General features: G+C 39.7%; 3 protein-coding genes and 1 pseudogene across 5 annotated transcripts; 1 reads left to right on the forward strand and 3 right to left on the reverse strand.

The window, feature by feature from the left end:
* Positions 1-8,693: 8,693 nt before the first annotated feature.
* LOC128564898 (40S ribosomal protein S17) lies at positions 8,694-9,167 on the reverse strand. The gene has a single exon (XM_053560916.1). The coding sequence runs from the start codon at positions 9,144-9,146 to the stop codon at positions 8,739-8,741; it is 408 nt and encodes a 135-aa protein (XP_053416891.1). The 5' UTR covers positions 9,147-9,167; the 3' UTR covers positions 8,694-8,738.
* A 7,645-nt stretch (positions 9,168-16,812) lies between these two features.
* On the reverse strand, positions 16,813-32,123 carry TRIM34 (tripartite motif containing 34). Of its 3 annotated transcripts, none has more exons than XM_053561822.1 (8): positions 31,999-32,123; positions 28,396-28,891; positions 27,664-27,759; positions 26,837-27,067; positions 21,398-21,420; positions 20,125-20,225; positions 19,789-19,815; positions 16,813-19,482 (listed from the first exon to the last, which is right to left on the reverse strand). In XM_053561822.1, exons 2-8 carry the CDS (start codon positions 28,825-28,827, stop codon positions 18,917-18,919), a joined length of 1,476 nt encoding a protein of 491 aa, XP_053417797.1. In that variant the 5' UTR covers positions 28,828-28,891; positions 31,999-32,123; the 3' UTR covers positions 16,813-18,916. The 3 variants fall into 3 exon arrangements, with proteins under 3 accessions (XP_053417797.1, XP_053417796.1, XP_053417798.1); XM_053561821.1 differs by lacking the exon at positions 31,999-32,123 and adding an exon at positions 31,779-31,970; XM_053561823.1 differs by lacking the exons at positions 19,789-19,815; positions 31,999-32,123 and adding an exon at positions 31,779-31,970.
* A 13,739-nt stretch (positions 32,124-45,862) lies between these two features.
* TRIM6 (tripartite motif containing 6) lies at positions 45,863-54,267 on the reverse strand. The gene is made up of 8 exons (XM_053561824.1): positions 54,138-54,267; positions 53,179-53,660; positions 52,597-52,692; positions 51,744-51,974; positions 48,756-48,778; positions 47,326-47,426; positions 47,015-47,041; positions 45,863-46,842 (listed from the first exon to the last, which is right to left on the reverse strand). Exons 2-8 carry the CDS (start codon positions 53,596-53,598, stop codon positions 46,277-46,279), a joined length of 1,464 nt encoding a protein of 487 aa, XP_053417799.1. The 5' UTR covers positions 53,599-53,660; positions 54,138-54,267; the 3' UTR covers positions 45,863-46,276.
* Positions 54,268-69,242: 14,975 nt separating this feature from the next.
* On the forward strand, positions 69,243-69,662 carry LOC128564441 (fatty acid-binding protein, heart-like; annotated as a pseudogene).
* The last annotated feature ends 2,427 nt before the right edge of the window (positions 69,663-72,089 follow it).

The raw sequence follows: 72,089 nt of genomic DNA on the forward strand, positions 1-72,089 counted from the left end.
AAAAGCATTGTTATCTTTGTTCAGTGAGAGGAATTATTGTTGGCAGTGGACGTTTATACTGAATGTGGTGGGATTCATGCTTTTGGCATTTTTATATATAGCTCTTTCCCAACTAGGTTCCGAGCTGGAAATTTTTTCAATGAGAGCCTGTACTTGACCTTGCTTAGCCCCCAAAATTTCAAGATCTCTTATCTTTGGAATGAACTTTGGTGAGAAAGGGATTCCAAGGTAGATATTTGCAGTACCTATGTATGTGTGTACACATACCCCTACCTCGACACTCACCTATGGAAACTGAGGAAATCAAACCTATACATTTTCCCGTTTACCCCTGCCTTTTCTGGGTGTTGGGACTGTTCTGAGACATTAATTCTGTAGATGTGTGTTCACAGTGGGATGTTAGACTGGGCTCAGCAGAATCTTGGGACATAAGCAGATTTTAGCTTATAAGGTTATCCATGAACAAGTGGTAGGCATTACCACTACAGCCATTACCAAAGAGAGATCAGAAGTTTGTAGATCTGGGGCGGCTCCTGTGGCTCAGCGGGTAGGGCGCCGGTCCCATATGCCGGAGGTGGCGGGTTCAAACCCAGCCCCGGCCAAAAAAAAAAAAAAAAAAAAAAAAGAAGTTTGTAGATCTGGTGACCTATGAGCTTCATTAGAATAGGCACAGCATCTGCCATAGTATGGCATATCAATGACCTTCTATTTTTCCCAAGGATGATTCTTGACTGTTTATTCATTATCTTACTGTCTCCATATTATCCAATGGCAAGTTTGTGTTCAATTTCAACACCCACAGTTTACACTCCTCTCTGTCATGCCTCTTTAAAGCTATGTGCCCTCCCAGTTTTGGTAATTCATGTCTTCCTGGGATGAGAAATGGGGCATTGTTTTTCACCTGAATGAGCTTTACCACTGAGACTCTCCATATACATTCCTAGACCTTACATTAATCAGAAGTTCTCCAGGGAAACTATATTTCTATCTAAATGGGACAGAGAGAGAGGGAAAGAACAAGCACCCAGATGAGCAATTTTTTTTTTTTTTTTTGTAGAGACAGAGTCTCACTTTATGGCCCTCGGTAGAGTGCCGTGGCCTCACACAGCTCACAGCAACCTCCAACTCCTGGGCGTAAGCGATTCTCTTGCCTCAGCCTCCCGAATAGCTGGGACTACAGGCGCCCGCCACAATGCCTGGCTATTTTTTGGTTGCAGTTTGGCCGGGGCCGGGCTTGAACCTGTCACCCTCGGTATATGGGGCCGGCGCCTTACCGACTGAGCCACAGGTGCCGCCCCAGATGAGCAATTTTAAGGAACTGTCTCATGCAGATGTGGAAGCCAGGATGTAAAGTTAACAATATTTTATTATGTTAAGTTAATACATTTTACATATATATGCAAACATTTGTAAAAAAATAAAAAAGATACTTATGACAATTTTGGCCCTCATTTCTGCAATCAGTTATGTGATCATAGCTGGTATTCATAAACTACTCATTCTCCCACTATTTTATATTTCCTTTCCCTCAGCAAGTATCTCAGGCATTGACCATTAGCAGTTTATTTGCACTGGATCTGTGTAAGTCTCCTCAGCCCACCATAAGAAAATACCATATACTGAGTGACTTGAATAACTGAAATCTATCTGCTTACAGTTCTGGAGACTAGAAGTCCAAGATAATAGGGGAAGGCCAGTAGGGGAGGCCCATTTGGTGAGGGTACTCCCCTTGAGGTGCAGACAGCAGTCTTCTAACCATGCACTCATGTGACCTCTTCTTTGTGAGAATGCAGAGAGAGAGGAAGAGCAAGCTGAGCAAGCTCTTTGGTGTCTTTTTTTTTTTTTTTTTCCCTAAGACAGAGCCTCAAGCTGCCACCCTGGGTAGAGTGCTGTGGCATCACACCTCACAGCAACCTCCAGCTCCTGGGCTTAAGTGATGCTCTTGCCTCAGCTTCCCTAGTGGCTGGGACTACAGGCAGCCACCACAACGCCAGGCTATTTTTTGGTTGTAGTTGTCATTGTTGTTTGGCAGGCCTGGGCTGGATTTGAACCCACCAGATCCAGTGTATGTGGCTGGTGCCTTAGCCATTTGAGCTACAGGCACTGAACCTGGAGTCTCTTTTGATAAGACACTAGCCTTTCTGGATCAGGGCCCCATCCTCATGAACTCATATAACCTTAATTATGTTTTTAGAGGCTCCATCTCTAAATACAGTCACACTGGACTTTAATATATGAATTTTGGAGGGTCACAGAGGAAGAAAGGAGTCCAGGTGCTTGCACACCCCAAAGACAAATTCTGTTGCCATAGCTACAGAATGTTGCAGGACTAAGGGGAGTTTCGTCCACCTGGGCCATGCCTGCTGGCTTCCCCAGAGCTCCATGAAGACTGGCGACTTTCTCCTCAGGGGAATGCCCTGCCATTGATTCACATGAGCCTTTTGCTGGCAACCTGGGATCAGCCTGCTCCTCCCCAGCAGAGCCAGCACCTAAATTCAGGGGAACTAAGGACAGGTCCACGAGCCTCGTCGCACTCCCTCCTGACTCAGTCACACACGCAGGGGACAGGGATGAGATTTGCGACCTGTTTTAGAGTGAGGAAGGATCCACTGTGGTCAAACTGAGAGGGTAGTGTGGGTTAGTGCTGCTACACAGGAGCTGGGTGCCCCTCTCTTGGCAGAACTGGCCTGGGAAGGTTAGAGGCTGAGAGTTATAGTTTCTGCCACAGGCAGAGAATCTCAGGGTGGCTTCTGGCAGCAGCTTTTTGATATGAACACAGAGTGCTTGGGACTGGCCTTGCTGTTTTGCACTCCTGTCCCTGGCCAGATACCAGAGGTAAACGAGTTTAGGGGAGTGGGGAGTTCAGCAACTCCCACTACCAAATGGTGGGCTGTGAAGCCTGGACCAGGTCCTATCCCCACAGGCTCTTTGGTGTATTGGGAACATACCTGCTCCTCACTGACAACTGCACCCCTGAAGTGTTAGAACATGGGATAAGCTCCCTGGAAGTTCCAAGACGCCACCATTCACCTGGTATATCTCAGTACCATTGATTAACAAAGGCCAAGCATGAATCCTGCTGTCACTACAGTAGCTACCTCTCTCCTATGACCCACTACTACCCACTACTACTCGGAAGATTAATCTGCACAACCCATTAAAATATTAGTTGACAAATGGTACAGTAGTTGGTACTTACTACATGGCTCTTACTACTTGGCTCTTACTACATGGCTAGAATATTACTACTACAAACTAAAAATGACTAGCATTTGAAAAACACTAAGCCTATTGATAACGGGAGGGATTTATATGGAGCCTTCTCCCTTAAAAGTACTCACAAGCAAAGCCAAAGGATCCTATCCAACAAAATCTTCCAGAAGGGTGGAAAACAAAGTCCCACCTAAATGAAAGGAAATTTTTCTAATTTAAATTTTTATTAATTCATAACTGTATATATTTATGGGATGCAGTGTGATGATTTGATATACAATGTGGAATGCTCAAATCAAACTGATTAACATAACCATCACTTCACATTTTGTGGTAAGACATTTACATTTAATATATGAAAATAAATCATAGAATAATATATAATAGGGTTTAACACAAGAATGTCTTTTTTTTTTTTTTTTGTAGAGACAGAGTCTCACTTTATGGCCCTTGGTAGAGTGCCGTGGCCTCACACAGCTCACAGCAACCTCCAACTCCTGGGCTTAAGCGATTCTCTTGCCTCAGCCTCCCAAGTAGCTGGGACTACAGGCGCCCGCCACAATGCCCGGCTATTTTTTTTTTTTTTGGTTGCAGTTTGGCTGGGGCCGGGTTTGAACCCGCCACCCTCGGTATATGGGGCCAGTGCCTTACCGACTGAGCCACAGGCGCTGCCAAGAATGTCTTTTTTTATAAATACCTTATAAGGACATACATTAGAATGCAAATTTAAAAATAAAAATATGAAAATATGAAAAAATAGTGTTCTTTATTTCTGAAATGGTTCTTTCTCTTTTTAAGTCTTAGTTTTTTTTTAATACAAAAACTGTATATATTTATTGTGCCCAACATGTTGTTTTGAACTATGTATACACTGTGGAATGATTAAATCAATAAAATGGTTCTTTTTCAAAAAAAATTAAAAAGATAAATGTAAGGAAATTCAAGTGATAAGTGACATCTTCTCCAGATGAAAAGGAATAAGTATAAGAAGTCTGGCAGTATGAAAAACAAAGTGTAATGACACCCCTCCCCCACAAAGGACCACAACAGCTCTCTAGCAATGAATATTAACCAAAATGAAAAGTTTGAAATGGCAGATAAAGATTTCAAAATGTGGATTCTAAGGAAGTGTAATGAGATCCAAGAGAAAGTTGAACACCAACATGAAGAATTCAGAAAAAAACAATTCATAATATTAATGAAAAACTTACTGAAGAGATAGAATCCCAAACAGAATTTCTGGAAATGAAGGACTCACTGAAAGAATTTTAGTTTTTTTTTTGTTTGTTTGTTTGTTTTTTTAAGAGACATAGTCTCACTTTGTCACCCTTGGTAGAGTGCCTTGGTGTCACAGCTCACAGCAACCTCCAGCTCTTGGGCTTAGGTGATTCTCTTGCCTCAGCCTCCCAAGTGGCTGGGACTACAAGCACCTGCCACAATGCCCAGCTATTTTTTGTTGCAGTTTGGCCGGGGCTGGGTTTGAAACTGCCACCCCTGGTATATGGGGCTGGTACCCTACTCACTGAGCCATAGGTGCCGCCTGAAAGAATTTAGTTTTAAGAATAGCAAGCAGAAAAAATGAGTTTCAGGGATTGAAGACAGTTTATCAAATTAATACTGTCAGAAAAAAGAAATAACTAAAAATAATGAACAAAGCCCTCTAGAAATATGGGATAATATAAAGCATTTAAACTTATTGGTCATATGCACTCTTGAGGGAGAGAAAGAAAAGTAAAGTGTGGAATACCTATTTAAGAGAATAATGGAGGAATCCTTCATAATCCTGAAAGAGATTTAGAAATCAGGATACATGAGGCTCAGTGAATGCCAGACAGATACAACATACATCAGCAGATGAACTTCACCACAACATATAGTTATCAGACTATCTAAAGTCAATGTGGGCCTTTCACACTCAAATATAGTGGTATGTAGCTATAGCCTCAACTACTAGGGAGGCTGAGGCAGGAGAATCACTTGAGTCTAGGAGTTTGATGTTGCAGGGAGATGTGATAATGTCACTTCACTCTAGCCTGGGTGAAAGATCAAGAATTTGTCCCCCAAAGTAAAAAAATAAATAAATAAATGAATAAAGTCAATATGAAGTAAAAAAATTGTACAAGCAGCAAGATAAAAGTATCTAGTGACTTATAAAGGAAAGACCACCAGACAAACAACAGATTTCTCAGCAGAAACTTTACTAGCCAAGAGAGAATGGGAACTTTTTAAAATTTTTAATTTCTTAAAAGAAAGAACTATCAGCCAAGAATTTTATATATTGATAAGCTAAGTTCATAAATGATGGGGGAAAAAAGCCTTTCCCAGTAAAAGAATGCTCAGGGAAGTTATCACAACTAGATTGGCCCTAGAAGAAAGGAGGATTCTAAACATGAATATGAAAAGTTGATACTTGCCATCACAAAGAAAAGTGAAACTATGAAACTCACAAGGCTTATAAAACAATTACACAATTAAGACTACAAAACAACTAGGTAAAAATTAACATTATGACTTTGGTGTAAAAATATATTCCACACAAATGGAAACCAAAAGTGAACAGGACTGGTAATACTTAACATTATATAAAATAGACTTTAAATCAATAACAGCAAAAAATAACAATAAGAAAGACAAAATAGGTCATTACATAATGATAAAGAGACTAATTCAAAAAGAGTGTATAACAACCCTAAATATATATGCACCCAATACCAGAGTACCCAGATTCATATAACAAATACTACCAGGCCTAACAAAAGATATAGGAAATAATATAATAATAATGGAAGACTTCAGACGGCACCTGTGGCTCAAAGTAGTAGGGCGCCGGCCCCCTATACCAGAGGTCGTGGGTTCAAACCCGACCCCGACCAAAAACTGCCAAAAAAAAAAAGTTAATAAATAATGGAAGAATTTAACAACCCACTGATACATCATCAAGGTAGAAAATAAACTCTGGATTTAAATTGAACTCTAGCAAAAATGGACCTAATAGATATTTTCAGAACCTGGTAGTCAACATGTGGAGAGTATATATTCTACTCATCAATACATGGAAAAGTTTTCAAGATGGACCACAAAACAAGTCTAATAATTACTTTAAAAATCAAAATCATATCAAGTATCTTCTCAGACCATAGGAAAGCAAGTGAGAAATCAGTTCCAAGATTGGAACTGATTTCTCACTTACTTTCTCATCTCAACCCTATACAAATACATGAAAATGAAACAAATTGCCCCTGAATGATCTTTGAGTCAATCATAAAAGCATAATAGAAATTTAAAAATGTTTCAATACAAATTAAAACAGAGACACAACATATCAAAACCTCTGTGATATAGCAAAAGCAGTGCTAACAGAGAAGTCTACAGTGTTTAATGCTTACATCAGAAATATACAAAGATCACAAGTTAATAACCTATTCTCACACCTCAATGTACTAAAAAATCATGAACAAACCAAACCCAAAGCTAGCAGAAAGAAAAAAACAAACAAAGAAAAATGAGAACAGAACTAAACAAAATTGAGACCATGAAAACATGCAAAGGATCACAAATATGAAAAGTTGGTTCTTTAAAAGATAAACAAAACTGATATACCACTAGATATATTAATCAAGAAAATGAGAGGGAGAATTCAAATAAACACATTCAGAAATGGAAAAGGAGACATTACAACTGATATCACAGAAATAAAGACGTTATTCACAACTAACATAAACATCTTTACATCCACAAACTAGAAAGTACCTAAAGTAAATGGATACTTTTCCTGGAAACAAGCAACCTCTCAAGCTTGAATTAGGAAGAAATAGAAATTGTAAACAGGCCAATAATGAGTAGTGAGATTGAGTCATTAATAATATTAAAAAAAAAAAAAACAAAAAAAAAAACCCAGCCATGACTAAATGAGTTGATAGACAAATTCTACTTGACGTGCAGAGAACTGGTGCCAATCCTGCTGAAACTGTTCCAAAAGATGAAGGAGGAGTTCACCTTATCTAATTCATTCTACAAGGCCAGTATCACCCCTATCCTAAAGCCAGAAAACAGCAACAAAAGCTACAGACCGATATCCCTGATGAACCTAGAAGTAGAAGTTCTCAACAAAATAGAAGCAAACAAAATCCAATAGCACATCAAAAAATAATGCACCACAATGATGAGTGTTTTATTCCAGGGATACAAGGATGGCCCAACATACACAAATGAGTAAAGAGGTTTACCACATAAACAGACTTAAAAACAAAACCCATATGATCTTCCCAATAGATACAGAAATAGCATTCAATGAAATCCAGCATTCCTTCATAATAAAAACTCTCAACAAATTAAATATAGGAAGGACATACCTCAAAAATAACAAAAGCCAGATAGGATACATTTACAGCCAATGTTGTACTGCAGGGGTCCTCAAACTACAGCCTGCGAGCCACATGTGGTCCACTGAGAACATTTATCCGGCCTGCTGGGTGTTTTTGCCACAGCTGCCTGTCCGGCTTAGTAGCAGACTTGTCCCGTGCCGCAGTGTGCATGTGTGGAATGTGCGCCAACTCTCAGACTCCGTTCCTTCTCTCTGTCTCTCCCCGCCAGGTGTTATTGCCGTCCTGCTTAGCAACCCACTGTCCAGGCTGCAGTGCACATGTGTGGAATGTGCCCCATACTCTCCAATTCCTCTCCTACTCTCCGACTCTACTCCTTCTCTCTGTCTCCCCCTGCCTCTCCTTCTATTTGTCTCTTGACTCCTCATCTCAGTCTCTGGTGTAATTGGAGGAGTCACCAGGTTGCCTGTGCAGAGCCTGCTACTGTCTAAGGACTGAGGTAAGAACAAGTTAGGATTTTTTTTTTTTTTGAAGTTAGGAGGTCTTTTTTTTTTTTTGCAGTTAGTAGGGCCTTTTATTTATTTATTTATTTATTTTGTAGAGACAGAGTCTCACTTTATGGCTCTTGGTAGAGTGCCGTGGCCTCACGCAGCTCACAGTAACCTCCAACTCCTGGGCCCAAGCGATTCTCTTGCCTCAGCCTCCCGAGTAGCTGGGACTACAGGCGCCCACCACAACGCCTGGCTATTTTTTGATTGCAGTTTTGGTCAGGGCTGGGTTTGAACCCACCACCCTTGGTATATGGGGCCATAGCCCTACCGACTGAGCCACAGGCGCCGCCCATGTAGGGCCTTTTTTTTTGCAGTTAAGGGGGGGCCTTTCTTTTCTGAAGTTAGGAGATCTTTTTTTTTTTTTTGCAGATGGGGGCACCTTTATTTGAAGTTAGAAGAGCCTTTTTTTTTTGAAGTTAGAAAAGCCTTTTTTTTTAAGTTGGTTAGTTGGTTGGGGGTAGTTTCTAGGGTTGTTGCATCACAGTGATAACACAAATAGTCAGCGCTCAGAGGTAATGCAAATAGTCAGTGCTCAGTGGTTATGATAATTGTAAGTGGTCAGTGTTAATGCAAATTGTTAGCACTCAGTATTTTTTTTTTTTTTGCCGTTGTCCCAGATTTATTAGAATATTACAGCACACAGAAGATAGATTCAAACAGTTCCACGTGGTGTTTTGAAATTCATTCCAACTGTAGGCTGAGTGACCTGGAGGTTGGACAGACTGCCAAAGTCCAAAAGCTTCAGCATTTCCTTAGTGTCAGGATCTACTTCAATGATCTCCTGATCTAGGGCTGAGACCTCAGGGACATAGTTGTCTCTCCTCTCCCTCTCCTCTTCCTGCAGCTTGATGGAGATGCCTCTCACTGGGCCCCTCTGGATCCTTTTCATCAGGTGTGTGACATAGCCGGCTATCTTGTTGCGTAGCTTCTTGCTGGGAATGATGGCGATCTCCTCGCACACGCGCTTGTTCGTGTGAAAGTCGTTGCCCAGACGGGTGTAGTACTTCTCGATGATGACCCGGGCCGCCTTCTTCACGGTTTTGGTGCGAACGCGGCCCATGTTCGCGGGTCCTTGGCTAAAGAGCAGCACTCAGTATTAATGCAAATTGTCAGCAGTCAGTGTTATCCTAAATGGTCAGTGGTCAGTGTTAATGCAAACGGTCAGTGCTCAGTGTTATCACATGGGGGCCCCAAACTGGTAATCTGCCTAGGGCCCCATGGGAACTTAATCCGGCTCTGCAGACAGCCAAGGAGGAGGAAACCCAATTTAATTGCCAGTAAGTGCATTTATATTCTGATTGCTATTGAGTTGTGTATGAGGTTGTATGTTGTGTGCTATGTAAGCCCCAGTTCAAACTGTTGGGATCTCTAAGCAGTGCGAGTTCAGCCATATGCTCACATTAGATTCGGAAGAAAAAAGGCATATGTGCCTTCTTTTTTCCTACTCACCCATGCAATCAGATTCCTGTGCAAGTTCACAGATCGCAGTTCGGTTCGCACAGTGTAGTGTGAACTGGAAAGGTGGTGGAGGAACCGGCTCTGTAATCGTGCCTGTACCCGCACTACACCAGTGTGACACTGAGGTAAAAGCGGAGTTCCACCATATGGGCACTGGCGAGGCTGAAATGTGGACTGGCAAGGGTGCATTGATGGGCACTGATCAGACTGCATTGATGGGCAGTGAAGTCTATATGTCTCTGTGTGGGCGAAGTTATTGCTGGTATATTGTTTTTGGAGCGCTGTATATATATATTGGTATTTTACTAATAGCAATTTGGAATCCCTAGGAAATAATGATATCAAGAAAGAGAAAAATTGACTCGGAGTTAGGATATTCAAAGAATAGTGGACTTATGATTACTTTTTCAGCAGTACAAGGAAAGAGCTGTGTGTTTGATATGCCAGAATATAGCGTCCGTGTTCAAAGAATACAATTTGTGTTGACATTATCAAACTCAACATAAAGATAAATATGATAGTTTGGAGAAGTGAGAAAAGATAAAATATTAAAACTGAAATATACATTGACAACTCAGCAAAATACTTTTGTGAGACAGAAACAGCTAAATACTTCATCACTGCAAGTAAGTTTTCAAGTTGCCAAGATAATAGCGTGCACTGGCAGACCATGTGTGGAGGGAGAATTTGTTAAAGAATGCCTTCTTTCTGTTGCCAAAGAGATGTGCCCAGAGAAGGCCGATTTATTTAGTACAGTGAGTCTTTCAGGACCTTAATTACATGAAGGATTGAAGAAATGGGAGACAATTTGCATCAGCATTTGCATAACTCCGCAAAAAACCTTTCCTATTTTTCCTTGGCACTTGATGAAAATAATGATGTTTGTGATTCTGCACAACTTCTAATTTTTATTCGTGGTACGAATGACTATTTCAAAGTCACAGAAGAGCTTGCTGCACTGCAAAGCATCAAAGGAACAGCTACAGGAGAGGACATTTATGAAAAGGTTTGCCAAACTGTGAATAGTTTAGAGCTGGACTGGGCAAAACTAGCCAGTGTGACAACTGATGGTGCTCCTAGAACCATCTGGGGGGTAAGAAAGGAGTAATTGCTCACATTAACCAAGAGAGGGACAAACATAACCATTCTCATCCAATAGCCATACACTACCTCATCCAACAAGCACTGTGTAGTAAATCACTGAAGTGGGACTCTGTTATGAAAACTATGGTATCTTGTGTTAACTTCATTAGAGGTGATGCACTAAACCACAGACAATTTCAGAAATTCCTGTCTGACCTAAATGTTGCCTGTGAAGATGTTCTGTACCACACAGAAGTTCATTGGCTGAGTCAAGGGAGAATTTTGAAACATTTCTATGACCTACTTCCACAGATTACAGCTTTTCTGCTTTCAAAAAACAAGTACCAGAGTTCAATGATGCAGAATGGAAATGGCACCTTGCCTTTCTGATAGATGTAACAGAGCTACTCAACAGTTTCAATGTGCAACTTCAAGGAAAGGGGAAGCTCATCTGTGCTATGCAATCACATGTGAAAGCATTTGAAGTAAAATTAGGCCTCCTCATCAAACAAGTGAAGGAGGAAAATTTCTGCCATCTCCCCACAACTCAAAATCTGTTAGCAGAAAATCCATTGGTTCATTCCCAAATAAAACATGTGTGGATTCACTGGAAAAGTTGCAAAAGGAATTCCAATTTAGATTTAAAGAGCTTCATCTCCATGAACAGGACATACAGCTTTTCCGTAACCCATTTTCTATTGACGTTGGAAATGTGAATATGATTTACCAAATAAAATTGGCTGAACTGCAGAATTATGACTCTCTGAAATGCATTCAAGTCAAGCAGCCTTCCTAATTTCTATGCATCTCTCCTCTCTGACACATATTCTAATCTCAGGAACCATGCAATCAAAATGGCAACCACAGACAGCACTTATGTCTGTGAACAGACTTTTTCCAGAATGAAACATCTGAAATCTCCAACCAGATCTAAACTAACGGATTCATACTTGCATCACTTGTTACGACTAGCAGTGACAAATATGGAATGGCACATTGACCATCACATTAGCCAAAAGCAGGCCCATAGTTCCCATTGAAATACTGGTAAGTTTTTTTTTATTATTAATATTAAATCATAGCTGTGTACATTAATACGATCATGGGGCACCATACACAGGTTGTTCTTCATTTTAAATATTGTATTTGTTCTGATTTTGTTTTTTACTTCAAAATAAGATATGTGCAGTGTGTGTAGGAATTTGTTCATAGTTTTTTGTTTTTTTTTTAAACTATAGTCCAGCCCTCCAACAGTCTGAGGGACAGTGAACTGGCCCCCTATTTAAAAAGTTTGAGGACCCCTGTTGTACTGTAAGGGGAAAAGTTATAATCATTCTTCCTAAGAAATGGAACAACACAAGGATGCCCACTTTCACCACTCCTATTCAACACAGTATTGAAAGTCCTAGCCATAGCAACTAGGCAAGAGCAAAAATAAAGAGCCTCTAACTTAGAAAAAAAGAATTCAAGTTATCTATTTGCAGATAAATGTTATTATAACTAAGAAACTCTAAAGATTCTTCCAAAAGACTCTTACATTTACAAAATTGTAAATGATAAATAAATTCAGTAAAGTTTTGGGATACAAAATCAACATGGAAAAATAAGCAGCATTTCTATACACTATTAATGACCAAACTAAGAACCAAATCAAGAACTCAATCCCAGTTAAAATATTTCCAAGAAAGTTAAATACCTAGGCATGCATTTAATGAATGAAGTAAAAAATCTCTAGGAGAAAAATTAGAAAAAAATTATGACCAAAAACATCGACAGCACAAACAAATAGGAAAACATTTCATGCTCAATTTGGGAGAATCAAAATTGTTACAATGGCCATACCATACCATACCAAAGCAATCTACAGATTCAATTCCTTTCAGAATACCAAAGGCATCTTTCACAGAATGAGAAAAAAAAATCTAAAATTCAAATGTACAATAAAACTCAAATAGCCAAATGATCCAAAGGCAAAAGAACAAAGCTACAGGCATCACGAGACTTCAAATTATACTATCAGACATCAGATCATAACCAAAACAGCATGCTGCCATTATAAAAAGACATATAGATCAATGGAATAGAATAGAGAAACTGGAAATAATGCCATATTCCTAGAATAAATTGATCTTTAACAAAATAGACAAGAAGATACACTGAAGAAAAAATACTATATTTCGAAATTGGTTCTGAAAAAATCGGATAGCCATATGCACAAGAATAAAACTAAATCCCTCTTACGTACTATATACAAAAATCAATGCAAGATGCACTAGTTTTTAAATGTAAGGCCTAAAACGACAAAAATCCTTAAAAAAAAAAAAACTTAAGTAAAACTCTTCTGGACATTTGTAGAGACAACTAATTTTTGATTAAGACCTTAAAAGCACAGACAACAAAAAGATAGACAAAAGGGACTTAATTAAACTCAAAAGCTTCTGCATAGTAAAACAAATAATTAACAGGGTACATAGACAACCTACAGAATGGGAGAAAATATCTGCAAGCTATGCATCCAACAAATGACTAATATTCAGAATCTAAAAGGAATTTAAACACTTCTATAGAGAAAAAAAACACTCCCATTAAAATTTTGACCAATGACATAACAGATAATTTTCAAAAGAAAACATATAAACTACTAACAAATACTCGAATAAATGCTCAACATCACTAATTATCACAGACATGCAAATCAATGAAATTCATCAACTGAAATACCATCTTACTCCAGTCCAAATGGCCATTAATAAAAAGTCAAAGAATAAGGCGGCTCCTGTGGCTCAAAGGAGTAAGGCGCCGGCCCCGTATGCTGGAGGTGGCGGGTTCAAACTCAGCCCTGGCCAGAAACTGCAAAAAAAAAAAAAAAAGAAAAGTAAAAGAAAAAAGAAAAAAAGTCAAAGAACAGTAGACATTGGTGAGAATGTGGAGAAAAAAGGAACGTATGTATTTTGTTGGCGAGAAGGCAAATTAGTACAACTATTAGGGAAAACAGTAGGAAGATTTCTCAAGAACTCAAAACAGATCTACCATTCAATCCAGCACTCCCATTATTGGTTATGTACCCAAAAGAATAGGAATCATTATGTCAAAAAGATACCTGCACTCATATGTTTACCACAGCACTCTTCACAATAGCAAAGGTATGGAATCAGCTTAAATTTTTGTTAATAGATGACTGGATAAAAAAAATCAGCAATGTATTTATATGCATCAAATACTGCTCAGCCATAAAAAGAATGAAGTAGTTTATTTTTCAGCAATGTGTATAGAAATGAAGGTTATTATGCTAAAAGAAGTAACTCAGAAGCAAATAGTTAAATATTGCTGTTCTCATTTAAAAGTGGAAGCTAAATGACGATTACACATTGACGCAGGGAGTGTGATAATAAACATTGGAGATTTAGAAGGGCAAGAAACAGGAGAATGGGAACACAGTATGGAATAAGAAACTACCAATAGGCATTATGTACATTAACTAGATGAGTATTTCACAAAAAGTCCAGACATTACCACAATGCAATATATCCATGTAACAAATAGGCACAGGTATCTCATAAATTTATAACGATATTTATTAAAAGAGATGAGATAAAATGTTTTCAAAAATTGCATTCCTAGTTCCATTTTCCCTTCCTCAAATCCGAAAAAATACATTGAACCATTCAATTCAGAGAAGAATAAAGAATATGACTAAGGTTGTCAGAATGATATATTTTACGTTAAGACAAAATGATCATTCTCTTCATTCTATCAAATATGAAAGCTATAAAACACTTATTATACCAGGTCACAGTACACAATTCATCTATGAAACGCAATTTGTCAAGAAACAGTAAATGGCTTTATGAAATTCAGATGGAAGTCAAATGTAGTGATGTGGATCAGTATTAAATAACAGCCATATAAAGTAGCAAATTAATGTTAAATTTATTAGGGTTCAAACAGAAGATTTAAGAATTAAAGAAACAGGCTCAGCACCTGTAGCAGTGGCTAAGGTGCCAGCCATATACAATGGAGCTAGTGCGTTCGAATCCAGCCCAGGCCTGCCAGACAACAATGACAACTACAACCAAAAAATAGCCAGGCAATGTGGTGGGTGTCTGTAGTCCCAGCTACTCGGGAGGCTGAAGCAAGAGAATCGCTTAAGCCCAAGAGTTTGAGGTTGCTGTAAGCTGTGATGTCAAAGCACCCTACCTAGGGCTCTGACATAGTGAGACTCTGTCTCAAAACAAAACAAACAAAAAAAAGAATTAAAGAAACAATGGAGCAATAAATTGAAGAGCAACATCAGCAAGATGATGGACTAGGAACTCTCAAACTTTGTCCGTTCCCCCATAAAAATAATTTAACAACTACCCATCAATTAAAACAGTTCTGGCAGAACTCTGGAACACAATGAAGAGCTGAAGCACCCAAATGGAGATAAAAACCTGTGGATGGCAGTATAAGTAAGTGTAGGAAGTATTTTACCTATGTCACCCAATTCCAGGACAATTCAGTGTCAAGAGGAACCCATGAATTCCTTGTGCGGGGGGAAAGGAAAGTAAGAGGACTTTAAAGCTTTATCCACTGAGAATACCAGTATTCCTCACCACTCTCTCACGTGGACAGCTGTAGCTTTTGCTACAGAGCTCACAGTCTTTTCCAACAGCTCTTTACTGACACTTATCCCTGATACAGAACTCCCGGAGTTCACAGCACCATACCTCACTGAGAAGATATCACTGTTGTTCTGTCCCCTAAGATTTAGGCCACCAACGAGCCATTCTTGGGACCACAGCACATGTTCCAAACTCTGGCACAATTCCCATTCCTCAGACACTAGAACAGCCATTACATGTATGCACATGTCACGGACTCTGCTACCACCAACATTGCTGCCTCATTCATGCCTACATTCTGGACCCAGGGACTGCCACCCTGGCACACACACTTGAACACAAGCCCCAGTGCCAAGAGGAATGTGCCCTTTACCATGACTTCCTCCTCTAGGAGAAAAGGAAATGAGGAGGACCCAAGCAGCCTTCACCACCAACACCCCAGAAATCCTCTCCAGTGCTAAGGATATGGTAGCTCTGGATATTTAGAACCCTCACTATCTTTTCCAATTATGATTTCATCTGACAGAGCTGCCCAGTGATCATGTGTCTATACTGTCTCCCACTACTGAAGCTGTGAACCCTACCCAGCTTGTACCTTGTACTCATCAATAGGTGAAAGTATTTCCCCACTAAATCTAGTTTAGAAAGTCTGAAAGAATTGACTTTTTCTTTAAATACACAGATACAACATAAGCTTTTAAGAAATAAAAAAATCAAGGAAACATGACATCATTAAAGGTACATAATAATCTTTCACTACTGACCCTAAAGAAATGGAGGCCTACAAGTTCCCTGATGAAGAATTCAAAAATTATTGTTTAATGCATCTCAGTGAGCTACAAATATCAGAAGAACATATGAATAAAATCAGAAGAATATATGAATAAAATTAGAAATTCAACAAATGGATATAAATCATAAAATAGAACCAAACAGAAATTCAAGAGATGAAGAATACAATGAATGAAGTAAGAATACAACAGTAGACTCATTAAAATAGGTAATCTGTGAACTTGAAGATATGGAAATAACTGAAGTGTCTGTTGACAGATGAATGGAAAAAGAAGCTATATTATTCAGCCTTAAAATAGAAAACCTTGCATATATAAGAACATGGATGAATCTAGATGACATTACATTACATGACATAAGGGCGGTACCTGTGGCTCAGTGAGTAGGGTGCCAGCACCATATATCAGAGGTGCAGGGTTCAAACCCGGCCCTGGCCAAAAAAACCCCAAAAAACTGCCTATATTACATGACATAAGACAGAGAAAATAAAATACTGCATGATCTCACTTATACATTGATATGGAAAATAAAAAAAAAATGAACATGTAAAATAGAGAGTAGAAATTTGATTACCACAATTGTGTTTTGGGGTGTGAATGGGTAGATCCAGGTGAAATTGCACAAAATGCAAGTTATATTAGATGAATATCTACAAATCTAATATACAGCATAAGGACTTAATAGTATCATTTTGTATACCAAAAATTTGATGAAAGAGTAGATTTCAGATGCACTCACCACACACACACACACACACACACACACACAGGAAACTGTATAAGGTGATAGTTAACTTTCTTGACCATAGTAATCATTTTATTTTGTTTATGTATATCAAAATGTTATACACCTTAAATATATACAATACAAATAAGACAAAAACAATCCCACTCTCAGTAAAAGATATTCTATAAAACAAAATTAGAACTGGCAGTCTTGACTGTAAATTCTGGGAATTTGAAAAATGAGAATTCAAAAGAATCAAATTATTTCTGCAAAAGACACAGAACTTGCATAAGATATTAACACTGATTATACTTTTCAGTAATGATGAGACCAAATATTTATTATTATGTAGGAGACAGTTAAATAGGTACCCTACATTTAGTTTTAAACAATGATCTGAAGAGTTAGGTGCAATTCTAAATCCCAATGTGTATTTTAGGAAAAAGAAACAGAATTTATTCGTCATGACACAGATTGTAAATTAAGAGACAGGGTTTGAGCTCAAACGCTCTGTACATAAAATTTTCACTGTCTATATATTGCTTATTCCATATATTACTTATGGTTTCCTCTTCTCAACTCTTTGATGAACCTGAACCTGGGGTATTCCAGATAACAAACTGACAGTCAGTCAGACTCCTTAGTTGATGTTGGTTGATGGGAATTCCTGTGGACCATCATAGATAACATGGAGGTGGCTAAGAGACTTCACCTAGTCTTTTCAGACTAGTGATAAAGGAAAATATGGAGAAATGGGAGATCAAGGATGTAATACCAATGCTGCTGTGTCTGTAGGAGGGATTAGATGTCTTTCTTTGAAAATATAGAGTCTAGTGCAAATGTATGGTAAAAGGATTTTTTTTTCTTCTGATAGATGCCTAGTAATGGGATTGTAGGATCAAATGGGAGGTCTAATTTGAATTATTTGAGGATTCTCCATACTTCCTTCCAAAAAGGTTGTATTATTTTACAGTCCCACAGTGTAAAAGTGTTACCTTCTCTCTACATCCATGCCAGCATCTGCAGCTTTGAGATTTTGTGATACGAGCTATTCTCACTGGGAATAGGTGATATCTTAGGGTAGTTTTTTGGTTTGTTTGTTTTTTAAGACAGAGTCTCATTTTATTGCCCTCAGTTGACTTCCGTGGCATCACAGCTCACTGCAAACTCCAGCTCTTGGGCTTAGGCGATTCTCTTGCCTCAGCTTCCCGAGTAGCTGGGACCACAGGCCCTGCCACAATGCCCGGCTATTTTTTTGTTTCAGTTTGGCTGGGTTTGGGTTTGAACCCACCACTCTCAGTATATGGGGCTGGCGCCCTACTTACTGAGCCATAGGCACCACCCTTAGGGTAGTTTTGATTTGCGTTTCTCTGATGATTAGGGAAGATGAGTAGTTTTTCAAATGTTTGTTAGCCATTCGTCTGTCTTCATCAGAGCAGGTTCTGTTCATATTTCTTGCCCAGTGGTAGATGGGATTGTTTACTCTTTTTTGTTGACTAATTTGAGTTCTCTGTAGATTCTAGTTATGAATCCTTTGTTAGATTCAGACTGTTTATTTTAGCTCAATTTACAATCACCAAAATGTGAAAACAACCTAAATTCCCACCAATCCAGGAATGGATCAACAAGCTGTGGTATACGTATACCATGGAATACTATGCAGCCATTAAGAAAGATGAAGACTTTATATCTTTTATATTACCCTGGATGGAGGTGGAACATATTCTTTCTAGTGAAGCATCACAAGAATGGAGAAGCAAGAATCCAATGTACTCAATTCTAATATGAAGGCAGTAGATGATGCAATACAAGGTAGGGGATAAGGGAATGAGGGAGTGGGTAGAGGGTAGGTGGGAGGGGGGTTCACGGTATATGGCACACCTCTTGGGGGTGGGACACAATTACAAGAGGTACTTTACCTAACAAATGCAATCAGTGTAACCTAATTCTTTGTACCCTGAATGAATCCCAAACAATAAAATATATATATAATGAATAAATGAGTAATAAGTACCTTTCTTAACTCAAACCAAATACACTAAACCATCCCAAGGATGAATAAAAGAGTCTAAAGTAAAGAAGGGAGACCACAAGGAAGAGATGATCTGAATGGTGCAGATGTAGGAGATGAGCCTCAAAACAAGGGGTAGGTGAAGGAATGAGAAACTCAGGAGCTTGGTGGACACAGAGTCATGGGGATTGGGCAGTTCCAAGGATTGAAATATGGTTGAGCAGGCTGGGAAAAACAACATTTAGAGAACTTGTAAATGAGTGACCCATGGTTTGTGATATTGAAAAATGAGACAATGCCTAACTCATAGTCTAGGAAAATCCCGACACGATCGGGACACACGGCCATGGAGAGAGTCAAGATCCCAGGTTCAGAGGAGGAAGAGTCCTCAAATGCACTATACTTAAATTTATCCTGTAGCCCTATAACCCAGTAACCAAATAGAGGGCTGTATCTGGAGTAAACATTTTGGTCATTTGCACCTCTTTTAATACCAAACTTTATACTGCGGGAACGTGTTCTACAGTATACTCCTAGGATCCAAGCAGTCTTCTTAGACACATCTACTTCCCAGTAATGTTTCCCTGAGTAGAAATATTGAGATCCCAAGACACCATAATTACAATACTTAATAGGCCAAATTGGCACAGACGTAACTTGTCTCTGATCTTCTGAAAGGACAAGATTCAAATTCAGGTTGACTGGATTCATTGTGATGTCCACTGCAGAAAAAAGAAGTATGTACACATTTGTACATATATATACACACACACAGAGTATACATAAAATATCAGATGACAGACATAGAGTAGGTTTTTCTGGTGACATTGTGAGGAGGGAACTTGGAAAATGGGAAAAACTTGTATTGAATTGGGAGAAGGAGTAAAACATTGGAGAAATGTATTGTGCTTATGTGTTGAGAGGCTCAGAGAAGATAGGAGGCTAAAGCATAACATCTCATTGAAAACACAAACTTTTTAAAAGTCATAAGAACAAAGTGATTTAAAGACCTTGTAACCTCTTCTTACCCCAGTAGCATCGGACATTTCTTAGCTCTGAAATAATAAAAGATTCAATAATGTTGGTTAGAAATAAAGGAGTAAGCACTGGTGACTATGTCTCCTCTAGAGCAGGGGCAAGGGAGAGCAGTCCTGCAAAGCTATCAGCTGATGAGTGAGAGGATGAAACAGATACTAAGCTATTCTCCCTTAGATATAAGTGCATCCTCTTCACTGCAGAATATTATTTCTGTTCTGACTTCCTCCCTCCCTTCTATTCTCAGGTTTAAGCTGTATCAGTTATGCAAATTACTCCCTGATACCAGAGGAATACCATATCCACACTCCTCCCCTGTCTCTCCTCACCTCTAAACACTTGCAGCATTCTACTCAGATCCGGAGCATGGAACACAGTCTTTAGTGTCTTGGAAACAACTTTTGGTTTTTTCAGCACCCAGATCTCACTCCTAAGAATGACAAAATATTAGGACCTCCACATCTTTCATCTTGTGTCCATCCCTGCAACATCACTGGATTTTTCTCCCTCCACGTCACTGAGGTAGTTGAACCCTATTCCCTGAAGAGCCTGAGGAGGGGGGAAGGAAGACACCGCTGACCCTGGATCTATAAATGTGTTTGTGTTTCCTTCCCATTTACTTTCTGTGTGACCTTGAGAATGTCTTTACCTCTGGAAAGCACAGTTTTCTCTTGTGAAAATGGAACAATTAAATACTCCTTTGATATCTCATGGAAATAATATAAAATTAGATTAAACAATACATAGGAAAAGCCTTTGCTACTTCTAAAATGCCATGTGATATGTGGTCAACTCTCCATCTCAGTGAGTCTTCCAGGGAGGGGCCAGAGATATTGGTTTCTGGGCAAAAGGCGAGTGGAGCTGCAGATCCTGGCTATGACCTGGGTCTCTGTATAAAAAGCTTATGAGCCTGTGCCCTGGTCCAAAGCCTGAAGTCCAGGGGGAGAAGCAAAAACAAAAGTTATGACCACTAAACTAAAATATATATTTTTGTAAGGAATTTAATGCTGCCAGATGGGTTGGAAACTTTAGATACATTTTTTCCTCATGAGCTTTGAAAATGCATGAAAAGGAAGAGACAAAATATTGGCAATAGAGTACCAAAACCACTGTCCCTGAGGCTTGGAGTGGCTTCTGGGAATCTAAAGAAAACCTTGTAGAATGACCTTGCTTATTTTATTCTAAATTAAATAAAGTAAATATAAAGGAGCTGTCTCCATGTTGTATTTTGGAATTTGATAAGGCCTCCTTCATGTCAGATGACAAGCAGCTATGAAATAAAGATACTGAGCTGGATCCAGAGAGGTGAATTAAAGAAGTGAAGCCACAGGGGTGTGAGAATAAAACTTTTCACCCTTAATGTCCTCTCTGGCCCTAACTCTGAAATTCATCCACCATATTTACTAACATAGAAACTGATCCATTCCCAACAGATATGAAACACTCCAATCCTCTTCTGTGACAAACTATTTAAGATAATACTATACCCAAATGTCCTTACTCTGGGAGTTTTTTTATTCTGATTGACCACCAAATAATTATAATGGCTACAAACTATTTTGTCATAACACAAAAGCATCACTGTTGGCTTCCCATACATACCATTTCATGATTCCACTCCTGTCCTAGGAAGAAAGAAAACATGAATCAAGGTACATAAAGATTAGAGAAGATTAATGAAAGACCAGAAAATTAATAAAGGAATTATAGAAATCAAAAGTGAGTTATATGAAAACATCAGCAAAATGGACAAACCTTTAATTAGACACACTAAGAAAAAAGTCAAGAATGAAAGATGGGATGTTACCACAAACCTTACAGAAATTAAAAGAATTATAAAGATTGTGCGGCGCCTGTGGCTCAGTGAGTAGGGCGCCGGCCCCATATGCCGAGGGTGGCAGGTTCAAATCCGGCCCCGGCCAAACTGCAACAAAAAAATAGCCGGGCGTTGTGGCGGGCGCCTGTAGTCCCAGCTACTCGGGAGGCTGAGGCAAGAGAATCGCGCAAGCCTGAGAGTTAGAGGTTGCTGTGAGCTGTGTGAGGCCACGGCACTCTACCGAGGGCCATAAAGTGAGACTCTGTCTCTACAAAAAAAAAAAAAAAGAATTATAAAGATTATGAAAAATTATATACCTACCAGTTAGATAAACTAAATGAAGTAGACAAATACCTAAAAATATAGAAACTGTGTTCTTAATACTGATTTAAAAAATCATAGAAAACATGAATAGACTAAAACATGTAAAGAGACTGACCTGAAAATTGAAGACTTAATGCAAGGAAAAAGCCAAACCCAAGAGGCCTCACTAGTGAATTCTGCTAAATGTTTAAAAAGAAATAATATCAATACTTCACAAATTATTTAAAAAATACATGAAGATGGGGGATACCTCTTAATTTATTACATCAGGCTCATCTGACTCTGACAAGAAAAAAAAATGCTATACCGATATCCCTCATAACCAGAGATACAAAACGCTTCAACAAAATGTTAGGGGGCAGCACCTGTGGCTCAGTGAGTAGGGTGCCTGCCCCATACACTGAGGGTGGCGGGTTCAAACCCGGCCCTGGCCAAACTGCAACAAAAAAATAGCCGGACACTGTGGCAGATGCCTGTAGTCCCAGCTACTCAGGAGGCTGAAGCAAGGGAATTGCCTAAGCCTAAGATCTGGAAGTTGTTGTAAGCTGTGACACCACCACGGGGTTGACAAAGTGAGACTCTGTCTCTAAAAAAAAAAAAAACAAAAACAAAAATTAGGAAATCAAAACCAGAAAAATATAAAAAGATTACACATAAATGTGAAGTAGAATTTATCCCAGAAATGGAAGGAAATCAATGTAATATACAATACAATAGAATAAAGAAGAAAAACCACATGATAACAATAGACGTGAAAAAAATTACTTGACAAAATTCAACACATTTTCATAATAAAAAACAAAAGAGAAATAGTAACAGACTAGGAATAGAAGGAAGCTTTCCTCCTCTGCTAAAGGGCATCTATCCACAACTAACATTACACTTCATGGTAAAAACTGAATGATTTTTCCCCTTAAATCAGGAAAAAGACAGGAGGTCTCCTCTCATTACTTCTGTTTCACAAGGTACTAGAGGTTCTAGTCAGGGCAGTTACAAAAAACAAAAAAAGAAGGCATGTATATTGGAAAGAAAAAAATAAATGTAACTATTACTCTTTTCTTTCTTGTATTTTGACCTTATTCTCAGCTTTTAATTGATAGCAACTTGAATTTTTTGGGTTCAATTATCTTCAGTGATATTAATACCTACTAGAAATTTTTACTGTAATAACTTCTACTTTTACTGCAATAATACAATTTTGGCACATGCAAGCATCAGGATTAGGTCAGATGCCCAATTTAAAATAACCACTGTGTGGTTAGTAGGAATGTAGGGGTTGGATAGGCTGATTTACATGTGATTAACTCATTCATCCCTGAATATGCTGATTTTTTTTTCATTCTTTTATTTATTTATTTATTTTTTTGTAGAGACAGAGTTTCAGTTTATTGCCCTCGGTAGAGTGCCGTGGCGTCACACAGCTCACAGCAACCTTCAACTCCTGGGCTTAGGCGATTCTCTTGCCTCAGCCTCCCGAGTAACTGGGACCTCAGGCGCCTGCCACAATGCCCGGCTATTTTTTTGTTGCAGTTTGGCCGGGGCCGAGTTTGAACCCGCCACCCTAGGTATATGGGGCTGGCGCCCTGCTCACTGAGCCACAGGCACCGCCCTATTTTTTTATTTTTTTTGAGACAGAGTTTCAGTTTGTCACCCTAGAGTGCCATGGCGGTCACAGCTCCCAGCAACCTCAAACTCTTCTGCTTAAGCGAATCTCTTGCCTCAGCCTCCCACGTAGCTGGGACTACAGGCGCCCGCTATATCGCCAGGCTATTTTTTTGTTGTAGTTGTCATTGTTGTTTAGCAGGCCCGGGTGGGGTTCGAACCCACTGGCCTCGTATGTGGCTGGCGCCCTAACCACTGAACTATGGGTGCTAAGCCAATATGCTGATTTGTTCATATCAAACAAGTAGAAGGGTGGAAGTAGACACGCTAGTGTTTCCCCCCAAAAGTAATTCAAGGTATTGTTAACAAAAAAATAAGGAACGGATATTGAGCATGTTCAGTATATCATTTAGCTGCCTACCATCATCCGTCCATCCACAAAATTTCAAAAATGAAAATGGCCAAATACATATATCATAAAAATATTACAAAAAACACTAAAAACAGAATCAACACCTTTGTAAGGAGGCAGCCTAAAATCTCAACTAATTTTTGAATCAATTTCCAGTTAACATTTCTGTCTTAATCTTCCCAGTGTTGAAGGTAGCCCTTACACAAGGAACAACAGCTCCTGAAGCAAACAAACAATGGACGAATGATAACTGGATCCATCCCAATTACTGCATAAAGAATCCAGATAAAAGGAACTCTTAGGAGCTAAGATTGTAGAGAGAAAACAGCACCAATGCAACAAAAAGTGTCTTAACATTTGGGGAGGAACAATCAAACTTCCTATCAGGTAAAATAATTAGTATGTTGGATTTGTTCATTTACCATTCTTTGGGGGTAACATGTAGATATGGAATATTAACTTCATAAAATTTATTAATTTTCATCTACTAAAATTTTCTTTTTACTGAAAGTGACCAAATAGCAACTAAAACTGGCTTAAATAGAACAGACACCTGCACAAGTGACATAAACACAGTAATTCTTTCATGAAGATGGTGGTTGAAAAAGCTGCAAAGAAGTTATAGAGGAGCTATAAGAAGGAGGCCTAGAATCTTGTCAGTTTTATTTTTACCGAGATAAATTTCACCTTTTGCAGTGGACAATCCAGTAGGTTTTAGTGTATTTGCAACAATGTAAAACCATCAATGCTATTCATTTCCAGAATATTTTTTCATTACTCCAAAAATAAACTGTGTGCTCATTAGCAATCATTTCCTATTTACTCTTCTCCAGAGCACTGGCAACGACTAACCTAATTTCTATTTCTATAGATTTGCTATTTAAAAGTCATTTAAAAACTTTCATATAAATGGAATCATACCAAAAAAAAAATACATAACTCTGTCTGCCTCTTTCAATTAACATAATATTTTCAAGGTTCATCCACATTGTAGCATGTGTTATTATCACTTTTTTATAGATAAGTAGTATTCCATTGTTTAGATAGAACACTTTGTGCTTATCCATTTATCAGTTAAGAAGATTCATGTTGCTTTCATTGTTTGAGCTATTATGAACAATGCTGCTATGAACTTCTGTATATAATTTTATGTGTGGATATGTGTTTTCGATGCTTCTAGGCATATAGTATAGATGCAGGAATGGTATTGCTGGGTGATAGGGGAACTCTAAGGTTTTGACCAACTGCCAAGCAGGTTTCTAAAGAAGCTTGATTATTTTACACCTCCACCAGCAATTCATGAAGGTTTCAATTTCTTCACATCTCCCACAATACTTAGTATTTTCCATCTTTTTTATTACATCCATTCTAATATGTGTGAAGCATTATTTCATTATGATTTTGATCTTATATTTCCCTGATATTAAGCATCTATTCATGTGCTCATTGACTATTTGTACATCCTTCTAGTAGAAATATGTATTCAAGTCTTTTGCCCATTTTAAATTTAATTTTTTGAGTTATAAGAGATAAACAGTATACTAAACCTTATCAAATATATGACTTGAAAATGTTTTCTACCACTCTGTGGACTGTTCTTTCACTTTCTTCATGGTAGCACAAAAGATTTTTATTTTTGTATTTATTTTATTTTTTCTATTTGTTCTTTGATTTTTCAGCTTTGGTTGTCACATTTATCAAAAGCTATTTTTTAATCCAAAGATATAAACATTTATATCTATGTTTTCTTCAAGAGATTTGTAATTTTGACTCTCAGATTCCGGGTTTTGATCTACTTTAAGTTAATTATTATATGTAGTATGAAGTAGAGGTTCAACTTCATTCTTTTGTGTGCAGATATCCAGTTATTCCAGGCTAAGTTGCTGAAAAGACCTATTAAAATTTTGGTCAAATTTGTTTTGTGTTAAAATCACTTGGAGAACCTGGTGAAAATACTCAGGCTCAGGCCCTGTCTTGCTACAATGAGCCTGAGGAGTACCCAAGGTCTTTATTAGTACTCTAAGTAATTCTAATATATTAGAATTATAAAAAAAGGTTTAAGAACCTCTGCTCCAGACTAACCAGAAATTTAAGAAAAAGAGAGAAAAGGCAAAAAGAATAAAAAAAAAAGCTAAGACATAAGCACCACAGACAAAAAAAGTAATCCAACAAATGAAAATCAATTACCCCTCTCCTTGGTACTAAAATATAAAACATAAATGTTTGGTAATCCAGCAAAAAGGGAAGCAGATAGACAAAATGTCAAGCAAGAAATGCTTTAAAGAAAAAATTTGTTAAAATTTTAACAGTTCAAATTGTCCCATCAACTCTATAGATTTACACCAGCTTTCTTTCCTCCTTAGAGCACACACACGTATCTCCCCTAAAGTATGTGTGTCACTGTCTATATCTGCCCTACTCTCCTGCCAAATGGTTGTACATTCTCTCAGTCCACCTTTAAAAAAGTTAATAAGCCAGATTGGCAATAGCAAATTAAAGTATTTTGAATATAACAAGAACACATCTTAAATTCGAAAATGCTGTGTTTCCATGTTTTTCCTGTGAATAACCTAAGTACAAAGAAGACTGACGAAAGTCCAATACTAGATCACAGATAACAGGGGCCCAGAGACTACCACTGGATACATGGATCTTGTCTCCAAGGTCAAATGTGTTCCCTTACTTCTAAATTAATAAAAATGGGACATCCTCCTAGAATGTTTATATTCAATCATCCCCATGACATGTGGAATGGATGACAAAGAATCAGTACTGCAAGGCCAAAGCAACCTCTTAGTTTCACCACTCGAATAAGAGCCCAAGGATAGAGAAGAGGCAACAGACAGTGTTTCCAGTCCAGAATCTCTGACTGGATGATCTCTCTTACCTGCAGCAGCTCCATTGTTGACCACTGACCTCGACACTCCAGTTCTGAGATGAGCTCTTTCACCAGTTGGCTCTGCTGAACTAGCTCATCCTCAGCCTCTGACAGGTTGTCCAGTGTCGTTCTCTCCTCTTCTTTCAGCCTTTGTAGCTCTCTCTGCTCCTCACGGTTGAGTGTGCTCCTAAGCAGATTAAATTCTGCTTGAATCCTTTGTCTCTCAGTCTGTACCTGATACTGCAAGGATGAACAAGGGAGAGAGGTAAGGAGTCTGCCAGGATAAGGCCTGTAAAAGAAATTAGGAGCTAGGAAAATAAACATTTTCTATGGATTTCAAACCAGGAGGGTAGTAGTAGCAGGAGAGTAGGGGGGGAGAGGTAGTTGAGTTTTTCCTATTATTTTCCCTTCAGCACCTACGAAAACAATGACCTCAGCGTGTCTTGTCTAGGCCAACTCTGAGACAAAATGAGTCTTAGTCTATAGACAACTGTCCTGGTCACTCATGACTTTCTGTATTACCATGCTCTCAATTTGAACCCTGACAAAACCCCTGATGCTTTGCGTCTTCTCCCAGAAGTATCAGAGCCTCCTTGGAAAAGAGAAATGAAACACAGTATTCTCCAGCCTTCCCCACCACTGAGTCCACCCTTGTACTCTATTCCAAATATCTGTGTGCACTTTTAACATGCCCACTTTCCAGCCTCTGGCCCCAACAATGATAGGCCAAAAATGAAAACTAATGAAATGCTTTCAAGACTCTCATTCAATATCAGAAAACAAAGAGGAGGCCTCCTTGGATTAGGTCAGAAATCCTCAAAAGAGTTCTCTCCTGCCTTCCAGGAAGTTCTTTCTTTATGGATATCAGCTTCCAACTTCTCAGCTTCCTGCTGTTCCCTCTTTAGCCTCTTGATGACATCCTGGATCCTCTCCTGAGAGAAAAGAATCATAACAGAGTTATGTTATAAGCATTCTCAGCACCTGCATAGGGGACAGACAGGTAAGAAATTAAGTTGATCCCAGAAAATATCATTTTACAGAAACCATGAAGCTGGTTATTAAAATCTATGATATGGGAAAAAATCTGAGCAGATGAATGTATTCTTTATTCCTGGGTGATAGAGGCACCTTCCCCTCACTCAGAGTAACCTCATTCTCTTTTTCCTTAAAGTACATACCCATCCTGCAGAAAGGAAAGTCCTTTCCTTTTATCATTGCTCTTCCTTCACTCAAGTACAGTGTCCCCAGCAACCATCCCTCTGAGTGGAATAATAACAGCTAACTCTGGGAAAGAATTCACCAGTCATACAATGAACAAGGGTGAAAACCCCAAGAAACCTCTTACTCTTGGCTGACAGACTGCTAGTACCTTAGGCTCATTCTTATGTAAATGAAAGGAATGATCAGAAATGTATTCCAGGCACTGGAAGCTTAGCATAAGGTAAAAGATGTATGAGGATGAGATCACAGGATGAATGGCAAGGGTGCTGAGAGGAGTAAAGAAGTACAGAAAGGTGAGATTTCTCAGCACATGCCTTTTGCTGTCCTCTTTCCATCCAGGACCCTACCTGACATTCCTTGCCTAGCTCCTCCACGAGGAATGTGTGGTGACCACGGTGCTCCTGAGAACGCTCACAAAGCCAGCAAATGACCTTCCCATCCTCCTTACAGAAGAGCAGGAGTCTCTCTCCATGGTGATCACAGAGATCTCCTTTCTTCCCATAGCCTGGGCTCAACTTGACTTCTCTGAGTCTCTCCACTATGTTGGCCAGATGCTGATTAGCCCTTAGATTCTCAAGTGAGTATCTGATACCACACACAGGACAGGTGCTTGCCCCTCCTGGGCCAATAGCTGCCTCCTCATCATTCACAGTGATGCAGGCTTGGCATAAGCTGTGGCCACACCCGAGGCTCAAGGGTTCTGTCAATAGTTTCAGGCAGATGGGACAGGTCACCTCCTTTTCCATATTCAGCAGGATTTTTGAAGCCATTGATTGCATTGCTCCCCTGGCTTCTTCCTGTCCTAATTTCTGAGGTTCTTCTTGATTAAAGACTCCTAGATGACTGGACAGATAGAAAATGGATAGTATGAAAATAGTACAAATAAAAGGGATTCTAACTTGTGCACATCACAGCTGGGTCAAAATTACAATACTGGATGATAAAAAAGGAAAAGAGTGAAAAACCAGAAATGGAGTTCAGTAGCCTGGGTAAACCACTATTGCTTTAAGGCTTTTGCATTTCCCCCTTCTCAGCCTGGAATGGTCCTCCTATTGATATTTGCATGACCTTCTCTTTTACTTCCTTCAACTCCCTCCTCACATGTGCCCTCATCAGAAAGGCCTGCTCTAACTTATCTACAGTACAAACAAAATCATTACTCAGTGTACATTTGCCATCTTTCTCTTATTATCACTATATAAAACATGCCATCTGTGTTTAAAAATATCTACTTTCCTCTCCTAATATTATCCATGAATACATTATGCATTTTTGTTTTTTCACTGTTGTATCCTGAGTGTCTAGAATACATAGAAACACAAGGTTTGAGGACTATATAAAGAACCTCCACATCTTTCTGCAGATGTACCTTTTCTATCAGTATTTCACTTTTCCTTTCCATGATTCAGAATTCTCTAATACCTGAGCTTTGGGACCACAGATATGGTTTCCAGTGAAGAAGTGTTTACCTTGTAACACATCTACCCACACTGAGTCTTTCCATGTCCTCACACGTTTCCCAGAGATACCCACAGAAACAGCAATGACCACAACATAGAGATAATTTTATCAACAACAATTGTATAACAATTTTAAATTTACTTTGTCCTATTTGTTCATGCTCCAAAAATCCTTGAGAAATAAGAATACTCCCTTTCTTTATGGATAAATAGAATTAAGTGACTTGCAAAGATCATCCAACTCAAGAGGCAGAATTAGAGTGAACATAACTCTCTTGGGTCCTCTTTCCGAGTTCTGCATTCTACTTCACATATTTAAACAAAGGCAAAGAGGTGAAGCTCAATGGAAGCAGACTGGTATCCAATGCACTGAAAGTATAAAAATAGAGGAATCCAGGCAAGCTAGGAAGTTTGGGGTGTGTATGTATTGGAGTGGGGGGCATTTTGTGTTTATAGACAGTAAGATTGTATCTTGGCCTAGAAATACGTCAAAGACACTGACCGAAGCCTACAGGTGTGTGTTTGTGGGGAACAGTAGTTGGTGCACATAAAACATAGATTGAGATGCTTTTAAAATAGCCGGTCTTCCTGAAAACTGTTTATAGTTGTAAAGCCTTTATCAGGACTCTCCAGAATCTTTATCCTAATTCAACTTTTTAAAAGTGTTACTCCTTAGTATTTGCCTCCTTATGTACTTTATCAATTATTTATTGTTTCTTTGTGGTAGTATCCTAATTAGAATGTGGCTCTTATGTGTATTTTGTATTTATTGAATATCAACTTGATGCTTGTTGAACTTTTCCACACCAGAAGCCTGCTTCAGTTCCTATGAATTAAAGTCTACATAAATAAATAAATAAATCTGATCCTATTTAGGCCTTGTGCTATTAGACCCTGGGGTGACAATCAGCATGTGGGCAGACATGGACCCTATCCAGGCAGCAGGTTGAGACACTGAGGAAGGCAGGACCAGTGAACTCTGAAGAGAAAATGCAGAGGACAGGCCAGCAAGTTTTAGGACACGTGTGGCACATCAACCAAAGTGTACAAGGCTCACAAGTATAAGATGGGAACACTCAGTGTCAAACTTCTTATCAAGACCAATGTATTAAGTAGATTGTGAGGGGTCTCTGGCTCTCCTGCAGGGGAGGTGGGGAGGTCAAGCACCCCACTTAAGACAACCACCCAGCAAGAGAGGGGAGGAGTGCACTACCAAACAGAATTCAGTGGACTAACCCTAAAAGGTGCTAGGGAGTTTTGTGGCCAGAAGGACAAGCAGCACAGGCCCAGTAGGTCTAGAAGATGATCAAAAGTAACCTGATCCCTCCCCACCATTCCCATTGGTTTTCAGAGAGACTCTTGGAGATCTGCACACATAGAAAACTCAGATTATGTCACCAACCCCTGTCCATCAAGGTGACCCCTGAATCACATCTGCCTGGGAGCATCCAACCCAGGTGACATAAAATGAAATTTCAGTTAATAGCCAGAGCATCCTGTAATAACATGGGCCCATTTGCAGTATGTGGCAAACGTATTTTGCTTTTGCTTGATAAACTTAGCCTCTTGCTTGCTTTGCTGTGTCTTGTCATTCTTCAACAAAAGCACACCAAGAACTGAGAGGAGACTGCCAACCCAACACAATGTATCCTTGGGCTTCTTCTAAGCAATAACAAACTCCTGATAATAAGTTCCCAGTGAAGAAAAAAGGACAGTAAGAAGCTGATGTGGCAGTCAGTGGAAAGGTGTGATTCAGAGGAGGAATGATGGAGATTCAAGTGCTAACGCAGGTGGGTTCACTGGTGCCATGTGGGCTACCGAAGTAAGAGTAAGCAGGTGCATTCAGGGATGAGCAGAAGGACCTCCAGAAGGACACAGGATTCAAAAAGGACACAGAGGCTGGTAGCAGTCAGATCATCCAGCCTGTTGTCCTCAGGTGGGCTAAGGGCTGGAGCTATGTCAGGATAGCCATAGACAGCTCCTCAGTGGTTGCCAGGATGGGCTTGAAAGAACCAGCTCTAGAATTTCCCTGGCCATGCCCCAAGGCAGAGACTGCCAGCTACCTGATGCCCCACACTAGAAGCTCGGGTTTGCACACACTTGGAAAGCAGGGACGTCCTCTCGCCACCTTCTGCAGTGATAGAAGGGGACAGAAAAGAAGAGATCTTCTGTTCATCTGTGAGAGAGACAAAAGGAGAGGATTCCTATTCCCCTACCAGGGTAGGAAATCAAAACCATGGAATAGGAAGGGGATGGGGATGGACTCTTACCTGGAGACCTAACAGGCTCTGCCTCCACAACACTCCTGTCATGGCCACCCCGCCCCCGTCTGCACCCCGGAGCGGGAAGTCTGCGGGCTGGCTTCTCCTCCCCTCCCAGCAGAGCAGCCTCAGAGCCGGAAATAAACACGGCAGACTTCACTTGGAACTTTCCTCCAGGAGTCCACCATGCTCCTTCCCTCAACCCCCAGCCACAAGCCTCCTCACGTACCTGCAGGCCCCAGCTGAGGAAACTCAGCTTTTGAGAAGTGGTGATTCGATGCTAGGGGCAGGGTCACTCTTCAAAGGGCCCCTGAGTGGAAAGTAGTTCCTCTCTTCTGAGGAGGAGTGGCTGAGAAATGAAAGTGAAAGTCTTGGGCCCCGTGAGAGGAGGAGGAGCTTCTAGGCTAAAAGGGCAAAAGGGCCGCCTTCCTAAGACTTCTGGAGAGAAGGTGGTGCTTTCACCTAATGGTTCTTGAGGTGAGATGGTAGGATTGGCACTGCGGGGGACCTCGGGCAGTGCCTAAAAAAGTAGTTATACCTGGAGAGATTCCAGTGGTGTCCAAGAGGGGGTCAGAGATATTGCTAGTCATTGTAGAATGCATACAACAGCTCCCACAACAATGAATTATCCGGTCTAAAATGTCAGTAGTGGTGAGTTTGAGAAAATCAATTTTAACCTTCTCTGTCTCCCAGCTCAGCTAGGCTCCCAGCACCTACTCTCCTAATTCTTTCATGGGTTTGTAGGTACCTCAAATCAGTCTACTAATTTGAATTGTCCTTTCACTTCAATATTCCTTTTGCCCCTTACCCTCAACACTACATCAGGTCCTCGAGAAAGGTGGGGTAGATGAGGGGTAGATGGTGCCAAGAAGGGTTGGCTACAAAGGATCTGGGGGACCTTTTGGAGTATTGCAAATGTTCTAAATTTTGATGGTGTGATGGTTACACAGGTGCACATTTTTAAAACTTACCACACTGTGTACTCTAAAAGGGTGCATAATATTGCATGTAACGGGTACCTTAATGGATAATAGAGAAAATTAAAAGTTTTCCAAGTGATTCCTATGTGATTCTAAAGCTGGAACCACTGGCCTTAAATGGTAAATTGTACCTTTGGGGCCCTGGGCAGAAAGGGTTACTCTGAAAACGAGGTAACCTTGAAACCACTTCTAATGCCAAGGAACCTCAACAAGCACGTCCCTATCTGAAGTCACTCCTCTTCTTGGTCACATTGTGCCTCTATGGACTCTGTTTTCAAGAAGAAAATAAGCTGTTGGAGACATTCCCCATGCTGTTGACAATCCTACTCCCCAACCTCCTGCAGAGCTCATCAAATAAAAAGTGCCACCTTGGAAAACTGCTTGGCAAGCTACTATTGCCCTTCTGCCCTCCTCAGGCATCTCATCCATGCTTCCTAATCAAGGATAAGTTCCAGGCAGAAGAACATTATAAACTTGTAGTATATATGTTTAGCTTGTTTAGTAAATATGAGTAGCTTATATGATTTGGTTAGTAAAGTATCAGATGGATTGTTTAATCATGAGCTGAGATGTGTGTATAATCAGTTCTGTCTTCATGGCATCCAATTTTTCATCACTAATTTTGTTCATTTGGGTTTTTCAAGAATTCATTTCTCTAGGAATTCAGTGGGCACACAGCTAAATCGTATCTTTAAAATCTTATTTTCTTAACAGCTATCTACCAACATATAATTTGTTAAAAGTAGGAAAAATTACCACTTTTGGAAACTGCCTTAGGGTACCAGGAGTTCCTCTCAACTGAGCTGTGCTTCTGGGTGGCAGAAATGGCCTGGATAGAAAAATTAGCAAGTTTGATGCATTCAAGAATCTACAGATATTTCCAGAGCACTGTAATTAGAGCTCTCAATATACAGAAAAGAGGTTGACAGAGATGGTGAGGGTCAAATCCTCAAGGCTCGTTTATACAAGCAGAGAGAGAGAGAAGATGGTACATTATCTATAGACACCAGTGCAGGAATATAGCAGCGGCTTTCCGAGGAACCCCTGACTTTACTAGCATCATTTCCCCTTGGTCCCCAAGCCTTCCCAGAGCAGGGCTGAGCAGAGCTCTCTTCTCTGCCAGCCTCTACTTGTCGGACTGCTTTGGGAGCTGGGGCCACCACAATGTTAGTAGCCTACACATGTGAGAAATCATTGTGTACATCTTCTAATTTGTGTTATCTTATGATACTCTTCTGTCTTTTGGTAAATATTAGAAGTTTTTATTTTTCACACAATTATTTTAGAGAATCTAAAGCTTATTAGCATGGAAATGTGTACTATTTAACCAATATTTTATTTTATTATTTTGAGACAGAGTTACACTTTGTCACCCTCGGTAGAGGGGCGTGGTGTCACAGCTCACAGCAACCTCCAACCCTTGGGCTTAGGTGATTCTCTTGCCTCAGCCTCCCGAGTAGCTGGGAGTATAGGCGCCTGCCACAATGCTGTGGTATTTTTTGTTGCAGTTGTCACTGCTGTTTTAGCTGGCTGGGGCCGGTTCGAACTCGCTGCCCTTGGTATATGGGGCCGGCGCCTTACCCATTGAGGCACCACCGCTGCCCTAATATTTTAAAATCTATACTGAATCACTTTTCATTCACAATTTAATTGGTTGGTTGTGCTAACTTTGCCTCGCTTAGACATGTGTAGTATGTTCCCTTAATCCATTTACTTAAATTTATTTTAATATGTTTTAGGTGAGTACCCTGGCTGACACCTATAATCCTAGCACTTTGGAGGCCGAGATGCAAAGATTGCTTGAGGTTAGGAGTTTAAGACCAGCCTGAGCAAGAGCAAAATCCCCATCTCTACAAAAAATAGAGGAATTAGCCTGGCATGGTGGCAGGCATTTGTAGTCCTAGCTACTTGGGAGGGTGAGGAATAAGGATCACTTGGGCTCAGGAATATGAGGTTGAAGTGAACTATGATGATGCTACTGTACTCTGGCCAGGGCAATGAAGCAAGACAGTCTCATAAACAACAAACAAACAAGCCCTGATAAAACAAATATATTTTATTTAGTACTATATTTTTTCTTTTTTTTAATTTACTACTATATTCTTTTATTTTTCAAAAAGCAAGTCCCCTAGATGAGGGGACATAACAATTTGGAGACAGAAAGGATTGGGAATGATTTCCCCAAATTTGAATTCCCACAGTTACCTCTAACTGTGACAGAAGCTCCTGGTAGATGCCTATCTCAGGAGGGTCACTGTGGAGGGGGAATGTCTAAGGGTGCTGAGATTAAAAACAACAACAACAAAAATATATCTGGTATTGGAGACAGGATCAAAACATTACCCAGTATCGTATTAGGAAAGTAGAAGATCCCTGGAATTTCAAACAAATGAGAGAAGGCCCTGTGTCTATTCCAGTAAGGATTTCAGATTCCCAGGGTTGAGAAACTTCTGGTGATCATCTGGTGAGGGCCCCAGCTACTGCTGCTTCCACATTGCCCAGGGACCATCCTGCAGGCTGAGGGATCGTCATGCCCGGAGATTCTAATGAACTCGCACAAACTTTCCATTGTAGATGTCATCACACCCCTAATTACGTTAACATCTGAACAGGGTCTGGCCACTTGTCACTATCAGCTAAGTGCAGAGATGGGGGTTAGGTCCAACAAACTTTATTATCAGAGGGCCAGCAATTGTGGAGAATAGTGAGAGCAATTCTCAAAGACTGCTCTGCCTCTATTAACAATTCTAATAATTTTTATAATGGAATACAAGGAAACAAATCTAGGAAATTTTACCTTAATCTAAAAGAATCATCAAACAAAACACCATAAAAGTAGCCTTTACTTGAACAACATAATAATACTTAAACAGCACAAAAATAACCTTCACGCCAATGATGTAACAATAAAAGTAAACGTTACTAAAATATCTAAAAGAATCACTAAGGAAAACCACATAAAAGTAACTGAGAAGGGACACTTAGAGAGAGGTTTCAAGGGGTGTGTGTGTGAAGGAAAACCTGGCCTACTAGACCAGGAAGTGTGAAGGGTCCAGAAAAGAATGAGTATGAAGTAACCCGGGTAACCAATGACCAATAGGAAAGTGCAATACTGCCTGGAGGCTCGGGGAGGTCAATTAAAGACTTGCAGCCATTTTCAAATAGGAAGAATATTTATACCCTTGCATGGTCTTTTCTGCTTCTGAGAGGGGCCCACCGACCTCTAACTCTCTTCGGAAGTGCTCTATACTTTCTCTTTGTTCTTAAATAAAACCTCTCTTTGTAACTGAAGGGATGAGAGAAACTGAAAGATCAACTCAACAATTATCCAAAATTAATAAGAGAAATTAATAAAATGCCAGGTGCATGGCAGGAACCACAAGAATGATTACCTCAAGTCTCAGTGATGCCTTTTGGAAGGGAGGGGAGAGAATGTGGAAAATATAGGTCCAGCAAGTGGTTGCTGGGGGTGGGGTGGGGATGTGAATAGATGGGCGGAAACAGATTGATTTGTAGATTAACCTTAGACAGGTCTTGTGCTTCAAATGACCTTGGGGCCAGGTCTATTAGCATGTAATAAGGAAGTGGGCAGGCCTTTTTGATTCTCAATCAGGTGACTCAGGTTTTATGTAGATAGAGGAAAGGCCTCCTTCATTGCTTCCTGATCATGAATGGCCTTAAATTCCAAATATTCTTTATAACAAGGAGTCATATTTGGGGGCAAAATTTCCTTAGCTCCTTCATTGCCCTGAAACTTGTGTAACTTACGTTTGCTTTCTACCCACACTACCTATGTCGCTTCAGTTTTATTGTTAGTTTCCACTCACTTTTGCTTTTGATTACCACCATGCCTCCGTTGAACTTTCTAGCTCAGCCAAGTCACTTGGGTTTGGGGAAATGGGAGCCCCCCCACAACAATAAACTTTACTATAATAATATAACAATACTTAAACAAAATACAAATAAACTTCACTCCACCAATGTTAACAGTAAAAGTAACTTTTACTCTAACAATACTTATTGTCTGTTACTACTTTCCCCTAAGTCTTTTGTGATAAACATCCTCAAAATCATGGTGAAACCTTAACTAGATAATCATAGGAGGTATGTGGCGAAAGAATGTGGGCTGAACAGAGTAGGTCAGCTGCACTGCTTCAGCTTAGCTTTTCAGACTCCCCCTTGCAGACCACTTTTCTGGCTTCAATTATAATTCAACAACCTAGAAATACAAAAGGGCATGATTTCTGCTTACCCCTTCAGAGATGATGGGAAAGAGAAACCCTGGAACTGACTCTTGCGTGGTAAGAACCCACACTTGGTATCCGCTGGTCTTTTTATTCTGAATACAGATCCCTCCATTCTCTGAGCTTTTACTAAAAACAGAAATATTGGAAGCAATGTACATGTCTTGTCAGCAGAGGGTGCCATTTCTGAGGCCAGGAGGCTCTGTTGAAAAGGTGATGATGACACCAAGTGTGCAGATTTTCTGTTTGCTATTCCTAATTTTCTCTCTGCAAACAGTTATCTCATTTTGAGACTATGGGGTTGAAAGTTTTTTCTGCAGAGTTTCCTATCAGTAATACAACAGCGTGCAGGATGCTCCTAATGAGTTAAAGCCTCAGGCATGGTAGCAGGGGTCAAAGGGAAATAGGTAGAAATGGAGTACCCTAGTTTCCATGGAAAGTACTAGAGGTAGTGGTGTGTGTTTACATGTAGGGAAACTAGATGTATCTGAATTGGAATCCCTTTGCCCTTCATAGGTCACTAGGAGATGGAGGGAAAAAAAATTCTGGCACAACAGACCAGAGCAGAAACTGCTTTGCCAGTTCAAAAGTAGGTAGAAGATAGTTGACAGTTAAAAAGTCAAACAGCCTGACCCAGTGCATGTGCTGGTGCCCTATCCAGTAAGCTATGGTCGCCAAGTGAGCTTTCCGAAGTTTTAATTATTATACCAGTGAACATATAACCCAATTTTCATATTTCTTAGTTATCACTTACAGAATGAGGATTCCACCACGTGCCAACACTATAGCGGTGGCATTTGCCCTGCTGTCTCACTGGAGGAGCAGAGCAGGCTTTACTTCATTCCTGAGGACTATCATCACCTCTCACCTCACTGAAAAGGATGAGGCTAAGTAGGACAAAGATGATACTGACCAACGCCATTGCTGAGGGCGCCTGTGACAGCACTTCTGACCCTCCCACTATCACTATAAGTCATAACGTGAGCCATCAACCTGACAAATGCAGACACGGCAGCAGACAGAGAGGGGCTTCCAAAAACAGAAGTAGAAATATGTGTGAGCGACTTCCTGTTTCATTTCCAGCAGGTAAAAGGCTTTAAAGTCATTACTCCCATTCTTACAAGAAAAAGCTGAAACAACTAAGTCACAGGACAAATTACCACATTAAATATAAAGACAGATAGGTAGATACGGAGAATAAAAATACTTACCTGGAGAAGTTGCATGAGCCATGTAGAACGATAGTAACACTTAAATGGAAATTTTGATAAACTACTGGAGGGTGAGTGTCCATTAGCTGAACAATGAGGAAGTCCTGGGGCCACAGCATTAGGGAGATACACATAATTTCTTGAAATTTACCTGCAAAACCAAAATCTGATTCTCACAGTGAAAAACCAAGAAAGATTCTATTTTTTTTCTCTAGAAGAGGGAAGAGAAGCATTTTAAAATATGCTCAGAGCATCTACAGCAAAGGCCTGCTCTCCATTGGCAAATACTTTATCAGAGCCTTACTCCAACACTGCCTTCAAGGTCTATAACTTAATATTTGCCACAATAATGCTAGTGGATTGAGGGTAGTAAGCTTTTGTATAGTCACTGAAACTGGGGGACATAAAAAAATTGATAATGGAAATTCCATGGAATTTCCTTTTATAGTCTAATTTCTTCCCCCCAGAGTATATTCCATTTGTGTTTGATGTTATCAATAGCTAGACTCAAGAGTTAAAATGAAAATGCATTTTTTCTATTATTTTATAACAGATAAGCAATACCCAATATATATAGTTCATCATAATAGGCTAGTTTTCCCACTGTTTCTATTACCTTATATCTCCACCGACATTCCTGACTGTGGAGTTAAAATTTGCATATGGAATTATTTTGTTTTCTCACATAAGCTTTCTAAAGTCTTTTTTTTTTTTTGGTGAGATAAGAGTCTCACTATGTTGCCCTTGGTAGAGTGCCATAGCATCACAGCTCACAGCAACCTCCAGCTCCTGGGCTTAGGCAATTCTCTTGCCTCAGCCTCCCGAGTAGCTGGGACCATAGGTGCCCACCATAATGCCCGGCTATTTTTTGTTACAGTTTAGCCTGGGCCAGGTTTGAACCTGCCACCCTCAGTATATGGGGCCAGCACCCTACTCACTGAGCCACAAGCACCACCCCAAAGTTTTATTATACCCGTCAACATATGACCCAATTTTCATATTTCTTGGTTATTACTTAATGGGTAATATATTTACAGGAGCCTCTTCCTACATTTTGAATATTATAAATTCTTTTTGACTATTTTATATATAGTATTTTCATTTCAACATGCCAACTGAAGCACCAACTTGTTGGGAATGATGAACTATATAACCCACCTAAATCAACTACATGTTGCCTACCAGAAACACTCTCTAAATATTAGTATAAAGATACGAATAGTTTCAAAGTAAAAAAAACAAGAAGATGTACCCTGACAGCAAAAAATCAAAAGAAAGCTGGAATGCCAAATTAATCCTTTCAAAGTAGAGTTCGGAGAAAAGGATATTAATAAAGAGGGTCATTCTCATTCCATTATGACAAAGGAATCAAATCATCAAAAAGATGCAATTATAAATGTATATATGTTCCCCAAAGAAAGCTTCAAAATACAGAAAGTAAAACTTGATAGACTTGTAAGGAGAAACGGGAAAATCAACAAATATGGTTGGAAAGTTCAAAATCTCCCTCTCTCCTGTCACTTGATAGAACAAGTAGACAAAAAACAAGTAAGAATATGGATCTGAATAATATGGGCAACCAAAATATTTATAGAACAGTGCACCCCAGAACAGAACACACATTCCTTTAAAGCACGTATAAAACACTTATCAATACAGACTATATTCTGTGCCATAAAGTCTTAATAAATATAAAAAGATTCAAGTTTTGTAAAGTATATACCTGAATCATATAGAATTAAACTAGAAATCAGTTAACAGAAAGATACATGGGCACAACCCTAATATTTAGAAATAAAATAACACAACATTAAGTAATCCAGTGATCTAAGGAGAAATCAAAAGGAGAATTAGAAAGTATCTTGAGATGAATAAAAATATATAAAAATTCATGATATAGTTAAAGCAGGACAAAGAATTTATAGCTTTAAGTGCTATATTAGAAAATAATTCAAACCAATGACCTTATCTTCCACCATAAATAAAAAAATAATATAAGTAAATGAAATACAAAATAAGCCTAAGAAAAAAAATGATGCCAGGAAGGCTATGTTAACCAGTGTGATGAAAATGTGTCCAACGGTCTATAAAACCAGGGTATGGTGCCCCATGATCGCATTAATGTACACAGCTATGATAAAAAAAAAAAAGAAAGAAAAAAATGATAAGAGTAGGATTACAGTAGGCTAGCTGTAATCCTAGCTCTCTGGGAAGGTGGGGTGAGAGGACTGCTTGAGACTAGAGGTTGGAGATCAGCCTGGGTAAGAGTAGGAACTCCTCTCTAAAAAAATAGAGAAATTACCTGGGTGTGGTGGTACCTGCCTATAGTCCCAGCTACCAGGGAAGCTGAAGCAGGATAACTGCTTGAGCTCAGGAGTTTGAGCTGCAGTGAGCTAGGATTAAGGGCACTGAACCTGGGCTCAGATGACTGGGCAAGATTCTTACTAAAAGAAAAAAAAAAAAAAAAAAAGAAAAAGAAAACCAAAAAGCTACAAGCTATTCCTCATGAACATAGATATAAATATAGTTAAAAATCCAACAATATATAGACAAGATAATTCATCATGACCAAATAGGGTTTATTCCAGGGATGCAAATTTGGATGAATATTTGAAACTCGTGTAATCTACCACATTATTGGACAGTAAAAGAAAAAGTACATGATTGTGTCAGCAGGTACACGGGATATAATCATCTATATAAAAAAATCCTACGAAAGTTTAAAAACTAATAATGACTTTAGCAAGATTTTTATACACAAGACCATGTATTTTTACAAAATTGAAATAAATTACTGAGAATTAAAAAAATATGATTTACATGTATAATAGTATCAAAATATAAAACAGGGATAAATATGACAAAAAATGTATAAAATCCAGACACTGAAAACTATAAAATATCGTGAGAAAAATAGAAAAAAAAAAAAACACTAATGGAAAAATACACATGGTTCATGGACCAGAAAATTCAATATCGACAATTCTTATCTAAATTAATCTATAGATTAAATGCAATCTCAATCAAAATTAGAGCAGATGATAATTTAGAAATTGGTGACTGATTCTAAATTACATATGAACGCAAAAGACCTAGAATGGGAAAACTGAAAAAAACGTTGACATACTTACACTACCTGATTTCAAGACTTACATTATGAAGCCACAGTAATCAACACATGGCACTGATGCCAAGACAGAGAAGTAAAGGAATGGAACAGAATGAGTCTGAAAATAGATCAGAACCAATTCAGTAGACAAAGAATAGCCTTTTAACAAATAAATGGTGCTGGAACAATTGGATCCTTACACACATAAAGGATTCTGATCTACACCTTGCGTTATTTTAAACAAAATTTCTCAAAGTAGATCATAGACTTAATGCAAATCTCCAAATTATACAATTCCTAAAAAAAAAAAACAACACAAAAACAAAAAACTAAGATATATTCTTTGTGATCTTGGATCAGGAAATAATTTTTATTTTTATTTATTTATTTATTTTTGAGACAGAGCCTCAAGCTGTCGCCTGGGTAGTGCTGTGGCATCACAGCTCACAGCAACCTCCAACTCCTGGGCTCAAGCGATTCTCCTGCCTCTGCCTTCCAAGTAGCTGGGACTACAGGCGCCATCCACAACGCCCAGCTATTTTTTGGTTGTAGCCCTCATTGTTGTTTGGCGGGCCCTGGCTGGATTTGAACCCACCAGCTCAGGTGGCGCCTTAGCCACTTGAGCTACAAGCCTCGAGCCAGGAAATAATTTTTAGATAACAAGACACCAAAAGTCTGACCCATAGAATAAAAAATTACCACATTAAACATCATCAAATTTAAAAACTTTTTGAAAGACAACATTAAGGAAATAAAAAGGCAAGCCACATATCAGAAGATGTTTGGAAATCTCATGCCCAATAAACGACTTGTATCACAAATGTATTAAGGAACTTTATTGGGTACCTATGACCTATGCATTATAAAAGGAATCCATGTTAAAAAAAAAAAAAGACATGTTCTCCCTTATTGTTTTAAAATTTAAGAAAATCTTGTAATTGATTACAAGAAAAAAGTGAACTAGAGGTTTGGAGAGACATTTTACCAAAATTATGCTGATGGCAAAAGCACACGAAAAGATGCTCAATATCCTAAGGCATTAAGGAAATGCAAACTAAAGCCGCAATGAAATACTCATCTATTAGAATGTCTAAAATTAAAGAGAAGCCAAGTCCTACCTAGTGTATACAGCAACTGAAGTCTATACACTGATGGGATAGAGGTACAATGAAACAATCACTTTGAAAAACAGATGGGCATTGTAAAAAATAAATCAACTATATATACGCCAGCTATTTCACTATTAGTTATCCTCAAATGACAGCATGCTTATTAAAATATTTCTGTTACAAGAAATGTTCATAACAGCTATACCATACATTTGTAATAGCCAAAAACTGGAAATAACTCACATATACAAAATAGGACAATGGATAAATTATTGTGTATTTATACAATGGAATACTATTTGGCAATAAAAAGGAATTAATTCTTGATACACGCAACTCTCTCTGGTGAAAGAAAGGAACTGAACAATACTGTTTGATTCTATTGCATAAAGCTCTAGAAAATGCAAATTATAGTGGTAAAAAGCAAAACAGTATTTTCTAGAGGATGGGATGAGGTGAGGCAGAAAAGAGGGATTACAGAAGAGCAGAGAAGAACTTTTGAGAATGTTGGGTTATTTTTATTGCCTTGATAGTGATGATTTCACAAATCAAAACTTAACAAGCAGTATACTTTAAATATGTAAAATTTATTGTATGTCAATTATTATCACAATACTTTTAAGTTCCCTTCTCTCCATAATCTTTCAAGTTAGCATCCAATTTAAATGTCAGATCTAGCAAGCATTAACTTGTTAGGCCTTGTTAAGGTAACTATACCACTTCCTTAGAATTCTGGTGATAATGATACTGTTCTCTTTTTATAACCTTTAGGCTAAGGGATGAAACAAACAGCTCCAAGAAAAAACTGAGATTCAGAACCCTCTATTTTGAGAAAGAAGAGTTGCTTAGCATTTTTGGTACTTGTTTTAGTGTTTCCTATTGTAACAAATCACTATGTTGCCACCAAAATCTGTAGGTTTTGTCCCTCAAAATCTGACTGTTCATGATTTCATATTGTTATATATTTAAAAAATTGTCCTTGCAGTTAGGTATAGCCATATGGGTATTATCAGTAACAACAACAAAGAACTGAGCAGAAATTACAAATCTCATCTATGAACTAAGGATTTAAAAAACAAGTTTCCTCTCTAAGGTTTTCTTTAATTGATAATAATATCCTAGGGTATGGAAGAGCCATGAGATGGAATGAAGCCTAGTTTATGAATCCCACGTGGAATAATGCCACTTACCCACTAGCTAAACTCATGACTTTTTTTTACATGAACAAGAAATAGATTTTCTTAGTATCTGATCCATTCAATATTTTTGGATTTCTTTTTTATAGCAGTTTGGCCTACGCTCTCACTCTAAAAATGTCAAGCCCAGAAGGCCTCTGGCCAGCCCCCACTTTAAAGGCTGGACACGGTAGCTGGCTCACGCCTGTAATCCTAGCACTCTGGGAGGCTGAGGCGGGTAGAGGAAAGATTATCGCTTAAGCCCAGGAGTTTGAAGTTGCTGTGAGGTATGACACCATGGCACTCTACCAACAGTGACAAACTGAAGCTCTGTCTCAAAAAGAAAAGAAAAGAAAGAAAAGAAAGTAAAGAAAGAAAGAAAAAGTCAGGGCTGCAAATTAATTCTTATTATTTTCCCCAAGTCTCAGTTTGGGCTACTTTCCTCAGGTCTCATCTACAGAATTCCAGCAAGTACTTTGGCTTTCATTATCTAAGGCCATTTACTAGACACTTATTTTTATTTTTTATTGCTAAATCATAGCTGTGTACATTAGTGCAATCAAGGGGTACAATGGGCTGATTTCATATACAACCTGAAATATTCTCATCAAATTGTTCAACGTAGCCTTCGTGGCGTTTTCTTGGTTATTGTACGTAGACATTTGTATTCTGCCTTTAGTAAGTTTCGCCTGTGAACTTATTTGAGGTTTGCTCTACAGATATAGCAGAGCTGGGCTAACTGTTTTGCCTGGAACTTACTGCATGTGAAAGTAAGAGACAAGGGGACAATGACTCAGGCAGATCTTTCTCTTCTCCTTGAACTTCTCTGAGCCCCACGAGCACCAGTCTGCGTGTTCCATCCTCTTTTATATCTCTTTCAATGAAAATGCAGATCAGAGTGAGAAGGCATCTGGTCTGTGGGCTTCCCAAACCACTATCTCCCAAATAAAATGCTGCCCTAGAACAAACCAGTACTAGGTTTTTACCATAACCTAAATGTTCTCATCTCACCACAGGCACCAAAGCTGTGCCCTGAGAATTGCTATTTCCTCAAACCATAAAGGAGATTCAAGTACTTACCAGACTGAAGATTAAAGGCAGTGGCCAGAGTAGGCAGCATCACAGTCTCTGGCCATGATCCCTTCCGATGGTATTCCACTTCTAGACATGGTGAGATCGTCTACCACTTCCTTCTATGAAAATGCCTCTGGGTGGCTGGTGGTGGAGGAGGGGGGAGTAGGATTTGTAGACAGGAACATACATGCCTTGAACCCCTCTGTACCTCGGGTCCCCAGGCTTTCATACTAAGGCTCCCTTAGAAACAGAAATTTCATTACAGGTTCTAGGTCCAGAACCATCCAATAGAAATGTAATGTAGGCTACATATGTGACCTTAAGTTTTTTAGTATACACATTAAAAAAGTAAAATGAAACAGTGGAAGTAATAAACTTAATTTAAGCCAATAGATTGATTCAAAATATTATAGTTTTTTTGAACTACAATATTTTGTTTTTTTGATTGTAATATATGATGTAAAAGTTATGAGTGAGATATTTTGAAGTACTTTTTTGCACTAAGTCTCCAAAATCCAGTATATTATTTTATACTTTCAGCACATTCCAGTTCTGGGCAGCCAGCTCTACCCTCATCCTTGATATTCGTTTCCACTCTCACATCCACCCCATTACTTCTTTTACAGTTGCCTTAAAAAGCATATAGCATTTCCAAAGTCACAGCAGGTTATTCACCAGCTATTTATGCTTAAGCCTAAAGAAAAGGGGATGTGAAAAAGCTGAAAGAAACCATCCACTTCCTGTAACTGCTTTACATTAATCATCTTTTCTCCTTGCATTTTTTTCCCATTCTGAGAACAGTTATGTTTTTGAACGGATCACTTTCTCTCCTGCTTTTATAATTTCAATTCATTTGAAAGACATACTTTCTTTTTTATTTCTGATTGCTACTCTTAAATTTATAGATGAAAATTAAAGATTGTAGTGAAGACTGAAATTACAATTTGAATTTAAAGCTCCTCAAATTATCATTATAATTTGTTTTTAGGGCTCAATCCTATATATACTTACACAAAAACACAGCAATTCCTTTGCTCAGTATTGCATTTTATAAACGCTGACAAAGACAGTACCGAAATGTAAAATTATAGGCTGATTTCTTTCATAAACATACGTGAAAACAAAACCTAACCAATGTGTTAGCAAAAACAAATCCAGTATTACATATGACAAACAATGGTTTATTTCAGAAATTGGTGACAGATTTAACAACTGAAATAAAACAATCTACTTGATTTATTATCACAATAAAATGACGCATGACTATCTCTTAGTTACAGGAGAAAAAATATCGCTGAATTCAATTTTTCATTCCATATAAAAACTCATAGCAATTTAGTAGACAATTTTCTTTGACCCCCTGCATCAACCAAAAAACCTCCAACCAACATCATGCTTGATGGCAAAATGTTTAAAGCTCCCATTACCCACCTCAAGATCTGCAATTAGTCAAGGACGTTCACTGTTACCATTGGGCACATCCTAGTAAATGTTCAACAGTGAGAATATAGAAAAACAGGAGATTAGAAGGAGAACCATGTGCAGAGAAGCCACAGGGTGAAGGGTACCGCTCAGGTGAGGTGGAGACAGCAGACAGTAGAATGTTTAAGAGCTTGGGCGACGTAGGGTCATGGGAACTGCACAGTTGCAAGGATTAAAATATGGGCACAGGGTGGTAGGGAAGTAATATTTGGAGAAAGTGTAAATGGGGAAGCCGTGGTTCGTGACATTATAAAAGGAGACGGTTCCAGCCTCATAGTCTAAGAAAACCCCAACTCGGCGAGGGCGCACTGTCATGGAGAGAAGCAGGGCTGCGGTGGAGTCCTCATAGGCCTTGTACGCATGTTTATGCTGAAGCCCAATCACCCAGTACCCATTCTGAGGCTGGTATCTCGAGTAAGCATTGGGATTCTTAGCATACTGGTTGAAAGAGGAGGTAGGTACCATGGAATGACTGCACACCCCCAGGATCCAGGCAGTCTTCTTGGCCACATCCACCTCCCAGTAATGCTTTCCTGAGGAGAAGTGCTGGACACCCAGGACGCTGCAGTCATAATGTTCTTCCAGATGAGAAGGCTCAGACAGCTCAGCACCCACAAATCTCACCTGTCTCCGGTTTTTAGACAGGACAAGATTTAAATTAGCTGTGGGCGGGTTCAGAGTCACATCCACTGCAGGAAGAGGTACAACATTGGCAGGTGAGAACAGGTATGTGGAATGCTATTGTGGGGGACAGGGGAGGCTTCGTTGCCTTAGACCTGTGAACACGTGGGTATGTCTGGGCAGGAGCATGGGAAAGGGAATCACACGTGTCAGCTCAAAGAGGCTGAGGTTTCTACTTACCCCAGTAGCTCTGCACATCTGTCAGCTCTGCAATGATGAAGGGAGTCAACAATGTTGAATAGGACCAATGGTCTCAGATCTGATCTCCCTCTCCTTACCAGACTGAGGGAAACTGCAGGGAATTCTGTGAGGCTGTGAACTGGTTGTGCCATCCTTCCCTACGCATAAACTGCATCTTCTCATGCTATGTCCCTTTCTCTGGGACTTCCCCTTCGTCCAATATTCCCAAATACCGACTATATCCTCTAGCCTGTTTACTTCTTCCCAAGACAGCAATTCCATAACCAAACTCTTCCTCTGAACCTCCTTACCTCTAAACACTCGCAGCATCTTCTTCAGATCTGGGGTTCGAAACATGCTTCTCAGCTTGGTGGGAAGAGCTTCTGGCTTCCTCAGGGTCCAGAACTCACTCCTAGAGAGGACAGGTCTCATGAGTGCCCACATTGCTGACTGTGGGTTCCTCCAACACTTCTGTCTCCCTCACCTCCCAGGCCCATCAGTGAACCTCAACACTCTTCCTTGAAGGAAAGTGGCATCAACTCTGCAAAGAGGTCTGGCCCTGGCACCAGAACACCTGGACTAGAAAGTAGCTTCTCACCATCTGCAGAACCTTTGTTAAGATTTAATCTCCTAAAGCCTCATTTTGTTTGTTTTTCTGGTATTGATTTTAGAGCAATACAAAATACAATAATTTTTCTTTATGTCCTAGAGATAGTATGAAATTTGGTAAAATAATGACTAGAGAATCCTTTGCTATCTCTAAAAAAGATACAAACTATTTAAAATGTCAGTAGGCATCAAAAGGGCTGGAGGTGTCTGGATGCCAGGCAGAACACTAGGAACTTGATCCAGGGCCTTGGAAAGTGTCAAGGGAAGGGCTTCCTTCAGAAGGGTCTGTGAGCCTAGGCCCCAAGGTTTCTCAGAAGCCCAAGGGAAAAAGGCCTACAAAACAGCATCTTGAGATGCCCTGTCTTCAGGAATATTCCGCCAGCTGGAACCTTACCTCCAAATGGAGAATGAAGACTTCAGAAGGGACAACGGGATATTTCATGTGTTTATGGGAAGCATGAGGTACCAGCTGTGTGGGCAGCTTTAAATGTCACCCTATTGCATGAGATTCCAGAGTATGCAACAGAGAAGAGAACATGTTTTCTTCCAGGGCCAAAACCACTATTCTCGAGATTTCAAGGTTTTTACTGGAAATGAAACCAAAGAAAATCTGACAAGTAGGTAGCAAGGCCTGGACTATTCCAAAACCAAAAATTGAAAATGAAACTTACAGCAGGTGTCTCAAGAGCAAATTCCTGGACACTGGGAAACAATGCTAATGGGAGTTTCCCTCTGATAAAATTCATGTGCAAAGAACATCTTCATGTATTTTGAGCTAGCTATAAACTGTAAGAATCAGGGCTGAAAGCAGGTACAGAGGTTGGTGGAAAAGGAGTCACATAATAGGAGGCTAGAGGAGTCACTGACACCGCAGCACTTTATTCTTAATGACAATACTGTCCTCGATTTACTGTAACCCCCTCATTACCCAAGTCCTCCTACCACAGAAGCTAGCTTATTCCCTTTACCTTAGAGCCCCACATTCTCATGTGATGAGCATCTTAAGACCCCACAGTCTTGAGTCTTCCCTGCTTTGTGATTTGTTTCCCTTTATCACTGACCACAGGATAACTCTAAGTATAGGAATTGTTTGTAAATCCAAGGGAATCACCTCATGGTGTCCTACACATACCTTTCTGTGACATCACTCACATCCTAGGAAGGAAAAAGACAGGTTAGGTCAAGGAGGAATATGTCATGTCCTCATCCATATTCTTTACTCTCTCCACTACCCCATAATATGACAGGAGTAAAGATTGTACCAAGGTGGAGGCCATAAAGTAGAGATAAAAGCTCAGGGCAGACAGTCCCTGAGAACCCATGGAAGACATCAGAAAACAACTCAATTGGCTCGGCGCCTGTAGCTCAGTGTCTAAGGCGCCAGCCACATACACCAGAGCTGGCGGGTTTGAACCCAGCCTGGGCCTGCCAGACAACAATGACAACTACAACAAAAAAATAGCCCGGCGTTGTGGCAGGCGCCTATAATCCTAGCTAACTGGGAGGGTGAGGGAGGAGAATCGCTTAAGCCCAAGAGTTTGAGGTTGCTGTGAGCTGTGACGCCATGGCACTCTACCGAGGGCAACATAGTGAGACTCTTATCTCCAAAAAAAGAAAACAACTGAATTGATTCATTAGTATGTTTATTACTACACCTCTGTGTGTGTGTGTTACCCATGGACAGCATCTATCATTTGCCAGGCATTGTACCTGGTTCTAGAGACTCTCAGATGACAGTCATAATTTCCATGCTTAAGGAGCTGCATTCTATCCTGATTGCCTAAGGTTCACAGGCCTTAAATATGGCAGCTTCTCAGATCTCACCTCCTCTAACCTCCTGCTCCACCTCTGCTGACTTCATCTAGCCCCTTGCTATCAACACACACCTGTGGCTAATACCCAGATTTATACTTCTGCTGAGACCTCTTTCTCAGGATCCAGATTACTGTATACCCCAGGAAAAGAGCCAAAAGCACCTCAAATTCAAGATGTTTAAAAGAAAACTTATTCCTGCAACTATTCCATCTCTTATCTTCCACCCTGCTGACTGATACTAACATATACTCAGTCACTGAATGCTGCCATAAAACTATCATATATTCATCCTCGCACTCTTCTTTGGCCAGGCCAGTGCATTCCACAACCTTAACTTCTTTTAGCCACCTGCTGTTCACCTTTGTCAATGCCCCTGATGGTCTTCTTTCAGCAGAACTATCTGATCACCTATTTGGTCTCTTACTTCTGCTCTATACACTTCAATGACCCTGAAGAAAAGGCCAAAGGCTTGATCTACACAACAGAGAAATATTTTCTGTATATTGGGCTTATTTATGGTTTCATTTCACACTAGCACAAATCAAACTAGCCTGAACAGAGGAAGCGGCAGAGGTATTGTTGGTGCCCATTTGTACAAAATATCCAGGATAATGTCAACCTCAAATCACAGCTGAAGAGCTTAAAGGATCAAATCAATGCTTTGTGCCACTTCATGACTCTTTCTCTTATGCTGACTTTATTCTTAGTGATCACATTTTGAAGCTTGTATCTTGGCTGTCAAATCTTAGTGGGCACCAGTGTCACACAGATACAGAAAAGAGAACAAACAGTATGTCTGTGAGGGGAGAATTCTGGAAAACTGACCCAAGTTTAACTTGAGATAACACTCAAAGTTAAAATGACCACTGCATGGTCATATTAATAGGGGACTGGGTCTGGACTAACAATGTAAACTGATGATTAATCTTCATTTAAGAAAAAAGTTTTAGCTGGGCATGGTGGCTCATGCCTATAATCCTAGCACTGTGGGAGGCTGAGGAGAGAGGAATGCTTGAGCTCAGGAGATTGAGACTTATCTAAATGAGAGTGAGACCCTGACTTCACAAAACAACAACAACAAAATAACCCAGTCAGGTGCTGGCTGTGATGAGCGCTGTAATCCCAGTGACCCGGGAGGCTGAGGCAGCAGGATGCTCACAGCCTGAGTCTAACAATGCAGTGAGCTATGATGACATCATTGCACTCTGCTCAAGGCATAGGCTGGGACTTTGTCTCAACTAATAAAAAAAAAGAAAAAAAAGTTTCAGAGTTCAAGAAGTCTATTGAAGAGCTAGAGCAAAGGATAAAAGAACAAGTATTGGGGTAACCTAATACCAAAGACAAGACCACAAAGACAAGATGAATATTATGAAGATCTGAAGCAGAAAGCAGTGAATGAAGAAAAGCTCCATAAGGTAGAAAGTAACTACCCCAGGATTCCAGGACTGCACCCAAGAATAAACAATGACATAATTACACCACAGCAAATAAAGAACAAGAGGAAAGCCAGGAAGCAAATGAAAAATAAGGAACAGTTTGAGTTTCCAGAATATCACAAGGTCACACTATTGATTCTATGTAGAAAACAGATGCTCAAATGTCAACCTCATTTCGAGTTCCTCCATCAGATCTCTCTAGACTACATATGCTACACCTGTCCAACCTACATACACACAGACCAGTGCCCAATCCTCAGGTGATTCTGCCCAACAGAGTGGAAGTAAAGAAGGGATGGTAATTACATAAAAAATGTCAAAGAACTTGAGCTTGATGTGTTTGCCTATGACTAAGCTGCATAAAAAACACGTGTCAAATATCAGCACAGCATCAAAGACAAGTGCCTAATGTACAGTGATTCTCAACCAGGGGAGAACATTGTCCTCCCTGGGGATTTACGGACAAGTTCCTGGCTGTCACACCTGGGATGGTGCTACTGACATCTAGTGGGTAAAGGTTAAGGACACTGCTAAATATCCTCTCGCAACAAAAAAATTATCCAGCCTGAAAGGTCAGTAATAGTGCCGAGACTGAAAAACATTTCTATAGAATATCACAGATCTTCCCCACAGCATCACATAAATTTTGGACCACGCTTTATAAATAAACATAAATCTTTCCCTTAGAGTTTATATTCTGAATTATCTTATATTTTACCTCTTAAGGTTAATAGGGAAGAAGCACTATAGGGACAAAGGGATTTTTTTGTATGTCCCCAAGGAGGATGTCAGTCCGATGATTGAGAAAGGAAGGAAAGACAGTCCCTCCCCTCCTTGACTCTCAGACTCAGCTCCTTTACGAACTTTACCTGCAGCAGCTCCATTGCTGACCCTTGGCATCGACACTCCAGGTCTGAGATGAGCTCTCTCAGTGACTGGCTCTGGTGGATCAGCTCATTTTCAGCTTCTTCTATAATTCTCAGCCCCTTCCTCCCTTCCTCTTCCAGCTTTTTCAGTTCCCGCTGCTCCACTTTGTCCAGGATGCTTCGCAGATGATTGAACTCTGTCTGGATCCTGTGTTTCTCAGGCTCCATCTGATTCTTCAAGAACAGGGTAGAGAAAGAAGCTGCTAATCTGCAGGGACAGAGGTCTCCTCTGTAGGGGCCGGGGAGCCAGGCCTCACTAGGAGGGTAATAGTAAAGTCCTGCACAACCTGCCCTTTCTTTCTATTCTCCCTTCAGCTCTCTTAAGACTATTAGCCCCAGGCTGCCTTATCTAGGCTTTCTAGATACAGTCTCTGATTCCTGGGGGATGTTTAGATTCCAGGCAGCCTCCCTGGCCTCTCTGGACTTTGCATCAACTTCCCCTTCCAATTTTGAGTGCTGATGTAGAGACTGTTAACCTAACACTAACCTATCTTTCCCAGCAGGCCAATGAAACTAAACTGTAGAACAAGATCCAGAACCCATGACTTTGGGGTTACCCTCAGCCCTGGTTCCTCTCCTGCATGATTATTTCCAAATACCTTGGTTCACTTTTGATATGTTTGCTGTCTAGAAACCCCCCTCCCCACTGTTTGTAAAGGCTGCATCTAGGGAGTAGGCAAAGGAAAGGTCTTCTAGACATGTCAGCATCAGGCAGGACCATGACTCCTTTGCCCCAGGCCCCCATGACCTGTCCCAATTCCCGACCCAGGACACCCTCAGGAGGAGTCCCTCTTGCCTTCCAGGATGCCCTCTTCCGTCTGATGAAAGCTTTTAGCTTCTCAGCTTCCTCCTGCTCTTTCCTCAGCCTCTGCAGAGACTCCTGGAACTTCTCCTTGAAGAAACACATCAGGTGAAGCAAGGGCAGGCTGTCAATTGTCTCACTGCCCAGGCAGGGAATAAATGAGGCAGAGATTATGCTGACCTCCAAAGAAGCCATCCTGTCCGAGGATGGAAAACTGAGGAGGCCAGTGTACCCTTTATGCACAGGGGATAGAAACCAAGGGGAATAGACTCACTCTTTGACCCTCTTGGGGTGAGTGCCAGAACACAAAGCACTTCAGTTCCTTCACCTGTCTTGCCAACATATTCACCCACACTCAATCTACCAAGACCCCTTATTGCACCCACCCTCTCACTCTACACAATCTTGTGCAGAAGATAAGACATAAAGTCTCTAATCTTGATTGAGGACAGTTTCTAAGTTCACCCTCTAGGTAAATGGGAGGACTACAAAGAAATTAGATGAGAGGATGACAAAATGTAAAATCTCCTGCCAAGGACCCATTCCTCCCTGTGTGCCTGCATCCTGGGCTCCCACCTGGTACGCCTGGGCAATCTCCTCCATGAGAAACGTGTGGTGACCACGGTGCTCCTGAGAACGCTCACAAAGCCAGCAGATGACCTTTCCATCCTCCTTACAGAAGAGCTGGAGTTTCTCTCCATGGTTTGCACAAAGAATTACCTTTGGCAGCTTTCCGGGAACCAATACTACTTCTCTGAGCCGCTCTGCTATGTTGGCCAGGTGCCGATTAGGCCGGAGACTGCCAAGTTGGTAGCTGACCTGGCATACTGGACAGCTGCTTTCCCCTTCCTGGCCATTCTCTGATTCCCCACTGTTCTGTGTAATGCAGGCTTTACAGAAGCTGTGACCACAGTCTATGCTCAGAGGCTCTGTCAGGAGCTCCAGGCAGATGGGGCAGGTCACTTCCTCTTGTATGTCCATCAGCAGGGAAGTCATTGTGGCTGCTCTCCTGGTTCCTGCCTGCCCTTATTTCCAAGATGCTTCCTGACTGTAGAATCCTAGATCAATGAGCAAACAAAAAAGAGTAAGAAAGGGGGCAAGGGGACAAAGAGATGCTGACTGTCTTGTTCTGGATAAAGAGGCCAGACTCCTGGGGTAATAAGGCTTTCTCATTATAATTTCCAATTTACCCTGGTTCATATGAGATACCATTTTCCATCCTTATTAGAGCAGAGATTACAATTTCCTTTTACACCTATTGGATAGAGGGATAAATTTAGGACCTGGAGAGGAAGGGTCTTGTGCGAGCCACCACCTGATCTTATCTCAGCCCAAAAAACAATGAGGTTTTTTTTAACCTCATTGTTAAAAAAAAAAGCACCAAGACTCACTGCTGCCTCAGGATTCTTGTACTTGGGCTGCAAGGGTGACCCTTCACCTTGATATGGGCATGACTCATTCAATACTTACCTGTTCTCTTATCCAAAGGATTTGTTCTATCTAGCCTATCTAAAGCACACTCTCTATTCACTTACCTGCTTTAATTCTTATCACAACCTGCTATAGATCTTTAATTGTCTGAATACTCCCAGTGGAATGCAAACTCCATGAGATCAGAAACTTGTGTTTTTCTTCATGGTTATATCCCGGCAGTCAGCACAGTGTCTGACACACAGGTTCTCTACTTTTGATGAGCTTGTGAGTGCTTTCACTTCTTTGCCATCACCTTGGCATCACTCTCCAATATCTGATCACCAAGATCAAAGGTCTCATCGATTGTGTAGACCAGGTGTCCTCAAACTTTTTAAACAGGGGGCCAGTTCACTGTCCCTTAGACCGTTGGAGGGCCAGACTATAGTTAAAAAAAAAAACAACTATGAACAAATTCCTATGCACACTGCACATATCTTATTTTGAAGTAAAAAAACAAAACAAAACGGGAACAAATACAATCACACCGCCTCATGTGGCCCACGGGCCGCAGTTTGAGGACCCTGGACTGTAGATCCTTCCACCTCCAAACAGCCCTACTCCATACAGAGCCTGTCCATCTCTACACACCACTTCCCAGAAAAAGCAATACCCACAGCAATAACCACAATAAGGGGAGCTAATATTTTTACAACCAGTGCTTCTGTAACCAGCTGTGATCTAGCCAGCACATTCCTGGTTTCTTTATCCCTCATAGGACAACTATGCATAAATAAGTATTCTTGACCTTTAACAAGAAGATTAGAGGCATTAACTTTTAAAATCATGTGTTTTGTAAGTTGTAGAGTTGGCACAACCTAATCTTTCCAGGATCCTAATTCAAAGCTCCATCTTCAACCTCCTAACTGTAACCAAAGACAGTAAAGCAGTAAAAGGCACAGAACTAATGATTTTGAAAATGGGCACAATCCCATTTGATGATGGGATTTCACTGGGGCCTGTCATGAACTTTGCAGGATGGTAAGATCCTAAGTTACTGCAGTTGAGGCCTTATATCCTCATTGAGAAATATCTTTATTCTCAATTCATTTTTCTTGGGAGTTTTCAGTTGCAAAATTACATTACTATTATTTGGAATAACATCAAGAATACTCTTTAGACATTTAATCATTTTTTTTTTGTTTGTTTTCAACATTGAGTCATTTTCATTGGAAGCCGTTTTCTCCGCCTGCCTAGCTAGAATCATGTTTGTGCTTCCCAAGAAGAGTCAGTGTGCACTGTCTATTTGAACATGCATTGGCCCTGGTCCCAGGCATGACCCTGTTGTACTGGACAGGCCATAGCCTGTCCAGGAGCAAATAAAATTCTGTAATTTGTTTTTGGCTGGTTTTTCAGCAAAAACAAATGTATGCTGAAGTAAAACATGGTCAGTGTGGGCAATTTTCCCCATCTTAAGGGAAAAATAAAAAAAATAAAATCTCTGCCAGTAACAATACTCCTATCAGAAGAAAGGGCCTCAGAAAGTGTCCTAGATAAGTAAAAAAGGTTTACAGGATATTAACATGGCCAAACAGGGACTGGGAGCCACTGCTGAGTGGTGGGGTGGGTGGGGGGTGTTAAGGCACAAGCCAGGTTCAGAGCTGCCATCTAGTGTTCCATGGTGCTCCTGCAAGTCGCAGCCTGGGTCATCACTTTTGCCCTGCTTAATATAGCAATACTAACTGAAAGTCCATCAGGTACTAGGCAAGAATTTAATTATCTTATATATAATAACTCATTAATTCCTTGTAACAACACTGCGAATGTCCCTTAGATTCCATTCTATAGCTGTACACGCTGAGGTTAAGTAGTTCCTTCAAGTGGTAGAGCCACTTTTGAAGGCAGAAACTCCGCCTCTTACTACTCCTCTACGTTCCTCATCTCCATAAAGGGTGTGAGACATAACTGTTCACAAATTAATGAACTCTGGGCATCTAATTGGCATAGTAATTGGTATTACAGATGTGTCTATCTATCAGAGACACTGTTTAACCTAATTAATCACACTGTGGGAACTGGGCATTCAGGCAGTCTGTTAACACCTACCACACCCACACACCTGCATCATCACCTCACTTGCCCACTGCACTGTGAAGGTCTACTGCTGTTGTTAAATTGGCCTTATGGGGGGAGAGGCCCAATCTTTCTTGTTCTTCCATGTACACCAGACCTTACCACTGCACTTAACACAAGAAATAAGCAATTAAATTTATAATGGATTTAAAATTGTGTTATTCCTGAGCTTGGACTTGATGTAGGCCCTTCGGCAAAGAAATAAATGTGCTACCTTTTGAAATCGTTAATAATTGTGATGATATTATATGTACTTAACTATTTTAACTGAAAATCCATTCCATCCTCCTCCACACACATGCACATTTTCATTTCAGGCAAAACTGTACTCGGTATACACAATTCTTGAGATTTTCTATTTTATAAACTTGAAAGACTCCAAGAGTTCAACAACTGATAAAGGGACAAATCGTGGGATATCCACATAATTAACATATAACCAAACAAACGAAACTGCTGATATGCACAACAGAATAAATCGCAAAAGCATTATGCAAAGTGAAAGAAGCCAGACACCAGAGTTCCTGTATGATTCTATTTATATGAAATCCTAGAAAAGGCAAAGCTGTAGTATTTGAAAGCCTATCAGTGGAAGCCAGAACCCAGGGGTGAGAAAGGGAGGAACTGCAAAGGGACAGAAAGAAATGTGGAAGGTGACACAAATGCCCTTTATATGTTATAATTGTGTTGGGGGTTATTCAACTGAATATACATCAAACTCACAGAATTGGCCAGGCGTGGTGGCTCAAGCTGTAATCCCAGCATTTCGGTAGGCTAAAGCAGAAGAATGGTTTGAGGTGAGGAGTACAGAGCAAGACCCTGTCTCTACAAAAAATTAAAAATCAGATGGGCCTGGGGTCATACAGCTGTAGTCCCAGTTAATTGGGAGACTAATGCACAAGGTTCACTTGGGGCCTGGAGCTTAAAGCTGTAGATCAGCTATGATCCTGATACTGCACTCTAACCTGGGCAAGAGAGTGAGACCCAGTCTCCAAAAATAAACAAATAAATAAATAAAATTTAAAAACTCAGACCTGTATGCTTAAAATTTTAACTCAAGATCTAAACTATAACTGAATAGAAATGAAAAAAGAAATAATGAGAAAAAATAAAGATTTGGCTTCCATCAGATTCTAAGCATAAACTATAACTGTGTTGTCAAATACAGTCATCACATGTAGTTATTGAGTACGGCTAGTCAGAAATGAGATGTGTTAATTATAAAACACACACTGAAATTTTGAAGATTTAGTGGAACAATAAACTAAAGAATCTCATCGGTAATTTTATATTGAAAGTGGTGTGGTTCAATAATCATGTCTATTATCCTAGCAATCTGGGAGGTCAGAGCAGAAGGATTACTTGAGCTCAGAAGTTCAAGACCAGCCTGAGCAAGAGTGAGACCCCATCTCTACTAAAAATAGAAAAACTAGCCCAGTGTTGGGGGGGCCTGTAGTTCCACCTACTTGGAAGGCTAAGGCAAGAGGACCACTTGAACTCAAGAAGTGTTTGAGATTGCTGTGAGGTATGACACCATGGCACTAGACCCAGGGTGAGAGTAAGACTGTCTCAAAGTAAAATAACATAACATAAAATAAATAAAAAATTATATCGATTATGTATCCTAATAACATTTTGCATGTATTGGATTAAATAGAATACATTAAAAATAACTTCACCTGTTTCTTCTTATGTTTTAATGTGGCTACTAGCAAATCTAAAATTATATACCATACGTAGTCTCATTCTATTTCTATTTCATTATATCTTCCCCCCCCTTTTATATGGGCTACTTTAGATGTTCAAAACAAAGAAAGATTCTTGAACAGAAAAGATGACCTAACAGTTAACATCTCCTGTCAAAGGACTGAAGTTGAGACTGGGGAAAAGAACAAATTGAGAAAGGAGCATGTCATATAGTTTGCAGAGGTCTGAATGACACCGTAGCAAGCCCCTGAAAGCCAACTGCAGCTGAGCGCAACCCAGAGGACACATGGGAGGGTGGCAGTCTCCAAAATGAGGCCACACCTCCAGAGAAGTGCTGAAGAGCAGAGAGACAGCAGTCTGACTGTGTGAAGACTGACACCAGCGAAGCCTGAGGTTCCGGAGCTCTGTGGATCAAATTAGCAGATGAATTAGCCAAATTCAAGACTGAGTGGGACCAGTTAAATCAGAAGTAGATGCCTGAAAAAGTTATTATGGTCTGCTGACTAGCCACATTGGCATCCACTGGAGCTCTTAATCTCAGTCTTACTCAGACAGATTTAGAATCTGCACAATAAGACCCCAGGTTATTCGTATGCATATTAAGGTTTTAGGAGCATTGCCTTAGAGAAAGGATCCCATTTCCCAGGTGGATAAAATTTAGAGTTCAAAACAACTAGGAGGGGGGAGGAAAGGCCAGAGAATGAACTGCTATTTGGATCTGCTGCATCTATAGAACGGAAGCTCACACTGATATCAAATTAAAACCAGTGACTGACCAAGGCTAGTCCAGGCTGGAGGCTCAGAATAAGAACTAGGAATGAGAGGAGAGGATGTACCCTGCCCCTCCCCCACCTTGCTGGCAGTCCAAAGGAAAGTGGAATAAAACAGCGGGCAACTGTGCTTCCAAGCAAGTTGGGCCAACGTTCTTGTGGTTTGGGAATAATATTATTTTTGACCTTTGTGTAGGGTTATATTCCACTTTATTATCTGATTGATTATCTAACAGCACTCGATAAATATTTGAGTTGGGTTCTAGCACAGTTTGGAAGGCCCCAGCCAAGATTACTTGAGGCCATGAGTTTAGTTTGACACTAGCCTCAGTAAGATCCAGACTCTATCTCTACAAAAAAAAAAAAAAGAAAAAAGAAAAAATTATTCCTGCATAGTGGCACTTGCTTGTAGTGCCACCTATTATGGAGGCTGAGGCAGAAGGGTCACGCTAGCCCAGGAGTTTGAGGTTCCAGTGTGCTATGACCACATCACTGCACTCTAGCCTGGGCAACAGAGCAAGACTCAGTCTCAAAGTAAAGAAACAAACAAAACCTGAATTAAAACAAACAAAATCTGAATTAGAACATACAGTTTCAAAAAACTTTTTTTTTTTTTTTGAGACAGAGTCCTAAGCTGTTGCCCTAGGTAGAGTGCCATGATGTCATGGGCTCACAGCAACCTCCAACTCTAGGATTCTAATGATCTTCTCGCCAGAGTTTTTTTCTATTTTTAGTAGAGATGGGGCCTCACTCTTGCTCAGGCTGGTCTGGAACTGGTGAGCTGAAGCAATCCACTTGCCTCAGCCCCCCAGAGTGCTAGGATTATACAGGCGTGAGCCATCCTGCCCTGCCCAGTTTCAAAATTTTTAAGCCCCACTTCAAAAGAATTTAAGAATTGTTCTTATTGTGCATGTTTTTTAAACCTGGACATGGAGTTTATCAACAATAACGACCATAATTTGAGTATTTACTACTCGTCAAGCAGTCTCTTGTATGTTTAAATCTCTGCCTCACTTTATCTTCACCAAAATTCTAAGAGATACATGTATATACATACATACATATATATATATATAAGTAAATATTCTGGCCATTTTATAGATAAAAGAAACTGAAGCTCAAACAGGTCAAGTAGCAGTCACAGGGCACGCAACTAGAGTGTGGGTGTCAGACCCAGGATCTGAGGAGTCTGGCTGCAGCACCTATGTCCTTAACTACATGAGTCTCTCTCTAGAGAGAGAATAAAATGTTGAGGCAGCGCCCGTAGCTCAGTAGTAGGGAGCCGGCCACATACACCGACGCTTGCGAGTTCGAACCCGCCCGGGCCTGCTAAACAACAATGACTACTGCAACAACAAAAAAGGCGGGCACTGTGGGGGGCGCCTGTGGTCCCAGCTACTTGGGAGGCTGAGGCAAGAGAATCGCTTGAGCCCAAGAGTTCGAGGTTGCTGTGAGCTGTGACGCCAGGGCGCTCTATCTAGGGCGACAGCTTGAGACTCTGTCTCAAAATAAGTAAATAAATAAATGTTGACTCTAACCTCAGTGAGCTTCCCTTGCAATAGAGAAGCAAAAAGTGTCTGTATCGTTTCAAAGGGAAAGGAATTCAATTTCTTTCACTGCCGCGTCCTCTTAGCCAGAGGTGGTAATAGTTAAGTCCATAGTCCCGGAGCGGTAGACACCCCCTTGTGACCCAACATCTGGGGATAAGAAGCCAAGAGACGCAGCATGAGGTGAAGCCAATTCTAAAAAACAGAGGGCACGCACTCCGATCTTTAAACCACGCAAGTGTCCTCCCCTTTCCGAGGACTGCAGCGGATCCCTCCTCCGACAGCCTCTGAACTTTGACCCGCAGGTCGCGCGTAGAGCCCGGAAGGCTCATCCACCCACTCGATCGCGGAGGAGTCGGGACCTCCCGGGGTGGAGGATAAAAGGCGCTCACTTCCTGGAGCCGCGAGCCTGCAGACGGGGGAGGGGATGCTGACCTCTGAATCCAGGCCTGACCAATGGTTTACAGTCATTCCCTGACGAAAAACTTCCAGAGCTGCCTCTCTCACATCTTTTAACTTAGAATCAGGGTTCAACTCTCACTGCCCTTTACGCGGCCCATTCCTAGCCGCAAAGGTGCCGCTCCTGTGCTCCTTTCCCAAACTTGAGTCAACTCAAGACTGCAGAGGTCTCCCTCACTGTTCCTCCACCCAAGAACTCCCAACCCAATCTGCCGCGTGGGCCAAACTCTCCATACTGATGATGACGGGGGTGGCTGGCCAGAAAATGGATTTGCCCACTAACCTGGAATCGTGGCCTCGCTGGGCGCCGAGGACTAGCAGCAGCCGCGTCCTCCACCGCAGCCGAAAGACCCTGGGGGAAGGGGCGGGGCTGGGGAGGGGGAGGCGCTGCCGGTGGGGCCCGAGTGTCCCACGGGCTCGGCCCGAAAGCCTGCGGCTCCATGGGTGTGGTCGCCAGTGCTCCATCCGGCCATAAATGACAAGAAATTTTTTGAAGGCAGAAATGCGAAGGTGTTTCTCTTACCTGTTGAATAGCAAATTCCGAGAGGCCTTTGAGAACACCTGAGGGCCAGAGATGACGCGTAAGTTGTTTTCAGTTTTCGGTAGCCTTCTAGCATGATTTCGGAGTGTAGTAACATTGATAATACACCTCTACTTCCTATTAACGAATTAGTTAAAATATATAAATAAAAATGTCTAAAGTTACACACGTATGAGTAAAGGACGAACACTCGGCATAGTAGTTTTACAAAAAATATTAAAGTTTATCAATTTGAAAATACATATACAGGGGCGGCACCTGTTGCTCAAAAGAGTAGGGCTCAGGCCCCATATGCCGGGCGGGTTCAAACCCAGCTCCGGCCAAAAACTGCAAAAATAAAAATAAATAAATAAAATTTGTGGCTCGGCGCCTGTGGCTCTAGTGGCTAAGGCGCCAGCTACATACACCTGAGCTGGCGGGTTCGAATCCAGCCCGGGCCTGCCAAACAACAATGACGGCTGCAACCAAAAAAATACCCGGGCATTGTGGTGGGCGCCTGTAGTCCCAGCTACTTGGGAGGCGGAGGCAGGAGAATTGCTTGAGCTCAGGAGTTGGAAGTTGCTATGAGCTGTGATGCCAAGGCACTCTACCTAGGGTGACAGCTTGAGGCTCTGTCTCAAAAAAAAAAAACATATACAAAGTTGAGTGCAGTGACTCAGGCCTGTAATCCTAGCACTTCGGGAGGCTCAGGTGGGAGGATCACTTGAGCCCAGGAGTTTGAGATTGCTGTGTGCTAGGCTGAGGCCATAGCAATGTAGCCTGGGCAATAGAAAAAAAAATTAATTAAAAAAATAAAACTACATATGTAAGTATATGTATGCTAGTATAGATATGAAAATTATATATCATTTTAAACTGTATAAAGGAACAAATCTTTTATTGGGCCTATGAATAAACACAAAGCTTGTAGAGCCTGACTATAGGGTTTCAATGGCATAGCAACTCTGAGAAGAAAAAGAATGTCAAACTGCTCTACTTAGGAGGCTGAGGCAAGAGAATCACTTAAGCCCAAGAGTTGGATGTTGCTGTGAGGTGTAATGCCACAGCATTCTGCCCAGGGCGACAACTTGAGACTCTGTCTCAAATTAAAAAAAAAAAAAAAAAAGGCAGGATAGAGTTGGGATATTGCCATGCAGAAAATTAGGTTAAGTGTAATGAGATTGCAACTGAACAGTACTTAAGGCAAATAGAAGGTCATCAGAATCTCAAAAGAAGTATAGACAGATGTCATATTCCAATGAGAACCCCAATGTTTTTGGGTTAAGAAGTCAAAGGGTACTTCGCATTACCTCCATCACAAGGGTTTTAAGTATGGCTGCCTCCATGCTGTCCATGAATGATGCTGCAGGTTGAAGCCTGCTTATGCCCAGAGATTTTCCTGGGTCCATCTAAACTGCCCAGTATGGACGCCAACCTGCCACTGGCCCAGCACACTTTTAGAACATAAAAGGGTGGGATTGACATCCAGAGGGTGTCACTGAATTCCAACATAGAATCTCTTTTTACTCCATTTTGTAAGAGCTAGTATAACTGGAAGTAATTTATAGGCTCCATAGTTTTGTCAGCAAAGGGCTTCATTTCTGGAGCCTGAAGGCTCAGTTAAAAAAGAAGATGCTTGTCAGTATGTAGAGTTTTTCCTTTTTGTTTGCTAACCAATTTCTTTTCTTGAATTGAGACACTGGGTATTCTGACAATTGAAAAGAAATGAATGTACTTGGCAGTAATGGAAGGGGTTTTAAAAAGTTAAACATAAATTTACCATGTTAGCCAGTAAATATACTCCTAAGAAACTACCCAAAAGGAATGAAAACACATCTCCAAAGACTTGTACACAAATGTTCATAGCAGTTTTGCTAATGGTTGTTAAAAAATGGAATCAATCCAAATGTTCATTAAGTGTTGAACAGATTAAAAAATTATTGCATCTAGTACAAAGAAATGCTATTAGCATTAAAGGAGAACCAAGTGTGTGGGATTCAGTGACTTAAGTGGGATGATGTGAGACATTTGGAGGACAAGTTTAAAGGTTATGGGGCCGATTTGCTGACAGACCCAAGTATCCTAACACTTGCAGTTCTAGACTCAGAGTGGTATCAAGGGATCCAGCTTGCTAATATAATAACACTCAATATTTTAAGCACTCAATATATTCTAGAAATATTACTTATAGCACAGGGGAAAGGGGCCAAGATTTCTTAATAGCAGAAGCTGGATGTTAGTGTTTGACAGTAAAAAGGTTTCAAAAAAAGCAAATAGGACCGTAACAAGAGGTACAGAGAACATTTTCACAGCCAAACAGTGATTAAAACACAGACTCTGAATGTAGATTTTTTTTTTTGTGAGTAAATCTTTAATATACTCTGTTTCCTGTGAGGAAATCTCTAATGTGTAGATCACTACAAAAGTTTCTTGACAGACTGTGTCATACTTCATTATTTTACTTCCAAGAAACATAGTCAACAGCATCCTTTCTGATTCATCTGTGCAAGTTTCAACTTGTTCTGCCTGTTGGTGTTGCTGTGAGGGCTTCATTTGTTTCTGTCCACTCAGATTTTACATTTCTTGAGATTTGTGTGCCTCAAAACTTTTGTAATAACCCACATGTGATATATTCACAGGAGATACATTTCCTGTGAATAAATCTTTAGTATATGTTTTTCAGTATAACTTACTTGAAAGCAATGTTGGATGATTGCTTGTGTCAGAAATGTCTCCTCTTTCACTAAAAAGTCTCCTGTCCTTATTGCCACCTAATGGGAGCTGATAGAAACAGAAAGAAAAAATAGATGTTGCAAGGCAGAGAATAAGAGTCAGGGTAGTTTATTCATTAGCATTCAGGATGACAGGACTAGCTGTATTTTCTGGTAGACAGAATCGGTTGTTCATGTCTGATTAGAGGAGGGAACTTCAGATAAACCAAGTAGAAACAGATTTCAGTGAGAAAGACTTCTTGTTTGGGAGGCTGGGAGATGCTGTAAAACACAAGCTGCTAATTTTATATTTTGATGTTTGTGATCATCAAAGATGGACCCAATTAATATTGTTTTCCCCTTCTTTCCTCCTGGCCTGCTTTTCTTCCTTCTTTTTTTTCTTTACTTTCTTCCCATTTTTCCTTCTTTCTTTTCAGCTTTCCTTTTTTCTTTCTTTTTAATAGCTGCATATTAAATTACATATGAAGTGTAGCATAGTATTTACATTTACAGACTCTGGGAGCAGTTTTGTCCAGGTTCAAATCCTAGCTTATTTACTATCTGTATGATTTGTGCCTCCATTTCCTTACCTATAAAATACTGCATAGAGCGATTGTAAAGATTAAATTTGCAAATAAATGTAAAGTACTTAGGACAGTGCTTGAAACACAGTAGGCAATTAGTGATAGTTAAAATTATTAACTATAATTATCTGCCAAACATTTGGCAAGGCTCTGGAATACAGATGAATAAAACATGAATTTTGTCATGGGTATTAACAATCTAGTTAATGTGGAGAAAATCAAATCTTTTTTTTTTTTTTTTTTTTTGTAGAGACAGAGTCTCACTTTATGGCCCTCGGTAGAGTGCCGTGGCCTCACACAGCTCACAGCAACCTCCAACTCCTGGGCTTAAGCGATTCTCTTGCCTCAGCCTCCCGAGCAGCTGGGACTACAGGCGCCCGCCACAACGCCCGGCTATTTTTTGGTTGCAGTTTGGCCGGGGCTGGGTTTGAACCCGCCACCCTCGGCATATGGGGCCGGCGCCTTACTGACTGAGCCACAGGCGCCGCCCTCCGAGAAAATCAAATCTTAAATGTAGCCCCTTAAATACAGATTTGGTTTTTTTTTTTTTTTTTGAAGTTTTTTGGCCGGGGATGGGTTTGAACCCACCACCTCTGACGTATAGGGCCGACACCCTACTCCTTTGAGCCACAGGCTCCACCATGTTTTTGTTTTGTTTTGCTGTTGTCACATATTCTCTAAACCTTCCTCCTGGATAATACTCCTGGCTGATAAACTCTAAACATTAATTGTGGATTAGACCTCTCTCTTGGACTTCAGAGTCCACTACAATAACCCACAGGTAGAACAAGAACAAGGTATCTAATATTAATGTTTATTTATCCACCAACTCATTTATTCTCCTTTATTTCTTATTTTGATGAACGGCACAGCAATTTATTTATTTTTTTTTTAATTAAATCATAGCTATGTACATTAATGCGATCATGGGGCACCATACACTGGTTTTATAGACCGTTAGACACATTTTCATCACACTGGTTAACATAGCCTTCCTGGCATTTTCTTAGTTATAGTGTTAAAACATTTACCAATTTACTCTTTAGTTACCTCAAAAACAATGAATTCTTCTTGATTCTTCCCTTTTCCTCACTTTAACATTATATTTTTGTCCTGTTAATGTATTCTTTTCAACAGCTTTTACCTTAAAATCAATCAATTGGCTGTAGCTATTATATTATTTCTGGGTTCTCTATTCTGTTCTGTTGGTCTGTGTCTCTACCTTTATACCAGTACAATACTGTTTTGGTACTATAGCCTTGTAGTATAATTTGATGTCTAGTAATGTGATCCCTCCAGAGTTACTCTTTTAACTTAAGATAGCTTTGGTTATCTGGGCTTTTGTTTGGTTCCACATGGAATTTAGGATTGTTTTTTCTAGATATGTGAAAAATGATACTGGTATTTAGACTCTCCATATAATTTGTTGATGATGTATAGCAGGGGATTAGGAATAAGAAACTCTACATGTACATCAAATTTTCTTATTCTCACATCTTAATGAAGGATGTCAAGAAGAAGATGTAATTGAGTCTATTTTCTTTCTTTTTTTTTCGAGACAGAGTCTCACTATATCGCCCTTGGTAGAGTGATGTGGCATCACAGCTCACAGCAACCTCCAACTCTTGGGCTTAAGCACTCCTCTTGCCTCAGCCTCCTGAGTAGCTGGGACTGCAGGCAACCCTACACAACTCCTGGCTATTTTTTTGTTACAGTTGTCATTGTTGTTCAGCAGGCCCGATCTGGGATCGAACCTGCCATCCTTGGTGTATGTGGCTGGCGCCAGAACCACTGTGCTATAGGTACTTAGCTGGTAATTGAGTCTAGATGAAGAATGCAAGTAAGAAGAGAAAGGCAAGGCAGCATGGTGAAGGCCTATATTTTCAGAAAAAGTATCTTGAGGGGACAGAGCAGAGGGCCAAAGAAAAAGCTCAAGGGAACACTTATCAGTACAGTAGGAAAAGGTCTGCCTCAGGGAGAATCTTCAAAGGAATGACGGTATCTAGCATAGTATTTAGCCCAAAACTAATTAGATTCAAGGTAAAGGAATGGAAAAAATATTTCATATAAATAAAAACCAAAAGTAAGCAGGAATAGCTATACTTACATCAAAAAAAAATAGACTTTAAAACAACAACACTAAAAAAAGACAAAGATGGTCATTATATGTATAATGATAAAGGGATTGAATCACTAGAATATATAACAATCCTAAATATATATGCATCCAACAAGGGAGCTCCCATATTCATGAAGCAAATACTACTAGATTTAAGGAAATAACCAATAACATCACAGTAGCAGGCAGTGTTAACACTTCATTGTCAGAGATAGATCATTAAGGCAAAAAGTCAACAAAGAAATATTAGACTTAAGTGAGACTCTACTTATAGGGGAATACAACCTTTTATTTTTTTTTTCCCTGCCACACTTTGGGAGAAGAATTGTCTTGGGCCACACCTTAAATACACAAACACTACTAAAAACTGATGAGCAAAGAAAAGATCCCTGTGTTATTTTAGTGATATCCGATACTACAGATAAGAAAACAGGTTTCAAATAATCTGCATGCAGACTATGGGCCACAGGTTGGACACCCCTGCTAGAACAAATGGACCTAACAAGACATTTACAAACATTCTACCTCCAAACTGTAGCATATACATTCTTCTCATTAACAGATGTCACATTTTCAAAGATATATGTTAATCCACAAAACAAATCACAGCAAATTTATCAAAAATCAAAATCATACCATATATCTTCTCAAACCATAGTGGAATAAAACTAGAAGTCACTTCCAAGAGTCTTTCAAAACTACAAAAACACGTGGAAATTAAGCAATATGTTGCTGAATTATCCTTGGGTTAATGATGAAATTTAAATGGAAATTAAAAGGTTTTTTTTTTAGTTTAATGACAAAAGCAACACATGCTACCAAAATCTCTGATGCAGCAAAAGCAATATTAAGTGAGAAGTTCATAGCACTAAACACCTATGTCAAAAAGAAATAAAATCATTAATAATAATCTAAAAAATAAAACCCAGGAAAAGAACAAAATAAACCCAAAGCCAGCACAAAAAAGAAAAAGAGAAAGATGAGTGGAATTAAATTAAATTGAAACAAATAAAAAATATATTTAGGAAGGATCAATGAAATAAAGTTGATTCTTTGAAAACATAAACAAAATATGTTGACCACTAGCTAAATTAACCAGAAAAAGAACAGATTCAAATAAGCTCAATCAGCTAAATTAACCAGAAAAAGAAGAGAAAAGATTCAAATAAGCTCAATCAGAAATGAAAAAGGAGTCTTTATGGTGGATACCATTACAATGATACAAAATATCATCCAAAAATATGATGCAACGAGGAAGTCAAGAGAAAATGAATGTATTTTTGGAGTCACACAACCTCTCAAGAAGAGGTTAGAAGAAGAAATAGAAAATCCTGCATAGAGCAATACTGAGTAGAGAGATTCAAACAGTAGTAAAAAATGTCCCAAGGAAAAAAATCCAGAACCAGATAGATTTATAGTTGAATTTGACCAGACCTACAAAGAAAAAAATGACACCTATCTTACTGAAACTGTTCCATATGGTCAATAAAGAGGGAATCCTGCCTAACTCATTCTATAAATCCAGGAAAAGACACAACAGAAAAAATAAAATTGTGGACTAGTATTCCTCATGAACATAGACACAAAAAACCTCAACAAAATACTAGCAAACTGAATCTAACAGCACAGCAAAATAATAATCAATCACAATCAATGTTTCCCAGAGAGGCAAAAGTGCTCCAACATATGCAATCAATCAGTGTGGTTCACCACATAAACAGAATTACAAACAAGAACCATATGATCATCTCAATAGATACAGAAAAGGCATTCAATAAAATCCAGTACCACATTATGGTAAAAACCCTCAGCAAACTATCATAGAAGAAACATGCCTCAAACTAATAAAAGCCTTACACGAAGAACCCATAGCCAATATACTGGATGAGGAAAAGTTGAAAGTATTTCCCCTAAGAACTAGAACAAGACAAGTTGCTCACTGCCACCACTTCTATTTAGCATATGCTGGAAATGTTAGCCTGAACAAAAGGAAAGACAAAGAAATAAAGGATATTTAAATTGGGAAAGAGGATTTCAAACTATCCCTGTTTGCTGATGATATAATATTACTTCCAGAAAACCCTGAAGACTCCTCTAAAAGACTTCTAAAATAGATAAATGAAGTCTTTTTTTTTTTTTTTTTTTTTTTGTAGAGACAAAGAGTCTCACCCTATGGCCCTCGGTAGAGGGCCTTGGCCTCACACAGCTCACAGCAACCTCCAACTCCTGGGCTCAAGCGATTCTCTTGCCTCAGCCTCCCGAGTAGCTGGGACTACAGGCGCCCGCCACAACGCCCGGCTATTTTTTTTTTTTGGTTGCAGTTTGGCCGGGGCTGGGCCTGAACCCGCCACCCTCGGTATATGGGGCCGGCGCCCTACTGACTGAGCCACAGGCGCCACCTGATAAATGAAGTCTTTACGTTACAAAATTAATGTACACAAATCAATAATATTTCTACATACTAATAACAGTCAAGCTGAGAGTCAAATTAAGAACTCAATATCAGGGTGGTATCTGTGGCTCAAACGGGTAGGGCGCCGGTCCCATATGCCAGAGGTGACGTTTTCAAACCCAGCCCCGGCCAAAAACCAAAAAAAATAGAACTCAATATCAGGCCAGTGTGGAGTCCTTGCACGCTTACCCTCTTGTAGCTGCTTTCTCAACCTAGTCCAGCATCACCATGGTGGACGCCTTCGTGGGTGCCTGGAAGCTAGTGGATAGCAAGAATTTCGATGACTATATGAAGTCAATTGGCATGGGTTTTGCTACCAGGCAGGTGGCCAATATGACCAAGCCAACCACAGTCATCAAAAAGAATGGGGACACTATCATCTTAAAGACACAGAGCACCTTCAAGAACATGGAGATCAGCTTTAAGTTTGAGGTGGAGTTTTATGAGACAAGAGCAGATGACAGGAAGGTCAAGTCCAGTGTGATACTAGATGGAGGCAAACTTGTCCACCTGTAGAAGTGGGACAGGCAATAGACGACACTTGTGTGGGAGCTAAGTGATGGCAAATTTATCCTGATGCTCACCCATGGTAGTGTAGTTTGCACTCCCACTTACGAGAGATGCATGACTTGCCCATGCCTTCCCTGACTGATGCTGATTGGCTGACCCTGGACTCAGAACCACATTGCCTCATTTTTTTATCTCTGCATTTTGTATAAATACATCTTGATTGAGGGATTCTTCTGGAGTCAGGTGCCACGAGCCTGGCTCCAGTTCCAGCTTAAAAATAAATAAATAAAAGAACTTAATATTATTTTCAATAGCTGCAAAGAGAAGTAAATATCTAGGAATACACTTAACCAAGAGGTGAAAAATCTCTACAAGGACAACTATAAAACACTGATGAAAGAAATCACAACTAAACAAACAAATTGAAACACATTCCATGTTCACGGATTGGAAGAATGAACACAGTTAAAATGTCAATACTGCCCCAAAGTCATTTATAGATACAGGGCAATTCCCATCAAAATGCCAATTACATTTTTTACGGATCTAGAAACGATCAATCCTAAATTTCATATGGAGTTATAAAAGAGCCTAAATAGCCAAGGTAATCTTAAGCAAAAAAGGACAAATCTGGAGGCATCGCGTTACTAGACTTCAAATTATTTTATAAGGAGATAGTAACCAAAACAGTATGGTGTTGGTATAAATGTAGACACATAGACCATTGGAATAGAATAGAGAATCCAGTAATAAAGTCAGTCAGACGGCTATAAACAATTTTGGCAAAGCATATAAAAATAAACACTGGGGAAAGGTCACCCTATTCGAAAAATTGTACTGGGAAAATTGGATTGCCACATGCAGAAGAATTAAACTGGATTCCTCTCTTTTACAGTATAGAAAAATTAATTCAAGATGGATTAAAAACTTAAATGTAAAACCTGAAACCATAAAATTTCTAGAAGAAAACATAGAAAAACCTCTTCTAGACATCTGCCAGGGCAAAGATTTATGACAAAGACACAAAAGACAAATACTGTAACAACAAAAATAAATAAATGGGACTTAATTAAAAAGTTTCTGTACAGCAAAGAAAATAATCATCAGAGTAAATAACAATCTGCAGAAATGGAGAAAACATTTACAATCTATACATCCAACAGAAGACCGACAGCCAGTATCTAGAAGAATTCAAATCAGCAAGAAAAAAAAAATTACCTCATTAAAAAGTGGGCAAAAGACATGGACAATTTTTCAAGAGAAAGAGACAAAAAGCTAACACACATGAAAAATTACTCCACATCACTAATCATCAGGGAAATGGAGGTTTAAACCATAGTGAGATATCCTTGTTAGAATGACTATGATTGAAAAATCAAAAAAGAATAGATATTGGCAGGGGTGGAGTGAAAAAACAACACTTATACATGGTTTATGGAAGTATAAATTAGTACAAATTCTATTAGTATGAAGATTTCCTCAAAGAACTAAAAGTAGATAATGCCATTTGATCCAGTTATCACCCTACTGGGTATATTATATGCCAAAAGAAAGTGGGTATATTATATGCCAAAAGTCATTTTATCAAAAAGATAGCTGCACTCCAGTGTTTATGACAGCACACTTCACACTTGCAAAGATGTGGAATCAACTTAAGTGCCTAATCAAAAGATAAGTGGATAAAGAAAATATGAAAAATATGTATATCACTATGGACAAGGGGAATACTTCAAAGGTGATCATAGTGATATTTAGCCATGAGATATGTAGCATTTTTTTCTAGGGTGAGTGCATGAACTTAATTGACTTTGCATGTATATCTTTCTCCAATATATATTTATATATAGACTGTAACAATATATACACAAATATATAATGTTATATATATAAGATGTTATATATGTATATATATGATATATATATAATATATAAATAAAATGTTTATTGCTGCAACTTGGATGAAACTGGAGATCAGTAACCTAAGTGAAATATTTCAGGAATGGAAAAACAAATACTACACCTTGTCACTTATAAGTGGGAACAAAACATTGGGTATTCAAGGTGATAACGTGGTGTGATTGACATTGGAAACCAAGAAGAGGGAAGAAGAGGGATAAAAATTTACCTACCAGGTTCAAGTGACACTATTCTGGTAACAGGCACACTAAAAGCCCTGACCTCCGATGCTTGTGTAAGAATTATAATTGGAAATGTTTTATAAATGTTAAGTATGACACATACTTAAAGTAAATGTACCTTTATTTTTATTTGATCATAAGATGATTGTTAAGGCTAATATAAAAAATTGTGTTTCTGTTATAAATCCTATTGTATATATTTTATTACACTTACTTTTAAAAGTCTATTGTCTTTTAAAAGTATCACAGAAAGAAAAATTAACCTTTCATATTTACCTATATTTTATCATTTCTATCATTCTTTGTCTTAATGTATGTACAAATTTCCACCTAATGTAATTTCTGTTTAGCCTGAAAAACTTCCTTTAATATTTTAGTATGGGTTTTACTGGTGATGAGTTTTCTGAACATTTTCATATGTGAAAAA

Source organism: Nycticebus coucang, chromosome 14, assembly GCF_027406575.1.
Source record: "Nycticebus coucang isolate mNycCou1 chromosome 14, mNycCou1.pri, whole genome shotgun sequence".
Classification (NCBI taxonomy): domain Eukaryota; kingdom Metazoa; phylum Chordata; class Mammalia; order Primates; family Lorisidae; genus Nycticebus; species Nycticebus coucang.

Excerpts from the sequence above, each read along its gene's own strand:
- TRIM34 (XM_053561822.1), bottom strand. The coding sequence starts at position 28,827 with ATGCAATCAATGGCTTCAAAAATCCTGCTGAATATGGAAAAGGAGGTG. Across the intron at positions 20,226-21,397 it reads AGGAGTGGAATCATGAAATG|GAGTGAGATCTGGGTGCTGA; the intron begins GTATGTATGGGA and ends TGTCATTCTTAG. Across the intron at positions 19,483-19,788 it reads AAATGTCCGATGCTACTGGG|TGGACATCACAATGAATCCA; the intron begins GTAAGAAGAGGT and ends TTTTTTCTGCAG.
- LOC128564898 (XM_053560916.1), bottom strand. The coding sequence starts at position 9,146 with ATGGGCCGCGTTCGCACCAAAACCGTGAAGAAGGCGGCCCGGGTCATC.
- TRIM6 (XM_053561824.1), bottom strand. The coding sequence starts at position 53,598 with ATGACTTCCCTGCTGATGGACATACAAGAGGAAGTGACCTGCCCCATC. Across the intron at positions 47,427-48,755 it reads GTGAGTGATGTCACAGAAAG|GAGTGAGTTCTGGACCCTGA; the intron begins GTATGTGTAGGA and ends TGTCCTCTCTAG. Across the intron at positions 47,042-47,325 it reads GATGCTGCGAGTGTTTAGAG|AGCTGACAGATGTGCAGAGC; the intron begins GTAAGGAGGTTC and ends TCATCATTGCAG.